We start from the raw sequence: 72,089 nt of genomic DNA, 5'->3' as shown, positions 1-72,089 counted from the left end.
TTAATATTTTTTATTTTAATTTTTTTTAATTAAAATTTTAAAAAAATATTAGTGACAGTATTGTCGAAGCTAATGCTTTGGTAATAGTCTTTACCGACACAATTAGCGTCGCTAATTCATCACTAATATCTTTTTATTTTTTTAAAAATTTATAATTAAATTTTTTAAAATCTATTTTAATCACAGTAACAAGCAATTATATTTTTTAAAATTTTTATAAATAAAATAATAATTATTTACTATAATTATAAATATAAAATTATTATATTATATTAAAAATATAAATTATATAATTTTATAAATTTATACTATTTTACAAGTATCAAAATTATATACATATCAAAAAAAATCATGTGAATCCTCTTCATATCTCTTTCTGCTCTTGTATGTCCTCTTCAGCAGTTGGTGGATGAGAACTAGATGTCCAGCATCCTGTAATGAAGAAAAATAAAATATTATAAATAAATTTTAATATAAAGTATATATATCAAATGGAGGTGTATATTTCGATATACTACTCTGATTCTCGAACAGATTATTTCTACATGTTCCATTCGATGATACGGAGCTATAAACACCTCGATCCATCGATTAGATAGTTAGATTAAATTTTTACCTCTTAAATCTTCTTTTCAGATTCAAGTCTAAATATGTGAAGCTTCTAAATATAAAAATTTAAAATAAATAAAAAAATTATCAATAGACTTACCTACTATGATGGCTGTGACAACAAGTCCAGCTGATCATGTAGATGTAGATCTCAAAGCATCTCAACGACCATATCACGGATGGCATCTCGAAAGCTCTGAGGTCACTGGCTTCAAAGCCTCTGCACGATCTCTTCCACATGTGCATCACCCCATGTTTGGATCGTTGAAATCTAAGAGGAGAATGTCGAAAAGTATCAAGCTGCTAAATGGTCAAAGCTATGACCGAATCCTATGATCCGACTCCTATTCACCCCTCCAATGGCCCTAAGCCATCCTCGAGGTCAAGGAGGGGTAAAGAGGATAGGTCCTCACCATGCCACGATACGAGATACTTCACGTAATCCATCTATACAATTTAAAAATTTATTAATCCATACATATCAGTGTATATAAAAATTTAATAAATAATATTTTAAATTATTACCACGATCAGTCGAGATCTAGGATCTAAGTAATCACCATCCTTCTAGACCATGTGTGGTCTCCCATATTTGCAGCTGTCCTAATACACGATCCAATTGCTATATCTACAATAAATAAATAATAAATTAAATTAATCAAAATATACATATGATTAATTCAATATAAAATTAATTTAAGTGTAGAATTTTTATCAATCTATCAGCCACAATATGTGTGCCAGTCGAGCCATCGATGTGCTTAATCAATCATGCTGGGCAATCCGATTCTGTCATGCCCTTTGCACCTACAGAGTACTCCTTAGTGCTCCACCGATCACAGAGGGCCACCTATATGTCCATTTGCATCCAGTGATATATGTAAGACTTCTAGACTGATGGTGACTCAAAACTAGAGTGCTCTATGGCAAACTGCCTAAGGCTGTAAACCTATCCAGAGCCTACATGTGGCCACCTCCTCGATGTAAAATCCTTAGTGTGCTATGGACCATTGTTGGATGGACCGTCAAGTAATCGATAAGATGATTTCTGCTGAATATAAGGAGGGTGTCAAATACTTCTGTGATTATGCTTTTGAAAATGCAGCACTCTTAGTTCAAGGATAGGCTCGTTGTCTTTGTAAGAGATGTGTCAATAGGAAATGTTGATAGAATATAATAATTGCCCATTTATATAAGAGTGGATTTATGTCAAACTACAAGCATTGATATCTACATGAAAAAATATGGAAGACAATTACAAGGGTTAAAAGTCAGTAGGACAGGACAGATAGCACGACAGACATGGTTATGGATGCGATTGGTCCTAAATTTGACTAGAATATGAGGACGATCCAGAAACTAACAGTGGCGATTACTATCATATGCTGAAAGATGCTAAGAATCACTGTGGTTGGATGTGAAACACATACTATATTATCAACTATGTCAGAGTTGTTAACTTGAAGGTCGAGTTTAATATGATGATCAATTGTTATGATAGGATGGTAGTAATAATAAAGAAGATGCTACTAAAGGATGAGAAGTTTGTTGGGAGCTTCTATGCTTCAAAGAAAATGATGAAAGGATTAGGTGTGCGATACAAGAAGATAGATGCATGCTGTAATGATTGCATATTTTTTCTACAAGGAGGATCAACTGAAGAGCTTTGTGACATATGCAGTAAAGCTGATTTAAGCCGAGACAAGAGGGTAGAAATCAGAAGGACATATCATATAAGATTCTTCAATACTTTTTTCTCACTCCTAGGCTTCGGAGGCTCTACTTATCCAGAGTACTGTCGAATAGATGAGATGGTAAAAAAGGGATTGGCAAGTACATCGATATGATGAGTTATCCATCGGACAGTGAGGTATGAAAAAATTTAATGCTTGCCATCCTTTATTTGCTTAGGAATCACACAATATTTGACTGGATCTATCTACAGATGGGTTTACATCGCTCAGTCATGCAGTAGCCCCTTATTCATGTTGGCCAATTTTGATTACTCCATACAATCTGTCACTTGGGATTTGCATGAAAAAATATAACATCTTTTTTATATTAGTCATTTCTAGACCACGACACTCTGGTAAAAATGTTGATGTATATCTAAGGCCTCTTATTAATGAGCTAAAATTTTTATAGCCTGATGGCACACGTACATTTGATGTATCGAAGAAGTAAAATTTTATAATAAACACTGTATTGATGTGGATCATTAGTTATTTTTTTACTTCTAGAATACTGTTAGGATGGAGCACTCATGAAAAGATAGCATATCTCTATTGCATGAGAACACAAAATCATTCCAAGTTGAGCATGATCATAAGCCCTATTGGTTCGATTGTCATCGTCAATTTCTCTCCGAGCATCATCCTTTTCGAAAGTAGTGGGACATTTTAGAAGGAATAAAATAGAGAAGGATCGTGAACCCCCATGCCTCAGTGGTATGGAAGTATTTCAGAAGGTATCCCAAATGGATGAAGTCAGTTGGCATACTATTTGATAAGCAAAATCTCGGAGGTTTGGTAGAACTCATAACTGGATGAAGCGTAGTATCTTTTGAGAATTACCATACTGATCCATAAATTTGATCCATCATAACCTTGATGTTATGCACATTGAGAAGAATGTATTCGACAATATTTTTTATATTATTATGGATGTCAAGGGTAAGACAAAGACAATCTCAAGGCTCGAGTAGATATGAAGAACATATATAAGCATCCTCTATTAGAGCTGGTTGTGGTGTCATCTGAAAAATTTTTGAAGTGAAAGCATCTTACACCTTAATAAGGAGCAGTTGAAGGATGTATGTGAATGGTGTAAAAATTTTGAATTCTCAAATAGTTATGTAAGTAATCTAGTTTGGTACGTCAATGTCAAAGATTAAAGATTTTGTGAGCTAAAAAGCTATAACTGCATGTTTCATGCAACGATTACTCCTATTGGCTTGGCGTGATCTCCTTCTCAACTCCATATGGATTTTTTGATCAAGCTTAGTATTTTTTTCAGAGATATTTGTGCTACCGAACTATCCACCGACCACATCTTTAGTCTTGAGGCTAGCAATATAGAGATCATATAAAGTTGGATAAGATATTTCCTCCTAGCTCTTTGACTCCATGGAGCACCTCATGATTCATTTGGCATATGAAGCTAGGGTGGAGAGACCAGTGCAGTATAGATGGATGTATCATTTGAAAGATATATGCATAGTCTTAAGAAAAAAATAAAAAATAAGGTCAGAGTCGAAGGTTCTATCATGGAGGCTTACATAATAGAAAAAATTTTAAATTTCAGCTAATACTACTTTAATCCTAATATGCAGACAAAGCTAACTCAAGTGGATCGAAATGATGATGGTGGTGGTGAGGGATCAGAGTGGGAGATATCAATATTTGCCTATCCCACTCATGAATTTGGGCAGAGATTCATCAATTTTAACTGATACTAAATTATGGTAGGTAAAGATATATGTTCTACTAAACTATGAGGAGGTCGACACATATGTTGAGTAAGTGTCCATCACAATTCCAACTATTCAACCACTTATTACAGTATACTTATCTTATGCATATTTAGCAATATGATGGGATACTGAGATGAGACAACCTGAGGATAAGTGAGGAAGAAACTTCATACAGCACTCATAGAACTTTGCAGATTGGTTCCACAAATTGGTAAGCATCCATTGTCATTTCATATGTTTTATTTTTTTTAATTTATTTTTTTTATAATATACAGTCATGCAAGGAGGTGAATCCATACCTAAGAAGCTAAGATCATTGGGTTATGGATCAACAAAATATGTTACATATCGTAATGACTGTAACATAAATGGTTTTAAATTTCACACCCAGCGATATGGATATTGTAAGAGCACAATGAATAGCAGTGTGTATATAAAGGACAGCTGGTGGAAGAGATGGAGAGTGACTACTATGGAATCCTTGAAGAAGTGATCAAGTTGACTTATTTGGAGGTCATAGTGTCATTCTATTTAAGTGCCAATGGTTTGATAACAAGCACGGTATGAAGACTGATCCACGGTACTGACTTATTGAAATCAAACATGGATCAAAAATATATGTTAACAAACCTTTGTGCTAGCTCAACCAGCTGTTGAAGTTTATTATACTCCTTTCCCATCAAGGAGAGAGGAAGGAAAAAATGGTGGGCTACATGCAAAATTAAGTCTTGAGCCTTCATTACGCGCTTGAAGAAGAATAAGAGCCCCATTTACCAAAATACTTTCAAAAGGATGAAACATCTGGAGTTCATCAGTCTTTCATAAATGCAGAGTTGGATGTTTCAGGTTTTCTCCTACGTAATGGCCAATATGAGGAGGTAGATTATTTTGAGTTTGTTTTAAAGGGCAATTCTATTTAAGAAGGGGAAGAAGAGGAAGAAGATAAAGAAGTAGAAGAAGAGGAAGAATCAGATGAAGAATTCGAAGGGTACCAAATATTTGAAGAGGCTGATAAGTAGTGCTTCTCGCTTATGATGAACTTCTGGACCTCTAGCTCCCTGTGTTTTACCTCCAGTGAAGCACTCCTGTGCCTCTCCTCGCAAGATTTTGCTCTAGCTCGAGGACTCCTCTTTGAAGCCCCACCTCTCTTTTCTTGAACTTCTCTTTCAAGTCCAAGCACCTCTCATGAACTTAGAATCATCACGATCTTCTGGTATCATTTTATTTCTTCCATTGCCTTGAATCATTTTAAATACTTATCTTACATCATTTTAAATCTTGCATTGCCATCTATAATTGTATAATTAATCTGTGATCTATTTATTTTTATTTTAGAGATTATAAATCATATTTTTAGAGGTTGGAGTCATCACAGCTGAGAAGAAAGTTCTCATGCAGTCAGCTCGCATGGTTTTACACCACACATACCATGTGATAAATTTAATACTTTAGATTTTTTTTATGTTATTTTATCTTTTATTATCTAATATAATATTTTTTATGATGTCTTAATACTCTTAGGTTTGGATGATGTGGGGTCACCAATGACCCCACGGTCACACGGAACAGTGCTTAGCTCTCAGAGTCAGTAGTGTAGTAGAGGACCCATCCAGCAGCGCACCTCCAACTCAATTGGAGGATAGAGAGCTTGTCCACATTCAGAACTGTCGTAAGTACTATATCTTTACTAAATATATTTAAAATTTAATCATTTTAGAGTCTAATATTTATTATTCAAAATTAATTTTGTAGCACATTTATAGAGCCTGAGGTATCTCGTGTGTTATCGGGATCATTCAATGATTGACATTGGGATCGATGAATGAGTTTTCCAATTGGCCATCGAGGGCTCATGATGCAACATGGGAGATATTCCTGATAAGTCAAAGGTGTTTAATTTTTAAATTCATAGTAGTTTATGTTCTTTTATTAATACACCTAGTTGCTACTTACAAGAGTACTACTGATTCAAGACTCCTTAGGATGAGGAGGCTGGCCGTCAAACTTTTATACAAATATGAGGCAAAATACTTATCAATTATTTTATCATTTAAAATGATTTATATAATAAATACATCCTATCATCAACTAATAGGTATAGAAGGTCCTATCCCATTCAAAAAGTATATTAATTCTATATGTCAAGTACAATAATCGACAATATGCAATAGGAGTCGAAAGAAATTTAGACAACATCTCCCCTTAGTTCTCCCCTACATGGCATAAGATGTGTGAGAAGAACTAAAAAAAAATATTATCTAAAATTTTTTTTGAACCCTCAACATATCATTTGATTACTGTAATGATCAATAGAATTAATTATATTTTTCAAACTATCCATACTAGATAATCAATTGATCAATGTACATAATTTTTTATCTGTATAAAAATATATAAATATACGGATGTCGTAGAATATGTACATTAATCAAAAGATAGGTCTATAATTATATACAATATAATATTTTTAAAATTTTTAAATTAATAGATTTTTAAATAAAGAGCATCATTGCAAATAGAAATGATCGGGACACACTCCCGTGCATGCAGACTCAGAGCGTGCCAGATGACTAGATCGTGTGAGCACACCAGCATGGCATCCAGATAAATCCCATCCTGGAGATTTCAAAATACCGAGCGGCATTGCAAATAGGGTTGGAAATGGGTTGAGCTGGGCTAGGCCACACCTCTCCTTGAGTCCAATTTGAAATTTTTTTTAGACTTTGAGCTAGACCTAGGTGTAGAATCTAATCACCGAGCTGCTCCAGCTGCCACCAGAGTAGATAACGAGCCAAAGTCGATCCAACGATGGCCCGATCTCAAACCTCTGTCGTCAAAGGTAGTAAGGCTACTCTCATCGGAGAGCTTTCTAGAGTGATTCCACCTTTCGAAATAATATTATTTAAATTAATAATATTATTTAAATTAATAATATTATTAATTTAAATTAATAAATATTATTAATTTAAATTAATTTAATAAATTTAATTAAATATTATTAATTTAATTTAAATATTAAATTGATTTAACTAAATCTAATAAATATTAATTTTAAAAATATTAAAAAATTTAAAATAATGATATTTGACGATTGCTATGGAGCTGCCACCGTCGCTAATACTCACCAGACCAACCAGGAGGCAACACTACAGCACGGAGGTGGTGCTGCATGGTAAGAAAGAAGGGGGTAAGGGGGAGCGGGGGGAAGAATGGGGGGAGGTGGGCGGGGGCTTGGGGAGGCAGTCGGGAGGAGGCCGGTCAGGGGCTCGAGGAGGTAGTCAGAGGCTAGGAAAGCTGGATCCGACAGTGTGGCAAGAAAAAATGAGGATGGAGGTGGGGTTAAGAGGGGGGCGGCTGGGGAAAGAGGGGAGGGGGAGAAAGGGGAGCAAGGGAGCCAGTGGGGGAGCAAGGGGAGGGGGAGATGAAAATCGAGGGCGGGCAAGGGGGAAATAAGGGGAGAACGAGAGGGTGGGGGGTTGGTCGGTCATCGATGGGGGGCCGGGTGGGGGAAAACAAGGGTGGGGATGGTGAAGGGGAAGGCGGCGGAAGGGAGATGCCGGTGGGGACGGTGGCACACGTGAGTCAAAGAATCGAGAGAGAGGGGGGTTCGGTCGGTCATCGAGAGGGTGAGGGGGGTCGGTCGATCACTGGTGGGTGGGAGAAAATCAAGGGAGGTGGGGGAAAATAAGGGTAGGGGCACTAAAAAATACGGAGAAGCCAAAAGCCGAAGGACAAGGGGGGAATGGATGGTGGGGAAGTTTAAGGGTATGAGCGACGGCTTTCGATGGTGGGGAAGTTTAAGGATATGAGCGATGGCTAAGCCGTCGCTAATACATCAATCGCTAATACTATTCTATTTAAAAAAAATTAAAATTTTAATGTATTAGCAACAGCTTTATGATGTTGCTAATATCATCTTCCACACTAATAAGCTTACCGATCAAATAAAAAAAATACTAGTTATTAGCGATGGCAATAAGAGTCACTAAAAGCCCAAAAATCCATCGCTAATTTTTTTTTTTTTTTTTGCGATGGCTTATCTTTTGGCCACCATTTGTGATCAGTAAATATGGTATTAGCGACAGTAATATTGCCGTGCTAAAGATTCATTTTCTTATAGTGAGAGTAATTATCACATATATTTTTTATCTTTTTAATGACTCATATATCCTACCTCTCTCTCTCTTTCATACCACTTTGACCTCATCTTTTCTCTCATTCTTTTTCTTTCTTTATTTATTACTTCTCTATTTATCTTTTAGTGCCCCACTCCAACCCCATAGTCTCCATCCGTCCATCCTTTACATTTGATTTAAACCCCACATCATTTATTTTTTATACTCTAATAATTCAAATATAATAGAAAACTATATTTCTTCTTGCTCTTTTCTCCTCCTGAATTAGATATATCTCTTTAAAATTTTTTTGTTATAATATTTTTTATTATTTTTAAAAATAATATTTTATTATTTTTTTACTTATTTTTTTATCATAGCTCCTTTATTCTTTTATTATATTGACCCATAAAGTAAAATTTTTGGATCCACCACTATATACATGTACATTTTTTGCTAGTTGGAACTCATATAGTCGATGCATGCATAGTGTATGCATGGCTAAAACAAGTTATGTAAACATTCTTTTTATTAGGATAAGAAATAAGGAATTTATCCCAAACTACTCATAAAATTAATAGATTATACTATATCTACTTCATGGTAACCAAAAGATGCTTATCTTATATATCCCATACAATATTTTGCCACATGTTAAATGACTAATATTTTGGATAAACTGTTAAATGACTAATTATGAATAAAATTTAGTGGCCATTTATAGTAGACTTAATTCATACTTTTTAAATCACAAAATAAGCCAACATGACTACCATTTCTGATATATTTGATATTTGAATTTTGAATTTTAAATAATAGCCATTGATAGCAGATTTAATACATGCAATCACAAAATACACCAATATGTTTATCATTTTTGATGCATTTCTAATTTAAATTTGAATTTCAAACATAGATATTAATAGTAGGCTTGATTCATGCAATCATGAGATGTACCAATATGATTACCATTTCTGTTGTAATTTAAATTTATATTTAAATTTTAAATTTTGTAATCTGAACCCAAATCAATTAGGTCAAACTTATCATTTGTATTCTTATGTAATTATGAGTCTATAAATACAATACAATATAACAGTGGCAAAAAGTGACCACTATTCTCATTCTCCAAAAGAATCTTTCTTTCATTTTTAGCATCAGAGCCTTAAAGGACTCATCGCCATCTGTGCTTGGGATCAAATACTTCAAGATCATGGAAGGATCATCTTTTTCAACCACTATATCAAAAACTTCATTAGCTCCTCTGGTAATCACTAATATTGCTAGTCTAATTCCCATTAAGCTTGATTTCAACAATTATCTTATATGGAGTTCTCTTTTTTTCCAATCCTAAGAGGTCATAAATTGATGGTATCATAAACGAAAACACTCCTACTCCTCCAGAAACCATCTTAGAAGGTAATAAAATAATAATAAATATTGCCTTTGATAAATGGTATGAAAAAAGTCAAATGGTGTTATCTTGGATTAATGCTACCCTCTCAGAAATCGCTATCCTATACACCTAGATGTCAAATCTACTAGAGAGGCATGGGAAGCACTTGAGAGACACTTTGGGACCATCACCCAATCCCACATTGTTCATCTAAAGCAACAATTAGGTAAAAACAAGAAAGGTTCCTCTCAATATGGGAATATTTATATAAAATTAAACAAATTAAGGATTAACTTATTGCTAGTGGAGAACCTATAAGTGATATGGATATTCTTATTTACACTCTAAAAGTCTTCTAGAATCTAATAGACCTTCTCAAATTGCTATTAGAACATGTGCAAAATATGCACCATTATTGTAGAAGAACTCTATAATTTTCTTTTGGTAGAAGAATTAAATCTTGGTGAGCCATCCAATCCCACATAATTCAATACTACTACATTTACCATAATAGATCTAATAGATAGAATAATGGTCACCATCTATTCAACAATCTACAGCAGTAACACTCCAGCAACCATCAACAACAACATCATGCATTTGGCAATCCCAATCAATTTCAGTAGTGTCTCAGAGAGTCTAACAAGCAGGCCAACAATCGTGAAGCATCAGTTTAGTAAAGAACTATATAGCTGCTTGTCAAATATGTAAAAAAGCTAGGCATACAACTTTGGGTTGCTATCATCATCTTGATCTTGCCTTTCAAAGCCGACTTTCTCCTCAATGCCTTTTGCAATGATGGCTACACTACTTCCAACAAATGACTCTATATGGTACATGGATACTGAGCTACTGACCACATCACTGATGATCTCAAAAATCTGACCATCAACTCTCCATATCAAGGCTTAGATAGTGTGCAAGTCGGAAATGGTGAATATTTGGTTATAAACATATTGGATCTTCTCATGTCACCACTTCATCCCACTAATTTATGTTAAATAATATCTTTCATTTTCCAAATACATCCGCCAATCTACTTTTAATACAAAAACTTGCTTATGATAATAATCGCTCCCATATTTGATATTAATAACTTTGTAGTATAGGAAAAGGCTACGAGGAGGATGCTCCTCCGTGGGTCACTTAAGAATGGACTCTATACTTTCGCTTAATCCAACCATCAAATGAGGTGATCTTCCCCAATATCCTTCATCAGGTGTCAAGTCACAAATAAGGTATGGCACCATCTACTGGGGCATTCATCTTCTTCTCTACAATATTTAGTCTTATCCAAAGTTTCTCCTTCAATAAAGTCTTTCAAGAGCATTTGTCCATCTATCAACTTAGAAAAGGTCATAAAATTTCCTTTTCTCTTTTAAGTTCTTTGTCTTCTAAACTTTTGGAACTAATATATTATGATGTATGGGGTCCCACTCTTATTGCTTCGATTCAAGTTTCAATACTATCTTATTTTTGTTGATAATTATAATCATTATACATGTTATTTCCACTAAAATGTAAATCTGATGTGTTCACCATATTTGTTCACTTCAAACAATAAGTTAAAATCTTTTTGAAATAAAAATCAAAATTCTATATTCGAATGGTGGGGGTGAATTCACATGACATGCATTCACTAATTTTCTCAAAACTCATGTATTATCCCTCAGTTGACCTATCTATATACATCCGGACAAAATGGTGTTTCTGAATAAAAGCATCATCATATTACTGAATCTATCCTGAGCCTAATGACCCATTCCAATTATCCTCATTGGCTTCATACTTTTTAACCATTACATATCTTATTAATAGGCTGCCTATTTCTCCTATACTGTGTATATCACTTTATGAAGTTTTATTTCAAAAATCATCAGACTACACCCATCTCAATTGGATATGTATGCAATCCATATCTTTGCCCTTATAGATCTCATAAGCTTGAATTTAGGTACTCTTACTGTATTTTTGTTGGCTACAGTATCTATTAGGATAGATCTCTTAATTGCAGAACAAAAATCACCCACCCAAGATCATAACAATGTCCGAGAAGTGGATGTTGATACCACATGAGAAGAAGAAGAAGAAGAAGAAGAAGAAAGAATAACAAACAAACACAATAAAAATACATGGATCAGCCTCAAGCCTACCTTCACAAGCATGCAAGCTTTATTATGAGAGAAACAAAATCAAAGAATATAAGAAAAATTTACCACTCAATCCTTGTACAAGAGTTTCTCAATAAGAAGTCTCAAAATCCTACAAAAACTCTTTGAAACCTCTCAAGAAGCCTCTTTGCACAACCAGAATGTACCAGCTATCCGACCCAATAAATGGATCATCAATCAAAATTTTATAGCCTCCAAAAATCTTAAAATAATGTTTCACTAGGAGACCAAGTCCAAATCAAAGCCCAAAATCAATTATGGCCATCCGATCATGATTGGCTCACATTGTGGCCGTCCGATCACACAATCAGACATCCCCAGGCTCCTGATCAAACTCGAAAAGCTCCTCAACCGTCTGATCATGATCAGCTAGCTCCAGAACTATCGGATCGCACTCTGGTCTACACCATTGCCTGTGAGCCACGACAGAGCATGGTCCATCGTGGACTGTGATAACCAAGCACGGCCGAGCATAGCCTGTGCTGCCTCCGACCTGCGTCGGCCCATGGGCCCCTCGATGGCCTATGGGCCATACCAGCTGCTCCCGACCTACCTTCTTGCATGTATCTTTTTCATCCAGACTCTGTTTGGGACTGATCTTGATCTCGTTAGATTCTATTTTTCATCCTGAACTTTGTTCTAAGCTTATTATAGTCTGAATCTCAAGATATTTTACTCAACAATCTTCACTTTGACTCGATGTTTGGCTTCCATCTGTCTCTGAGAGCCTATGACCCATCTCTCCCCCATGCTTGGGGCATGCCTGCTGTTTAATAGATGGACAAACATGGTAGTCAAGCCAGACTGCTTGATCCCAACTCTGTCATGGTTTATATCTACTCTGACCAAAGACTTGCTTGAGGAAGTCTCCACAGTAATAAGAATTTCACTCTACGACGTCACCTCTCATTTTCTCGAGTCTCCATCTCATATCTGATCCACCTACATTTGGAGCTCCACCTCATCCCGAGCTCCCCCTGGCTCTTGAAGCTCCAACTTACACTGAACTTTTGTCAGGTTGTAATGTCCTCCTCTGATCTTCTTTCCCTCCAATATCATCCTATCACCGACATGACCTTTAGGATTCTATCATCAACTATCCACCTGTAGCCATTTGAATCAGTTTGCTCGTGAGATAAGATTTTGTTTAAAATTAGTTATATATCAAACCTCTCCTAATCTCCTCACCGCATCATCATGTATCCTCTAACTAACCATCTCGGTGCTCCTGATCACATAGCTCGATCCATCCAATAGATGAATAGTGCTCTCACTATTTTCAAGGAGTCAAACAGTTGCTCTCTATAATAAATATGATGGATACATGTAGAATCTAAAATTCACTGCTAGAAAAAATAAATATCTCATCAGATATCAATAGGACATAATCTTCTGACTCGCTACTGACCGTCTCTGCAATAACCTTGTCCGATCTCTGAGTTGTGGACAATCTCTGACATGATGCCCAACTCATCATACCGGTAGCATCTGATCTTGCTAGGGTCCCTCATTTTAGATCTGATCATTCTCCTTGCGATCCTCTATCTCTTCGTCTACTGCCACCTGCCCCTCTAGAAACCACCAAAGCTGAGCTACCATCATCTGAGCTGAAGCTGGATTCTCCTCTTTAGAACTCATTCTGGAGAATCACCATGGTGACCTCATCCATCTTGATGGTGCTTTTTTCACTAAAAGAGCAATCACCAAGGATTCATATGAAAAAAGAAGTGATGCTACAAGACCAACTTCTGGTCTTCTCTCAACCTTCTCACCTACATTGAGAAGATCGATAAGAATCTTTTAGAAGAGCTGAGATACTTCTGCATACTCTATCTCTATCTATCCATAATTGGTAAACTACCTCCATAAAAAAAGAGCATTGGTAGGGGACTTCACCATATACAACTCTTCAAGCTTCGATCACAATATCGTCGGAGAAGTCTATCAAGTATATGGATCACCACCTCATCCACCAAGTACATATGGATGGTACTCACTATCTGCATCTGTAGCCGCTCTCAGATCCTCTTCTCCATGGTGGTCGACTTCTTCTCGTTCAAGAGAGCATCGATCAACCCTATTGGATGAGTACATCCTTCACCCTCGCTTATCATAAGAAGAAATTGCTCTTTTGTCGAATCGATTGATCTCCACTTTGATTGTGCTTGTCTTCTCCATCTTCTATCTTGATCAACACCACCTCTGTCTGGACCATCTGATATCACTTATCCATGGTAACCAGGCTCTAATACCACTTGTTAGGGTAGATCCCTCAATTATAAAACATGGATCACTCGATCAAGATTACAACAACGTTCGGGAAGCGAATGTTGATATCACATAAGAAAAAAAAGAAGAAAAAAAACAACAACAAACACAATAAAAATATATAGATTAGCCTCAACCTACCTCTATGGAGTATGCGAGCTTCATTACGAGAAAAATAAAATCAAAGAATACAAGAAAACTTACCATTCAACCTTATACAAGAGTCTCTCAACAAGAAGTCCAAAATTCTCACAAAAAGCTCTTAAAATCTCTCAAAAAGTCTCTCTACATGATCAGGATGTCAATAGCTATCCGACTCAATAAAAGGATCATCAATCGGAGTTTTATAGCCCTCAAAAATCTTAAAATAGTATTTTACTAGGAGACCAAGTCTAAATCAAAGCCCAAAATCAATTCTGGCTGTTTGATCATGATCGGCTCATATTGTGGCCATTCGATCATGCAATCAGGCATCCCTAGGCTACTGATCAAATTCAGAAAGCTTCTTAACTGTCTGATCATGATCAGCTCGCTCTAGAGCCGTCAGATCGTGCTCCAATCTACACCATCGCCTGTGAGCCGCAATAGAGCATGGTCCATTGTAGACCCAATACCCAGCCAGGCCTGGGCACCGCACTTGCAGGCCATGCATGTGCCTGGGCCAGCCCAGCACACTGCTGGCCCAATGCCAGCATGCTGCCAGGCCTGACTGCACTGCCTCCGACCTGCATCGGCTTGTGGGCCCCTCCAATGGCCCGTGGCCATACCAGCTGCTCCTAGCATGCTCCTTGTACGTATCTTTTTCATTCGGACTCTGTTTAGGCTAATCTTAATCTTGTTGGATTTTATTTTTTATCCTGAACCTCATTCTAGGCTTATTATAGATCGAATCTTGAGGTATTTTTTTTAATAGTACCAATCAAAAGAGATATCGATGCCTTGACATTAAATCGAGTTATATTTTTATATCCGGCATGTTGTCTTTGATAAGTCATTCTTTCCATATCGCAATGCAGCCACTCTTCCCTCCACCTCATCATCATCACCTTCAAACTTGCAAACATGGTGGGTTACATTAAATTCTCATCGTCTCAACTAGCAATGCCACACCAAAATACTATCCAATACCCAAGCTCTACTTCAAGTATCCTACCTACTTTGAGCATGTTACCAGTAGTAAGGAGTCCATCTCTTATCCCATTAGACCCTTTCCAAGTTAGCCTGTATTACAAAGCAACACACTTAGCTTCCAACCCACATTGCTCCTTCTATCGAACCACCAATTATTGAACAATTTTCTAACCACTCCATTCCACCCACCCAGAATAGCCCCAAACTGGTCCATTCCAACCAGCCTCAAATCCAGCCACACTCATCCATGGTGACAAGTTTCCAAAATAGAATTGTTAAAAAAAAATACCTTCTTCAGTACCAAATATCCTATTTCATTGCATTATTCACTACTTATCCATTGAAGCCGTCATGTTATATACAAGTATCTGAAATTTTTGAGTGGTGGCTACTATGGACACTAAATTCACTACTCTCCAATGTGCTGGTATGTGGTCTCTTATCCCATTTCAATCTAATATAAATATTTAGGCTATAAGCAGATGTATCATCTCAAGTAAAATCCTAATGGTTCCATCAACAAGTACAAGGTGCATCTTGTTGCAAAGACTTTCATCAACAACCAAGAGTAGATTTCATTGAAACTTTCAATCCTATGGTGATGCATAACACCATTTATATCATGTCGACTTTAGCCCTCACTTTCAATTAGCCTCTTCACCAAATTGATGTTGGCAGTGCCTTTTTTATGGAGATATTCAAGAAAAGGTGTACATGGCACAACTATCTAGTTATATTTAGGGGTGGCAAAAATCGATCTGATCCATCAATCTGACCCACATTCGATCCATTTTAAATAGATTTGGGTTTGGATTAAATAGGTTCGGATCGTAAATGGATCGATCTGTTTAACCCATTTAATAATCGGATCGAGTTCAGATTTCAGACAACTGACCTATTTAACCCGTTAATAAATGGGTTGGATCGGATCAGGTTGGATCGAGTTATAACCCATTTAATCAGTTACACTTAGGGCTTAAGGAATAAGTATAACTGAATAAGTCTTTAGGATCTCAAGTTCCACTTGTTCGTCGTTCGATCAGTTCCACAGCTGTTCGCCACTTTCCTTGTCTAGGGTTTCCCATCCCATCCCTTCTCTCAATCGAGGATCCCCACCATCTTCTCCATCATTGGCAATAGGTGGCCGTCCACTACCAGCTCCTCTCTATTCATGACTTGCTGAAGAAACTCAGAGGAATGTGAGATTCCACTGGTCTGAAGCTTAGGTATTTTCCTCCTCTCCTCAACCTCCTCTCTTAAATGCTGCTCTTCTCCTATCTCCCTAATGGAAGTGTCCATCGGGACCTGGCCTCCATCTTTAGCCGTCGGGATGCGCAACATCACGACAATGACAAACTCGAAGGAATCGCAAGATTCTCCTAGTCTGAAGCTTAGGTATTTCTTTCGATCTTTGGGGTTGGTGTTCGATCTAGATCCGACAAGTTTTTTAGGTTGGATTTTTTTTTTAGATTTACGTTAGGATTTTTGAGATCTCATAGTGATCTAATCTATTATTTAAATTCTCTTTGTTCGATCAATTTAAATTAGAGATTTTAATCCTTTTTAGTAGTCATTTTTATTTCTTCTTGATTTTGCTCTGATTTATGGGTTCAATGAATTAACCTATTGATGTTCGATCTGGCTCTCAGACGATCATTGTTCTCCTATGATTTAATTTTATTTATTTATTTATCTATTTTTTTTTAAAAAATTATATATTTTTTAATAAATATTATCTTGCATGTCTCATTTATATATTAAACTTTATTTCGCTTGATATGTGTTTGTAGTTTCTGTATGGCCTATGTACAGAGGTTTGTTTGAAGGTTTGTGTAGGAAAGCTATGAGGATTTTGAAAAATCTTTTTACTGATTCAACTATTTCTAACAGCAATAATCTTGGACGGTCTTCTTGATTATTGTTGTTTTGATTTAGTTATAGATGAAATACTAAATCTGAGCCTCCTCTTCCTCTTCCTTTCTTTAATGTTCTAATTATTTTAATTTTTTTGTGGTTAATATAAGCTTTCATTATAAGATATAGATGGATAAAGAGCTTGTCATCAATTTAGATCTGGGAAGTGATGATGATGGTGCAATGAATCGCACCTATAGCTTCAAATACAGCTACAATTGGTGATTTCACTGGTAAACGTAAAAGAAAGTTAACTTCACCAGTTTATTAATTTTTTCAAATAAATGAAGCAACAAAAAAATATAAATGCATCAAGTGTGGCATGGAATATCATTTTGGTGGTAAGATTGGACTGAAAATTTGAAACGACATATAGAGAATTGTAGAAGAATCATGATGGGGGCAGATGATTTTATCACAATCTCAAGGATCCATATCAATACAGTCTCATAAATTTAATCCAAAAAAATTTTGTGAATTATTACATATGCAATTATCAAGCATGATCTACCATTTCAATTTGTTGAGTATGAAGGTATTAAATCCTTATTTCTTATATTTGTGAGGATGTCAAGTTAATATCAAGAAATAATGTTAAGGCAGATATGCTGAAATTATATAAAAAAAAGTTATTATTATGGCTATACTCAATTCTACTAGGATAAGCTTGACTTCAGATTTGTGGACCTCTATTACCACTGATGGGTATTTATGTTTAACTGTCCATTTTATTGATGAAGAATGAGTATTGTAAAAGAAAATTCTTAACTTTCATTTCATGCCTCCTCCACACAATAGCATATCTTTGTGTGAAATGATCTATGCTTTGTTAATTGATTGGGGGATTGAAAAATAGTTATTTTTATGACGTTGGATAATGCATCAGTAAATGATATTTTTGTTGATATGTTAAAGATCTAACTTAATTTAAAAAATATACTTTACTTAAATGGTGAGTTCTTTCATGTTCGATGTTCTGCTCATATTCTTAATTTAATTATACAAGAGAAATTTAAAGGAGATAGATAAATCTATTTACAAAGTTTGTGAAAGTGTTAAATATGTGAGAGGTTCACAAGTTTGAAAATAAAAATTTTTGGAATGTGTTAGAAAATATTTTTAAAAAGTAGAAAAAGTTTAAGAAAAATATTTCGACAAGATAAAATTCAACTTATTTGATGCTGGATAGTGCTCTTGCTTATCGACGTACTTTTTTCATTTGAAATTAAGTGACTCCAATTACAAGCATTGTCCATCTGAAGAAAAATGGGATAAAATTATAAGTTTAACAAGTTGTTGAGTGTATTCTATGATGCTACTCTTATATTTTTTGGAGTTAAATATACTACAGTAAATTTATACTTTTCTCACATTTTTCTGATTGAGCTCATTTTAAGACAAGAGATGGAGAGTGTAGATGCTTTCATGAAATGAATGGTAGAGTAAATATATAAAAAATTAAAAAAATATTGATAGATCATTATTTAATCTTAACCATGGTAGTTATTTTGGATCCTCAGTATAAATTTTAATTTGTAGAGTATTGTTACAGAAAGGTATATGGATATGGCTATATGACTGTCTATATCCATGATTGCATATTTTTTCTTTTCAATCAGTATATAGTTTTTTCTTCTAAAACTTCAGCTGTTGGTACATCAACTGATGCAGATATTGATAGTGGTACTTCTTGTGAAACTTCTGAGCCATGTAGAAAAGCAATATTTTTAAGGTAATATAAATTTTTATTTATCAAAATAAATTTATTATCTTGTACATGATACTAGTTCTAATAAATAATTTATTTTATTTTTATAATATTGCAGGATTTTGATATATTTGAAAGTTTTAAATTTATACTATTGCACAAAAGTCTAATTAGAATTATACTTAGATAAGCCAAGAGTTGATAGGAAGTCCAATTTAGACATCCTTTAATTTTGGAAAGCTAATCATTTTCGATATCCTCATCTTTCTCTCATGCACATGATATTTTAACTATTCTAATATCTACAGTTGCCTCTAAATCTATTTTTAATATTGGTGGGCGGATAATTGATAAGTATCGTAGTTCACTTAAACCAGATGTCGCTAAGACCATGATTTACACTCAAGATTGGATATTTGAAAAGAAAGGTATATAATTTAATCATTGTATTGCTACTATACTTTTTAAATGAGTTTATTATTAACTATTGTAATCTTTCAATATAGATATTTTAGAACCCGAGTTAGATGAGATTGTAGAAGATGTCATGAACTCCAGTTCCATCAATGAAGCCCAATCAACTCAAGGCTTGGCCAATATTGATCCCAACCCATAATGAGATAATCATGATTATGCATTCTTTTTTGAATTGTGTTGTTCATATTTTTCGGATATATTATCTTGTTATGTTGTATTTTATTTGAAACTTCTTTTTGATTTTTGTTTGACTAAGAACAATGATGTTGTTATGTTGTGTTTGTTTAAATTTTAGATATTTATTTGGGTTTTAAGTAATTTTGAGATTGTTTTAAAGTTTGTATGCGGAGGCTATGATTTTTGGAGATATATTTGATGACTCAATTATTTCTAGCAGCAACAATCTTGGATGCCTTCTTATATATAGGCAACCAATTGTAGTTGTTTTGATTTAGCTATGGATTAATTATCAGATCTGAGCCTCTCCAGTCAATTACTGAAACTAATAAAATCTAGGCTCTTAGGCCGCTACTACCTGTTCAATTTGAACATATCATAGGATTTGCTTAAAGTTAATATTGTGTCCTATTTAAATTTTCTATATGTGTTACTGTTGTAGCGTTGCTATCTTTTTTGTCATCACTGGAATATAATTTGAAAATATGTTTTGAATTCTGATACTATTTACAGTAACATGTTAACTTAATATTTTGATATATATATTTTATGTTCTACAATAGGATATTATAGGTTTCATACTTTCATACATGATATAAATTGGACTTAAAAATACTGTGATTACTTGCTGGATGGCAAGCTTTTTTTTTTTTTATTAAGCACGTTTTCTCCTCATGCTTTATGTTATTTAAAGTGATCATATGTAAAACAGTGGCAGTATTTATTCTTCTTTAAGGATAATGTATTTCTAGACTTTCAGTTTGAAATGATATATTTTATCTTGAATTAAACATGCTGGCTATTTGTGAATTATGATGTTTGTTTTATTTAAAAATAGGTTAAGCGGTTGGGTTGGATCGGTTAAACAGGTTATTTATGGTTATGCATTCTTTCTGGATTGCATTGCTCATATTTTTGGACATGTATTATGGAGGCTATGATGATTTTTGGATATATGTTTGATGACTCAACTATTTCTAATGGTAACAATCTCGATGGCCTTCTTCTATAGGCAATTGATTGTAGTGTTTTGATTCAGCTATAGATTAATTATCACTTTATGAGCCTCATCTTCTTTTTCTAGATATACATAGATCTTTCTTTTTCATTCTTTGCTATCCTGATATTTTTCAGATACAGCAACCTTATTATCATTCTTGAGATAGATAGGAATCTGGATTAGCATATCTATATATTTGAAGTTGTACCATATGTTTGTATCATTCACTTTTTCTCTATCAATATTTTATACTCCATTGAACATTGCTAAAATAAAATTTTTCATACAAGAACCAGGATGAGTTTCTTCTAAGAAATCAGCCCCGGGCTTCAATAAACTATGATGATGGGCAACATGAGCCCCGGGCCTCTTCGTTAATTGTTGAAACTCATAAAAGCTAAGCTTTTAGGCTGCTACTATTAATTTAATTTGAACATATTATTAGTGATGGGATTTGGCTTAGAGTTAATGTTGTATCCTATTTAAATCTTCTATATGTTTACTGTTGTAGCAGTGTTATCTTCTTTGTCATCATGGGGATGTAATTTGAAAATATGTACTAATGCTATTTAAGTTAATATGTTAACTTAATATTTTGATATATGTATTTTATATTCTATAATAGGATATTGCAGGTTTCATACTTTCACACATGATATGAGATTGGACTTAAAAATACTATGATTACTTGTTTGGTTGGCAACTTTTTTTTTCTTATTGAGCAAGTTTTCTCCTCATACTTTATGTTATTTAAAGTGATCATATGTTAAACAGTGACAACATTTATTCTCCTTTAAGGATAAGGTTTTCTAATTTGAAATGGTATATTTTGTCTTGAATTAAACACCTGGCTATTTGTGAATTGTGATGTTTGTCTTATTTAAAAATAGATTAAACAGATTAAGTCAGATTGGTTAAATAAATTATTCATCTATTAAACAGGTTAAACATAAACAGGTTAAATGGATTGGGTTGGATCGGTTAAATAGATTAACTGTTTAATAAACAAGTTAAAAGATCAGATCGGATGACTATTTATTAAATAGATCAGGTTCAGATTTGAAATTGATCTATTTAATAAATAGGTTGGGTTCAAGTTTGATATTTTCTGACCCGATCCATTTATGATCCAATCCGATCCGATTGCCACCCCTAGTTATGTCGATCCAAAATAGCCTATAAATGACTACTGCATACATAAGTCTATCTATGGTCTTCAACAAGCCCTAGAGCATGGTATGAAAAATTTGCTTCGAAACTTTTGAGTTGGATTTCATCATATCTTGGTATGATCCATCACTCTTCATTCATCATGAAGGCTTCTACTCCATTTTTCTCCTTCTCTATTAAAGACACCAAGAGAATATTTAGAGAAAAACTCACTGCCTCGACTAATGAGGGGTAAATCATTAATAGAAAAATGATACACCATAAATATGGTATACACGATATTAGAGGGTCTAAGTATAAAAATATAGATATTATACGATGTACATTCCTATTCAAGAAACTGACAGCTCATCTCTTATCTTTACTCCTCCGTAAGCCCAATGGGAGGGTGGTCACATTGAGCTTGAATCAGATAGCATTTCAAACAGGCCCTTTGTGAGAGCATCTGCAAGCTGATCAAAGGAGCCAATAAATCGAATGAGAAGCTACAATCGAAAGACTCGTTCACAAACAATGTAGTAGTCAATCTCAATGTATTTAGTCTGAGTGTGAAAGATCAGATTAGCACTAAGATAAATTGCAGAGAGATTAGCACACCACAGTGTTGGTGGATTCTGAAGTTGAAGGCCTAACTCACTGAGAAGCGACTGTATTCAGATCAACTCAATTACGGCATTGGCCTAGCTTTTGTACTACGATTCAGTGGTTGAACGAGCTATTATTCATTGCTTCTTGGAGCTTCAGAAAATAAGATTAGCCTCGAGAAAAATAGTAAATCGACTAATAGAGTGATGATCATCAAGATTACCAGCCCATTTAGCATCGAGAAGGCATATAGATGAGAAACAGACCCTTTCTTGATGAGGAGACCACGAGTGATTGTCCCCTTCAAATAACATAGGATCCATTCAACAGCTGCCTAATGAGCTATTATGGGTTAGTGCATGAACTGGCACACCTGATTTACTATATAAGAAATGTCAGGCCTGCTAAGCATCAGGTACTATAGGCAACCAACTACTCGGTGATAAATAGTAGGGTCATCATGTGGGTCACCGTCATATAATGAGAGGTGAGAACCAAAGGTCACTGGTGAAGGTTCTGGTTTACAGTCTATTATAGAACTTCGCTAAGCACCTCATGAATATATTTGGACTACATAAGATACAATCCCTCAGCACTAGGGTGAGCCTCAATGCTGAGAAAATAATGCAGTGGTCCGAGGTCCTTCATAGCAAATTCTTGATTCAAAGCTACCAAGAGAGATGTGAATGTGTATTTGGTATCCTAGTAAGAATAATATCATCCACATACATGAGGATGAACATACAATAGGAGGCAATGCGAAGGATGAACAAAGAGAAATCAGCATGAGACTCCTTGAACCCGAGATGCTGCAGAAATGAGCTCAAACGAAAGAATCAGGCACGTGGGGCTTGCTTGAGGCCATAAAGTGATTATTTAAGGCAACAAATATAGTAGTAGTAAACTCGATGGTGTTTCATATAAATCTCTTCATCGAGAAAGTAATGGAGAAATGCATTCTTCACATTTAACTATCGAATTGCCCACTGTAGAGAGGTGGCAATAGATAAGATGGCCCGAATGATAGTCGGCTTGATGATCGAACTGAAGGTCTTGATTATCTCGCCATAATCAAGATCTTCTCACTGATTTAAGCCGTTGGCAACCAACCAAGCCTTAAAACAATCAAAAGAGCCATCTGCCTTCTGTTTGACCTTATACACCTACTTGCAGCCGATAGCATGATGGTGTGGAGTAGGATTGAGTTCCTATGTATGATTGTCCACAAGATCTTGAAACTCCTCCTGCATAGCCTGATGCCATCTTGGATCTTTCTGTGCCTTTAAGAAGGAGGTGGGTTCATGGAGATCAGTAAACACAGAGAATGCAATAGGATGCTTAGATATGGTAAAGCACCGAGGTGGAATAGAGCTATATTGAGATCGAGTCACCATCCCATGAGTATGAATGGGCTGACGGTCTCTCATCTCATCAGATGAGGATGGACGCTCAATTTGGGATATATGAAACAGCTATCACGTCGTTATAGGTCTTGCCAATGTAGGAAAATCATTTCTAGTTGACTAGTAGGTAACGATGATAGGTCAAATGATGGAATGGATAAAAAGAATTAGTGGGTCTAGAATCTAAGGAGAGATTATCGGATTCTAAGATAGGGCTAGGCATGGGGTGAAGTGTCGAGGTGCTCGTAGTGGGCAAACTGTTCGAAGCCAAAGTAGACAGCTTCGAGCTAAAGGAGAAAGTGTGTTCATCAAAAATGATAGTATGGAAAACAAAGATACAGCCTGTAACTGCGTTGAAACAGCGATACCCATAATAATGCGAAGGTAGCCTAGAAAAACACAAGGACAGGATCAAAAATCAAGTTTGTTACTAGTGTAAGGATGCAAGTAGGGAAAGCACAAGCATCCAAAAACTCATAACATTTTATAATCTGGTGGAGTTCCATGTAAAACCTGATAAGGGGATGAAAAATGAAGTGATCTTGTTGGAAGATGGTTGATTAGGCAAACTGCTATTTCAAAAGCATAGTCTCAAAATTTTGATGGTAAGTGTGATGAGCAAGAAGAGTCAAACCCATATCGACTTACGTCTATGTTTTCATTTAGCAGAACCATTTTGTTAGGGTGTGTGAGACAAAAAATTCGATGAGTGATGCCATTCTATTGAAGTTCATTTTGAAAATCATTAGACAGAAATTCTTTGGCACCATCAGAATGAATGGACTTAATTTTATAGCCAAACATATTTTTAACTTGTAACCGAAAGGCTTGAAAGACACAAAAAATTTCTGTCCTAGATTTTAAGACATAAAACCAAGAAAACTTACTATAATCATCCAAAAAATGAATATAATAAGAATGCCTAATATGATATTGCTAGTCTCCAAATATCAGTATGAATAAGAGCAAATGGAACTAAATTTTTATTGAAAGTAAGTGAAAATGAAAATTGAAAAATTTTTCCAACTTGACATGAAGGCATACATAAGTAGTATAGTCTTTATTGAATAAAATAGAAGAGGAATTGAGAGCACGCTGAACTATGAAAAATGCAGAATGACCAATCATTGATGCCACACTATTCCCGACCATGATGTAGTTAAAAAAATGTTAGCTTGAGAAGAGCATCTATCACCAAGCCTCAACAGTAGAGTCCATCTTTAAGCGGTCTCTGAAGAAGTTCCTAATGGGTGTGTAGATCCTTCACAATAAAGTAGGGTGAAGTTCAAAGAAACAAGAATTATCCTTCATAAATTAGGTAGGAAAGTAGATTCTTGAAAATATGAGGAGCACAAAGAATATTATTAAGGATAAATTTATGGATGGGTGTTATAAGAGTAGAGGATCCAGAGAAAATGACAAGCAAACCTAAGCCATCACCAATCAGAATTTGATTGGGATGAGTGATCTTTCTGAATGTGAAGGTTGGTAAGGTCTGATGTGATGTGATGTATTGCATCCGAGTCAATGTACCAGTCCAAGTCATAAAGATTAGAGGATCCATTGTAAGTAAAATGGGCCTGTGCATTTGATGGAGTCAAGTGGAGGTCTAGAGGCAACATTGGGCAGCCTGAAGCAATATGGCCGGCCTGCCCATGCAGCTGGCAACAAATCAAAGAGTTTGATCCACGTGCGCATAGAAGGGAGCAGAGCAGGCTGGGCCTAGATTTGGGCCGAAAGCTCCAGCAGAGGAAGGCACCCGATTCAGTAAGAAGAGCCATCAGGCCTGAAAAAAGAAGGTGGGTTAAATGACCCAGATTGTGACCTGAAAAATCCTTTCGAATTATAACCTGTAAAGTTTTCAATTTGATGAGAATTTTCAAATTGAAAATTAAGAATTGTACTGCCATAGTTCTTTCCTTTTTCTTACCGCCGCGACTGTTGCTGCCACGACCATGCCCTCCACCATGACCACGGCCGTTGGCCACATTAGTAGAGGGTGGTGTTTGTTCGAGCAATTCACCGAGAGATGGAGTGAGTTGGGTAGAAGCTCGATAAGAGCGATGAGCCTCCTCATTGAGGAGAAGCACTGAGAGAGCATTGGTGGTCATGGACAGGAGCGATGGGGTGAGAGAGAGGATGAGAGGTTCCCATTCAACGTCGAGACCAGAGACAATCCTCCGGTTAACCTGTTGAAGACTCTATGGCTTTTTGATGAGGGAGAAATGAGTGGCCAACTACATCATAGTCTTCAAGAAGTCAAGCATCGAGGACTCGCCCTTCCAAAGTTCACACCACTACTATTCGAGAAAATCCTCCTGAGTGAAGGTGTGAGAGTCGAAGAGATTCTCCAACATCTCCCAAGCTTGACGAGCAAATTTGACACCGACGAGTTGGGTTCTAACATCCTGATTAATGGCAATCATGAGGTAGGTGAGGGCGAATAGATCTTGAATGAGCCATTTTTCATATTCTGGATTCAGGATTTCTTTGGTTGTGTCTCCATCTGAAACTGTGATAGTTTTTAGTGGGGGTGGGATGATACCATCAGCATAATCAAGAAGCTAATATGCTCTTAGGAGAGGAGTCATGATGCTTTTCCATAAGTGATAGTTATTCCCGTTAAGCTTAACAGGGACACTCGAGAGGGAATAAGGTAGGTTAAGGATATAAGAGGAGGAGGCTATGATTCTGTGAGTAGAAGAAGAATAGAGGAAGAACTAGATGGAAAAAGAAATTGAGAGGAAGAGGTGCCCTGAATATTAGGGCTCTGATACCATAAAAAACCAAAAGAATATTAAAAGAAAAACTCACTGCCTCGACTAGTGAGGGGTAAATCATTTATAGAAAAATGATATGCTATAAATATGGTATATACAATATTACAAAGCCTAAGTATAGAAAATATAGATATTACACGATGTACATTCCTATTCAAGAGACTGACAGCTCATCTCTTATCTTTATCTATGTTGATGATATCATTATCATTGGTAATAGCCTCTCTCATATCTTTATGCTCATCATCGAGTTAAGCTTTCATTTCAAAATGAAGGACCTTGGGCCCTTAGTTTATTTTCTTGGCATTGAGGTTCATCGCCTTCCTCGTGAACTTCATCTATCTCAAACTAAATATGCCCTTAACCTCCTTAAATGGACTGATATACTTGGATGCAAACCTGTTAGCTCTCCAACTACCTCAACCAAGTTAGGCCACACTATGGGTCCCCTATTATCTGATCCAACTCACTATCATAGCATTGTTGATGCTTTATAATATCTTACCCTTATCAGATCAGATCTCTCCTTTACATTAAATCAAGTTGCTCAACATATGCAATCCCCAACTGAAGACCATATGGTTGCTATCAAATGCATCCTGCATTACATAAAAGCAACTCTCACTCATGGGTTATCTCTATGGCCTGATCCAATTAATCTTGAAGCTTATAATGATGCTGATTGGGCTAGCTGTCCTATTGATTGTTGCTCGATAAGTAATATATTTATCTTGGATTTAATCCAATCTGTTAGACTGCTAAGAAGTAATCTACTATTGTCCGATCATCTACAAAGGCTGAATATAGAATCTTGGCCCACTTTGCTGCTGAAATCACATGAATTTTTTATCTCTTCAATGAACTTTGAATTTCACTACGAACCACTCCTCTTATTTGGTGTGATAATATTTCTATCATCTCTATAATATTCAATCCAATTTTTCATGCTCGCACTAAGTATATTGATTTAGACTATCACTTCATCTGTGAAAAAGTGGACAATAAAGAACTGAATGTCCGATTCATTTCTACCATTGATCAAGTGGCTGACATCTTCACTAAAGACCTACATCCTAGCTGTCTATACTATTTACAGGTTAAGCTCAATGTTCAGACTTGCTTATTTAGCTTGAGGGGGCATGATAGCAGACTTAATTCATACCTACCTAAATCACAATATATGCCAACATGACTGCCATTTCTGATGTATTTGATATTTAAATTTTAAAATTTAAACAACAAACATTAATAACAAATTTGATACTGGTAATCACAAGATATGCCAACATGATTATCATTTTTTATGCATTTAAAGTTTGAATTTGAATTTCAAATATCAGCTATTAATAGCAAGCTTGATTCATACAATCATGGGATATGCCAATATGATTACCATTTCTATTATAATTAAATTTAAATTTTAAATTTTATAATCTGAATCCAAATCAATTAGATCAAACTTATCATTTGTATTCTTATGTAATCATGAGTCTGTAAATACAATACAATACAACAGTGGTAAGAAATAACTACTATTCTCGTTCTCCAAAAGAATCTTCCTTTCTTTCTGCCATGGCTTGCTTACCATGGGTCAGTTGAGAATTTGACATATCCTAAGTTAGCTCCTTATAAAAATAATAAAAGATCTCATGGTCCAGGATGATAGAACATTGTGTTTTATATTGAGATGTGTATATGACAAGCCATCGAATGGAAAGAAAGCCAACTACTATTTTGGCAGCATCTATGAGGTCTTCTCTGGATCCTCTTCAACTATTATTCTGTTAAGCTTATTTCGTAGGATGCCAAAAGATATCAAAAATTATGGGCTACAAACCGTAAATTCGGAGCTCTTACATAGATAGACCTTGAAGTCTTCCAACAACAGAAACCTAGCAATATCTCAGAGAGGAAGATAGAATGGCCTCTCCAGATCCTTTTCAACTATATTGTGCCTAGTTTATTTGATAGCATGTCCTCTCCGAATTCTTTTCAACTATTGTTCTGCTCAGTTTATTTAATAGGATACTAAAAGACATCAAAAATTAGGGACTACAACTATAACTTTGGAGTTCCTACATAGATAGACCTTGAAGTTTTCCAATAAGAAAAACTTAGCAATATCTCAAGAGAGAAAGATAAAATGCCCTCTCCGGATCCTTTTCAACTATATTCTACTTAGCTTATTTGATAAAACATCCTCTCCAAGAGAGAAAGATAGAATATCCTCTTCGGATCCTTTTCATCTATTATTTTGCTCAGCTTACTTAATAGGATGCCACAAGACATCAAGAATTATGGGCTGTAACTATAACTTCAAAGTGCCTACATAAAAAGACCTTAAAGTCTTCCAACAAGAGAAATCTAGCAATATCTTGAGAGAGGAAAATTGGATTTCCTCTTCAGATTCTTTTCAACTATTATTTTGCTTAGTTTATTTGATAGGATGCCAAAGGACTTCAAGAATTGTGGGCTGCAACTATAACTTCAAAGTTCCTACGTAGGTAGACCTTGAAGTCTTCTGACAAGAGAAACCTAGCAATATGTTGGGAGAGGAAAATAGAATGTCCCCTCGAGATTCTTTTTAACTATTATTCTACTCAGCTTATTTGATAGGATGCCAAAAGACATCAAGAATTATAGGCTACAACCATGTTTTTGGAGTTCCTATACAGATAGACCTTGAAGTCTTTCAACAAAAGAAATCTAGCAATATCTCAGGAGAGGAAAATAGAACTAGAGGTGTGCACAGATCTAGTTAGTTCGGTTTAGATATATATCTAGAACAAATCAATTTAATTTAATTTAATTTTTAAAATTAAAATAAAACCAAATCGATCATTTTTAAATTTGCTTGAAATTAATTTAATAAATTCAATTTGATTTAGTTTAGTTTATTAGATTGATGTTTAATAGATTGAAATAAATAATTTGGGCTAGATCTAAATATAAAAGTGCTATTTTATATAAGATGAATGTTCAATGGATTGAATGAAATGGAGTAGACTAAATCTAAGTATAAAAATTTTATTTTATAAATAATAGAATATATATGTGTGGGTGTGCGCGCTGTGTGTATGTAGATAGATAGATAGATAGATAAGTGAGTAGATAGATAGGTAGATACACACATGTGAGTCACATCGGATTGGTTTAAATCCATTCAGGTTAGATCATTTTGAATCAACTTTTTAAAAATTTAAACAAAAATCAAATCCAACTTTTTCAGCTCAAGATTTTTTCAAACTGACATCAAACTAAATTATTAAAAAAATGATTTGAACAGAATCATAGAAACTAATTTGGACCAAATTTGTGATCCGACTAATTTTTTACATAACCCTAGATGGTACATACTTTCTGTTTGCCATCCTGTATATGATTATGACTATTTCTACTCAAACAAATCCTCACCGAATCCAGCATCTACCACTCACCATTCAAGTGGATTCTCCTTACAAAGCTCTCTACATCTTGCAATATAGTATCTAGGGTCCTATGCATTGATGATAGAATTGAAGGACAGGATGATTAATTTTAGGAGGTTTTTAATACCCAATCCATTAGTAGACCGGACTTAAATTTTTAAGTCCTATTGACTATTTTTATAACTTCCAGTCCATTTTTAATAAGAGTTTAGCTTTTAGTCCTCATGATATGAAAGTGCCCCTAATTCATTACAGTACTTTCTCTCCAAAAAAGAATTTTTCATCTTTCTAGTTTTCTCTCCCCAACGAGTTGCTCTAGTGGCCAAGTTCACCATGATTCTACTCACACTACTAGTAGCAATGGCTTCAATGTTGTTCTCAGGCCTTCTCTTCGATGGCAGTGACAATAGAGGTGGAGGTGAGGCCAGCTAGTAATTTTCTTTTCTCTCCCTTCTCTCTTCTCTCTTTTTTCATCTCTCCCTCTCCCTCCTACCCAACCTCCGTTATAGCTGTGGCTTGTCCTGCCCCTCCCTCTGTCTCCTTTTTTTTTTGTTGCCATGCCTTGCCAGTAGAGTATTGCCTTCTCATAGATATTTTTTAATTATTTTTGTTTGCTATTTTCATGCACCTATACTTTCCTCCTTAAAAGTTTAATCTCCAGCCAAATAAAACAGACATTGGGAAACAAATTGTTCTTTGGTGGTGAATGCCGATTTTTAGAATCAAACTCCTTCAATCCCAATGAATGGATGTTATTGAGATTAGGATTCTCATGGTTGGATTGAAAGGTGGGTGACAGTTAGGGCTATCAAAATATGATCCGATCCGCCTACCTGATCCGTATTCGACCCACCATAAACAGGTTGTATTTAGGCTAAACGGATTCGAATCATAAACAGATCGACTCGTTTAACCCATTTAATAATTGAATTGGATATAGGTTTTAGATATCTGGCCCGTTCAACCCGTTTAACTCGTTTAATATTTAGGTTGGATTGAGTCAGATAACCCATTTAATCCGTTTAACCTATTTAACCTATTTTTGACCCATTTAACCCGATCTATTTAACCTGTTTAACCCATTTAAGATCTTTTAACCTATTTAAAATCTGTTTAACCTATTTTTGATCCATTTAACTTGATCTATTTAGTCTGTTTGATCTATTTAACTTGTTTATCCTAATTTGATCTATTTAATAAATAGGTTAAACGGATCGGATCGGATTATCTGTTTAATAAACAGGTCGAATTCAGATTTAAATTTTTGACCTATTTAATAAATATATCGGATTTGGGTTGACCATTTTCTGACCCAACCCGTTTATGACCCGATCCGTTTATGACCGACCCGACCTGTTTGCCACCCCTAGTGATAGTGCCATAGGAGTGTCATGTGTTTTTTTGTTATTTGCTACCTTTTAAGGCTTCAGGAAGTTGCTTATGATTTGTATAATTTCATTTCATTCTAGGAGGCTAGCATTACAAGATCAATTATGATCTTTCCCCTAAGGTTTGGTCCAATCTTTAGATAGTAGTGGACGCTCTTTTTGTTTGTACCAAAATGTTTCTGTATGAGGTTCCATCCATTAAAGGAATGAGGTTATTTGGCAAGATGATATAAGTGGGTTTTCACTTTAGCACAAGAAACAAGAAGAGAGGTAACTTCTTAGGGCCATCCAAAGAAGAAACTGCCATCTTGGTTAGACCCTCTTTTCCTCTCTCCTTACATTCATCAGACCTATTAGATCGTTTTCTATGGTTCTTTCTATTTTAGACTAGTTATAATGCACCTGAAATGCACATGGCTACTAAAGATTTTGGATAAAGGGCTATTTAACTAAATTCTGAATATTGAATATTTATAATTGATTATCTACTAGTTTTAGGAAAATAGTTATCGCAAGAGAGAATTGTGGCTTGTGAACCAATACAGCTCAAGGATTTTCAGGATTGGAAATAATCCTAGTGGTAACAACCCTAGGATTAGGAAGAGTCTACTGAGATTAAGAGTGAGAAAATCATTTAACAGAAAAATCTTATTGGGAGAATTATGAGTGTTGAAAAGTTATGAATATTCTTGCTTTTATATAGTTTGGGATTTCTTTGATAACACTTGTCAGAGAGCCCTTTTGTTATTATAATTTTTAGTTTATGAAGGGTTTTATGTAGGTTTTAAGAGTGGGAAGGCCTCTATAGTAATGGAATACTCTTTTAAACAAAAATCATATTTTTTTTTGCATGTATTTCTTTTAAAATCTACTTGATTCATATGCTGAATATTCACCCTTTGGTTGTAGATTCAGTCCATCTTGCTGAATTTTTGAATAAAATATAAAAAAATATGAATTTATAAATGCATTATTTCAGTCCAAATGTATGACAATGTTACATGAATCTTTTTTGTCTCAATTAAAGTATTACAATGGCAGACTGGTACATTTTAATCAGGAGAAAAGCTCAAAAATTTAGGAGGAGGCTTCTAGAGAATTTGGATGCTAGTTGTGAGAAAATGTTTTGAAAGCTCATTTTGATTAATGACTTAGTCCATAATGTAGCTGCAAATAATTATTGTTTGATATAGCTGACAATTGATAGATGAGCTGTGGTTAGTCAATCATGATTTTGATGACATGAAAGCATGAAGTTTTTAAAAAGAACATTGTTTCCATTATGTTAGGGTTGTCTGGTTAAATTTATGGCCACTATTTTTTTACAGTTCAGAATATTGTTAGAATGTGTGTAACTTATTATACATTATCATACTATAATTCACTTCATACTTTATTTTAGATATTATTATTTATAAAATAGAATTGTGCTTCTCTAGTAATAGCTTTGGATTCATAATTCTCTTTTTATATCGTTTGAGATAATTTTGATCGATATATGTTTGTAATATGATGCTGATATTTTTAATATATTAATTTAACTATATGCAGCAATAAATTAACTGTATATCATGTTAATTTAACTATGTGCAGTGGTAAATTAACTGTGTACACTATGTTAATTTAACTATGTAGTGGCAAATTAACTATGTGTAGTAGCAAACTAACTATATGCAGTGATAAATTAATTGTATACTATATTAATTTAACTATATATAATTATAAATTAACTATGTATCATGTTAATTTAACTGTGTACAGTGGTCAGTCAACTATGTACCATATTTATGTAACTATATACAGTGGCAAGTTAACTATATATAATGGTAAATTAACTATATACTATATTAATTTAATGATGTGTAGTGGCCAGTTAACTATGTGCAATGGTAAAATAATTATATACCATATTTGTTTAACTATGTGCAATGATAAATTAATTATATACTATGTTTATTTAACTATGTACAGTGGTAAAATAACTGCGTACCATATTAATATAACTATATGCAATAACAAATTAACTGTATATTATATTTATTTAACTATGTTAATGACAAATGACCTGTGTAACATATTTATTCAACTATATATGATGGCAAATTAACTGTATCATGTTAATTTAACTATGTAATGATAAATTAATTATGTATCATGTTATTTTAACTATATGCAATGGTCAGATAATTGTATACTATATTTATTTAACTATATATAATACAAATTAACTATATACCATATTTTTTTAACTATATACAATGATAAATTAACTGTACATCATATTTATTTAACTATGCATTATATTAATTTAACTACGTACAATGATAAATTAGCTGTATACTATGTTATTTTAACTTTTTAGTGGCAGATAATGATGTATATATTAATTTAACTATGTTAATGATAAATTAACTATGTATTATGTTAATTTAATAGTGTGTAGTAACAAATTAATTGAATACCATAACTCCTTAACTGTGTACCTAGTTTATGTAATCATATATAATGGCAATTGAATTTTTCAATGACATCTTAACTATGTAACATGCAAACCAGCCCAATGTAAGCCTACAATCCAACATCGAGTATAAAGAGACATCGTAAGAAAACTACGAAGCCCAAAAGGAGTCTAAATCTGAATTTTAATTACCATGAGATATTAGAATGTACCGATAGATAATATGTAATATTAACGCTTGTATGTTAACAATGAAAAGATCACATATACAGCACTTGTATGTTAACGTAGCCAGATATTTTAAAGATGCAACTTAAAAATTTAGAAAATGATGTTACATACTTGAGTTTTAAAATTATCTTTGACATGATAGATGTCCTAGGAGTGATAGTATCAGTAAAGTATTTTAGTACTAGTTTCATAAGTTTTTGATGTCTATCTGTCATAATCATATATAGTTGTCTATAATAGTGAACACAAAATTCTAAGGCTCTTTTCAAAATCTGACAAAATCATCCCAATTGCATCATTTTTTATACCAACAACAGCAATGCTGCGGGAACATATCATCATTCGCATCTTTGTCTATAGTACCAAGTAAAACTGCTCTACCATTATGCTTAATAAATGTTGCATCCATGATATCAAAGATTTACAATCTTTTATAAAATCCTTGATTGAGACTTTAAAGGAAACAAATAGATGTCTAAATCGATCTTTGAGCATTTCATACTCCACTATGCTACTAGGGTTGGTCTCAGGAATGGCATTGTAATACCATCATATCCATTCATTAGATACTGACATCTGACTATAGAGCTTGTTGATAACAACCTTTTTCCTATAGAGAGCTTGATGATATGGTAATTCCACATCAAATTCATGATGAATATCTTTACGATATCACTTGGCCTATACAAAGATATATCTTGAATTTTCTCCTTCATAATATTTGAAATCCAATGCTTTGAAGACTTAGGATGAGATCGAACTTACAACCCTACTCTACATATATGTTCATTGTTTATTATTTTAATTGAAAATCCATCTTAAATTCTAAGATGAGAAATATGAATACACCATCCACATCCTTTATATGCACACTCAACGATCATATGCTGATATTCATTCTTCACAAATATAAAATTTTATAATTTGTAATGTAGAAATTATGAATTATATCACAAAGGATTTCGACATCCTTAAATTCTTGACCTACACCATCTATAGAATTCTTTCAAGTATCCAACACATTTCTTAGACTTGTTCATCTTCAATAGTAGTTGTTTCTTTGACTACTCGAATGAAATTACTCGAGCTGACAAATGATGAAAAAGAGATAAATTATTTTTTAATAATTTTTGAAATAATATATATGTTCGATATTTTGGGATGGGCCACTATCCCTATTATATAAAAAGATTATTCTTTCAACATATTATCGCATGTTGATTATCGCTTTAAGCAATTCAATCTAATTAAAAGAAAATAATACTAAAATAAATTATAAATAAATTTTGTATTATCTTATGTTGATTATTGCATTAGGTGATTCAGTTATAGATACGAAATGATATACAACCATATCAATTATTACAGCTTTAACTTTAAATATATTTCATACATTTTCTAACATCTTGTCTGTCATGAGCATAACGAGCATTCTCGAATTATTAGGAATATAAAATTTTATATCAATCATGGTAAGAGATAAATGCTTTCATCTCTCGACTATTTCATTAAAATATAATTAAAAATTATGTTTTATAAAATTGAAATGATATAGGCTTGCTACCATAAAGTACAACGGCTATGAAAAAAAATTTCAATATCCTTACAATCCATGACTATTAGAAATCTAGATGAGATCTTTTAAAAATCTAGATTTCTTTTCAAGAATTATCAATAAAAATTTATTACAAAAAGCTCATCCACAAATAGGAAAGATATTTAGGACTTGAACAAGTCAACAAAATAGAAAAAAAAAATTTGTTGTGAAGGAGAGACTTGGGATAAGCTATAAAGAAATTAATTCATACCTAAATCTTAGTATCATGATAATATCACCTAAATTAAATAGCATTTGATAAGGCTAAGAAGAATACCTAAATGGGATACATTCAACTATTTGAGAAGGTAAACAAGAACACCTAAATAGGATAACTTCGGCTATTTGGGAACACCAAAAAGAATACCTAAATGGGGCAACATCGACAACTATTATTTTCAATTTTATGCAACAGGATTCTATGTTGCAATGGGACATCCAAAAAATCTGGGAACTATGGAATAAGACATCCAAAAAATCTAGAAACCATGGAATAAAAAATATTTGCAAAAGAAGAGTCCCAATCAAAGGATAAATTCAGTATTTTCTTAAAGTAAAATAGTACCAAAATGATGTTCTATTATGGTAAGCCTAAAAGGAGGGACCAAAGTTAGAGATGTAGTCAACTGGGATTGTTTGTTAGAGCGGTGTCAAAAAAAAATCGAAAATTAAATTTTTGATAAATAAAAACTGACTAGAGCCTTAAGCTGAGTATGCCTCATTGTGCAAAAATCATATGAGATGGGCACTAAAGAAAGGAATATAGGGTGAGCTACCAATTCTGTTATGTTTTCCATAATATTCATCTTAAAAAGAAGCCTAAAAGTCAAAACTTCCAATGGAGTCATTGCTTTCATAATTTGAAAACAAAAAAAACATCTCTTTATTTCTCATTTTCAAAGTATACTTTTTATCAATTCCTACTATATGGTCGAATGATATAAAAGTAAATTAAACATCAAGTAAGTCAATTTACCTTTTTAGATAAATGATATGTAATTTTCAAAATATGAAATTTACATATACATAGTACACTATTAGATGATAGACACTTAGTAAATCATTATTTAGCAATTCAATATATATCTTTAAGCAAATTGATACATAGTTTCTAAATATCATATTCATCAGTACATACTATAGCAGTAATTGATATATATTTGTTGACTTACTAAAATATACTGCATGTTTTTTTGATATGCACCTAGCAATAATCTAATATATACTTTCAGGTAAAAAAATATTTTAAAAATTATATATCAATTTATCTAGAAGTCAGTATTGAATCACTATTAGGTACATATCAAAGAATTTACAGTGTGTATCAGAAGTCAACAATATATATCACCTAATCACATAGTGTGTATTGGTGAATATCTATTCTAGAAACTATATATTAATTGTTTGAATGTGTGTATTAGATTACTAGATGACTATTTTGCTAATATGTATCATCTAGCACATATTGCATATAGATAAATACCATATTCTAGAAATTTATATATGGATTTATCTAGATGTACATTAGTTTGCTAGATAATTAATTTGCTTATTGTATATTATTTAACTATGTAATATGTATCGGTAACAAATATATTTTGAAAAACTAAGAAGGAAGAGGATGCCATGCACGACTTTTTTTTTTTTTTAATCATGGGACTGATGACTTTGTTCATAGGAAAAGTTCTTAACTCTTAAACTTATGGGCATTAGAGAAGGTACAGCAAAATAGAAAATCAGTCTCATATTTTTCCCTCTGATTAATGCCTGCCCCATATGATTTTTGTTCTTTCTCGTTGTTGCTAATGGGCAAGGCACTAAAGAATCTCTAGTGGAGCCTTTACACATACGGCGGTAAGCTAGTCTATGCCAAATCCTACCCATGATACATTCAGTTCCACTAGACATTGACCACCAAGTTCGTTTTCAATTGCTCAGCTTTCCTTGCACTCTTTATCTACGCATAGATAAGTAAATGCATGTACGAAGAAAAACTTGATATAAGACCAGGTGCATGGCATCTCACTATAATATTTCATTGGAACTAGCATATGGGGCATAACCATTCTAATAATTACCAAATTAATTTGAAAATCTATAACAACTCTATAATTTCACAAATAATCTAATAGATAAGTTACAAAGGTATTATTTTTGGACTTCATCAAAATTTCCAAGCATGTGTGGGCGTCTATCTTTAAAAATTTCTATCATTTTTTAATTATATTTTTCTATCTTTAGAAATCCAGTTTCTTCGATTACATATTTCAAGAATATCAAAATTTCCATGCATGCCTCAAATGTCATCTGGAGAAATAGGGAGTTCGAATCTAACCAAGAACATGTCCCAATACAGAAGTTAAAACCCAATACAACTTAAAACCTCAAGTGTTTTTAAAAAATAAAATAAAATAAAATGCAACTTACGCAGCCCCAAAATAGACATATCAATCAGTAACATAAGTATATCCTTCAATCTTAAGGGTGACGGTGCTGCCCTCCCTTTACGTGGGTACGTCTGGTCATGCACGAGATACGGCTGAAAATAAATCTCCAGGTATTTGCTTAGATCCAATCACTTAAAATCTATTCTCTTAAAATTTTTAGTGGGAAAAATTTAGTTTGACAGATTTTTTTTCTGGATGACAAGCTGTAGCGACCCAATTTTCATATACAATATTGTATATGGAGCCAATATAATGGATTAATGCGTCATTGTTACGATTAAAGACTCAGTACGTGAGATATTGATGATCTCTTTTATATAAATTAAATCTTCTTTGATTACTATCAATATGAGACTAATGATGTCTTTCTTCTACGTTACAATATCATAATTCTAAATTTTTCGGATAACAAAGCTAACCAACATTCATACTCATTTAATAATAATTTTTATAAAACTAAAAAATATTTTCATAACTAATTAAAACCTTCATTTCTTATTTCCTTGCATCCAAAAGGACGTGTAGCAGAGCTAGAACAGAAAATCACAATAGAGAAAAAGGAAGAAAAACTAATGGCACAAGCAAATTCAGTCAATTTTTGATAGAAAAAAAAAAAAATTTATCGATAATAAGCCACCTCCCGCACACAAATACAATTGATCCCCCCACCAAGCATCAATGACATTCCCACCACTCCTAACCCAAACCCTACCATCATAAAATCCAGCAGACCATCAAAAAAAATTTACTCCAAAACCCCTTAAGATAAAAACTCAGAAGAACCTGGGATCATAGCCGTTGCTGGAGGTGGCGAGGATGTAGTAAGCGACGATGTGTCCGATGGAACCCCATGCAAGGACGTCGACTATGTTGAACCCGACCGGGTCGTTGGACTTGAGGAGACCCACGTACTCCTTGGCCAGGGTGTCGCCGGCCTCGTAGTGGATCATCCCGTTCTGCTCCGGGAGCCCTTGCTTGGCCACGTTCTCCCTCTGGAAGTTAAAGAACACGAACCGGCCCAAGAAGAGGGACAAACCGGTGCTGAGGCTGATCACCAGGGATGGGTTCAGCTCGGCCTTCACTGCTAGACCGGGTCTGGTGGTGGACCGGACGGCGGCCTGGCGGAGAGAGCGAGGCTGGCGCTCCTGGGAAGGAGAGGGAGCGTGAGTCGGCGGGCTTGAGAGGGCGGAGGCCAGTGAAGGTGGGTGTGGAGAGGAGAGTGGAGGCCATGGCTGATGAAGGCTTTTGGCTTGTGGTTGAGGTTAAGACTGGTGTGGGGGGAAAAGGAATGTGGACATACTATGAAAGATACGAGGATTTGGAGTGGTGGAAGTCAAGGGAGATGTTGTGGGGGAGGAGGATAATGGGAGGGGAGAGGAGGATTTGGGGTGTGAGTTGGGTGGAAGTGATTTGGGGGGAGAGATAGATAAGAAGTTTGGTGGCCACATCATGGGAAACATGGGTTTGGGACACCAAAATCTAGCACCCATTGACTAAAGGCCCCAACCGAAAAAGACATGATGTCTTGAAGGTAGATCCACATATGATATATTGTTTGTTTTAGTTAAATGGAGACATGGTCCAATGGTGTATCTGACTCCAAATTAAAAGTTGCATATTTGATTCACATAATCCAGATAATTAATCTGTATTGAGAAAGCTTTTGATTTGTTTTGATGCAAGAGAAAGCTTTTTGATTGCGGGGGTATTTTGTCAATACATCTAGATCCAAGAGGTCGATGCAATATGTTTTTCCCTTTTATTTCCCTTTTGTCTCTTCGTTCTTTTGGACCTTGCTTTCATCTACTTTTGGGACTGGTTTGTGATGGTGTGAGCTGATCCTTTCTGATCATGGATTAGCTGTTTGATGAGTGGATCGGTATTGGAATTCATAGAATTCAATTCATTTCATCTGTGTTGAGGAAGCTTTTGATTGCGGTAGCATTTTATCAATAGCTAGATCCAAAAGATGAATGAAAATATACATATTTTTAGTGTAGTATGCCTTGAGAAAGCATTGATCTTTCGAAACAGGCTTGATAACCATGCCTTTGACCTTTGAGCTTTGGTTTCCTTCAACATTGATAATCTGTCATTTGAATGGAAGTGAAAGCTGTTGTTTAAGTCAAAGTCTCTGATTGAATTTTCCAAAACGGTAGCTTTTATGAACAACCATTTTAAGTCAGCATGAGAAATCTAGAACACTAACTGCAAAATAGCAGCTCTGTTCATTTGTTTTTGATCATCATCTCTTATGGGAAATACTGTTTTTAACCTCTAGGTTTTTTAAAATCTCTCATGGAAGTGGAACATTGTCTTCCTTTCAAATTTTACCAGGCAAGAGAGAAGTTAAAAAAGGCAAAAGCTAATGAGAGTTTAGGGATAAAGATTGACAAGCATAACTTTATTTGCTTTGCCGAAAAAAAAACTTCCAAATTCAAAATACCATCTTATCATATAGCATCAAAAAACACTTTTGAGTGAAGCTTTTATTATCTCACTTCTTTGCTGAACCAATTTAGCGTTCTTAGACAAGCTGTGCATCTTCATGCGACCACAGCTTAGAAAATCCTCCTATCAATCAGTGGTCAGTCTCTTGCATACTTATGCAGGGGGTTCGAGTTTGCCTACCCATCCTCCATTGCATGCTCCCTATAAGAAACACTTTTCCATTTTGACTCTCCATCAGTTTTCCCCCAAACAAAGTCTTGCTCAAGTGATCTTCTCATGCTGATGTTTCTAATAATATTCTTTTCCTTTCAAAGGATGTAGTAGTAGAATGACAAATCAGTTGCATTCCCTGTGTATAATTAACACACCGCTTTAGGCGGTCAGTAGCATAAATTGGTACTCATAGGTAGAACAATAAAATAAAATGACTCAACCCTATAGTTCATATTTAATACAAAACTCAGATAACTTTTGAACTTGACATAGGACACTTCACTTTCCACGAAAAATCTATTAATTTCCTTAGAGAGAGAACAGACTTCAAGAGAACATAACCCAGTACAGTAGCATCCCCTTGCTAAGCTGATATCTCTCTGAAAACTCTTAGATAAATATGATATTTTAAATTAGTGCAATAATCAAAAGAAAATCAAATATTGTTAAAAGCAGAAACATTGAACAAAATGAGAATTTGTGGTGACTCAATCAATAGCTTACACATGATGACAAAAATTAATATCAGATCAAAATCAGCTGAATAACATATATATATATATATATATATAATATATATATATATATATATATATAATTAATAACACCAACAAAAAAATAATGATATTACATTACCGATCTTGTAGGAGTAACAGAACAACATGCCCAGATTTATTCACAAATTAGTTATTCTTTATAACTATTGCATCAAGAAAAATTGAAAATAAGCCTAAAAGACTCTTGCTTCTCAAAAACTTCTCAAAAGAAATTTTGTACCAAGACAGCACAAGCATAACTTTACAAATCCTCTAAATTATAGTTATGATGGTTATCCAAATTATAATCACAGGTCAAAACAATCCAACAATGAAACATTTGACTAAAAAAGTCATCATCATCAAACTAAGAAGAACCGACTACCAGAAATATCATCTGAAACTGCAATGCAAGAATCAAAACAAGCGGTGTTAAATTTCACTAAAATTTGTAGAGAACAAAAAAAATAATAAAGATTGAATGAAGATTACAACAGAATCACTCTAAAATCTTCTGGACAGCTGAAAAGTCTAGCACAGAGAGCTAACTTGAAATTTTCTTCACCTCACAACTGCAGTCTCTAGACATATGTACATTTTCTCTTTGTACACTTCAAGAGAGTTTTTTTTTTTTTTTATTCCAGATTGAACATGAGAAAGATTTCCAACTTCCCCTTTTACCCTTACTCTGGTCTCCCTGTCCATGTCCATGTACAACATGCTACCCTGGGCGCAGAACCAACAGTCCCAAGAGCTACAACATTGGAAAGGAGTTTTAATTCAAAGTAGTGAGTCAAGGTACGAGTAGTGCTGGAGGCGGCTGTACTGAAGGAGACTGCCATAGGTGCGATCCCATACACCAACAAAAAGAGCCTCGGTGTCAGGACTGAATGACATGCCCGAGATTTCACCAAAGAAGTCCAGCTCCTGTCGCCTGTTGTACCCACTTCTAACATCAAATATGTGAACAAAGTCTGCAGGCTCTGCCATCGCCATGAACTGACCATCAGATGTGAAGCGGATTGATCTTATGGCCCCAAGGTTCCCTCTTAGTACATCCACAGATTTTGAGAGGTTCCTTACATCCCAAACCCGACAGGTCTTATCCTGGTTGCCAGTAGCAAATGTACGACCATCAGGATTCCATGCCGATGCAAATGAGTAGTCCAGGTGACCACGCAATTCATGGATAGTCTGCAAGAACCAAACTTCAGAAAATTTTTGTTGCTTCAACATTCAAAATTGGATGTGATGAAGGCAGGTTACTCCTATTGAGGTTCATCACCTGACCAGAATAACCAAGTATAGTACTCACCTTTCCGGTATGAGCATCAACCAGTAGTCCCTCAGGGCTGTCACCCACAATAACAAGAAGCTTCCCATCAGGACTAAGTGATGTATGCTGCAAACAGAATAACACGTAAAGATACAATAATACAAGATATTCTCTGATACAATATTAGACTACAACACCAAGTTCCCATAGACCAGCACGGCTCAGCATACTGACTGAGTTTATACTTCTTCTAATCTGATTCTACTGATTATCCCCATTCCTCAAGAAAGATTTGATTTCAACAAATATTTGCAGATAAATTTCCAAGAAACGATAACACTACATGGCTCTTCCACCAGGATTAACAACCTAACCAATTTATATGCTACAATAGATCAATTACAGATGGCTTAAAATCACATCCCACTAGAAAAAGAAAAAACATCTAACAATGCAGTACAGAGGTAATCAAATACTGATGGCTTACATTGACCGGCCATTGGAAACGGAAATGCTTGCAAAGCTGAAACTTCTCCATGTCAAAGTCACGAACTCCACAGTCATTATTTGATGCCATGAAGTGAACAGCACCACTGAATAAATTTCATTTTTGAGTCTGACCAGCCACTAAACGTAATCAAAAGAAAAGAAAATGCCAGGCAAAATCTAGTACCTGGGATTGTCATAGATCTCCACAGCATTAGTGATTGCATTGTCATCATAAGTTGTCCGGCAACAGTAGCTTATTCCTTCTCGATCTAAATACTGCGTTTCCGACAAAGTGAAAGAACAACTCAGATAATATGTACCTTGTAAAATACTGGAATAAATATATTTCCAATGTTGCATTAAGTATATAGTCCACTGCAATCACATTTAGTGCATCTATATCTAACAGCTAAGACCATAAGTTTCATGTCTAAAATACACAAACGCTTCACCTGATTGATGACGACGAATCAGATCCTCAAAAAGACCTGATCGATCACGTATATATTACCACTGGCAATAAACTTATAGCATTTTTACGTAACAGGCAATACCAAACATTTAGACTTTTCAGCAAGAAGCCCTGAAAAGTAACCTTGAAAAATCCTGGCCCAAATTATATGTGCATAAAACAATAATATTTCATTGTTACCTAAATTTTTTTTTAATTGAACAGCCTATAATGTTATGCAGCATAGCAGCAATAGACAATGATGCCAAGTAAGTGAAAGATAAGGCTGAAATGATGAATTAGTTCCCAAAACATAAACAAAAAGAAAAGAATGTTTCAGTTTTCAGCAAACTGATGTTTTTTATCCTTTCAGAAAGATGAACACAAACATTGGGATAGCATAATGCTGTGTGAATCTGTATTGCTTATGTACTGCTGGAGGCAATGGCCTTTTTAAGTCATGTTTCTGGCCTGTAGTGCTAAGCTGCTCCCACTTTACCATGATCCTTTCATCCAGAAGAATTCATAACCTCTTAGTGTAGCTATAACTATAAGTACATAAGATCACATAAATAAAATGCGCATATCACCTAATAACTGCTTTAAACAACCTGAAATACTCCTAGTAAACCATAACTTCTCAGCTTACTCCATCTTAATTTTGTAACTGCTGACTTTTGGGGCAATCAGATAGTCTACCACCATGATTCTTGACAAATCCAATAACATCTCTAATTATCATTTTCTGATCTCAACTATTTGGAGTTAACTTTTTGAATCCTTACAAGGTGTTTTTTGACAGGGTAACTCGAGATACACTACAAACTCTTCCAAAACCTTTCTCACACCTTTCATCCAAAATAGCTTATCACTTTTTCTCTCTGTTGTGACCCTCCAAAATGCAAGTTCAAGCACTTTTCTATTGCATGCAATCACCTTCCTACTTATCAAGTCATCTCATCTTACACAGCTTGGACCTTGAAAGCCTTGAGTGATGGTCCACAAACCTCATTGTCTTCACTACACTGCATGCTCAAATATGAATTGGCATTTCTATCAACCAAGGGTAAATACTTTATTCTGAGACAACTTTCCATCATACCACATGTTGCCATTCTTCTCAGACTTTCTCTTTACATCATGCATCATCAGCGTAACACAAAGAACCATGTACACAAGTATACAGCCATACATCTTGCTATTTTGCTACATCTATAAGACATACATGGCAAATTTCTCATATATATGCTTATGAAAATGCTTGAAGGAAGCCAAACAGAAAATTGTTTTGTATCGTTGGCGAATTTTTCATGAGCATACTTCTGGAAATAACAAAACATGTTCCATTAAAAACAGCTAACAAATTGATAAACTAATGAAAAATAAATAGAAAGAAAATGAAAATAGTGATGGATATTATATATTTCTCCCATGCTTTTATGAATTATTGTCAAAAAGAACGGAGGACAAAATGAAGAGAATTACTTTACAAATAAGTTCTCCTTGAAATCCACCCGCTACAAGTAACTTATCCTTTACTGCCAACGTGCTAACTTGAGTCTGAGAAAATCCTTCTAATACACTTCCAGGGTGTTTCTGTAACAAAATTAAAAAGCCATTATGTAAGTTAAAAATTATATAATAAAATGATTATTCCAGAAAAACGTGATTTAAATCAAAATAAAAAAGAAAGAGGGCCAAAAGGAACTTTATGATAAATTTTTGAAGAAGAGTGTACACCTCATTTGGTGCCACATGTCCTGAGACATTCATAACCTCATACTTGTCACAAGTTAATGCTGACCAATGGAGCACAGAATAGTGTGACATTAGATAGACATCATGTTTTGATGTAGCCCAAACCAGATTTCTCAGCTGTAAATGTAAAAAATAATTAATGAAGATCAATAAAACAGTTCTAAAGAAACTCAAAATAAATAGAATGCACCCATATAAACATAATAAGCCCACTGAAGATTCTTTTGCACTGCAGTTTAGCTACCTAGAAACAAATGACAGGACAATCATATAACATTTAAATTTTATCAAAATATCCAGACAAAATTTGACATGGTTAAGGTCCAGCAATAAGAGAAAGGTTGGTGACAGAAGGTAGAAAAGAAGTATTTGATGCACTTATCCTTGATTATGGGTGTAGAACAACTTTGGTTCTGAATTTCTGATCAAGCACAGCTTCAAAATTTATTTCAAGCATGATATTCAGGACCAAACATGCCTTGCTTCCAATTTGGTCAAGCCTTGCTCGAGTAAAACTGAACATAAGCCTATTTTTTGAATGGATTGATAGCCTTCTATCAAATGAGAGTCAAATCAAGTTTAAACCAGGCTCAATTCAAGCTCATTTGATCTTCAAATTCAAAGCCCTTTTTAGCCAAATAAAACCCATGACCCAATAAACTGGAAAGCTATTAACCTACAACTATTGAGCCAATCTGATTGTGAATTTTGACAATATGGTGAGGCCATCAATTTGTTTAAATAAGACCATATTAGTTTTAGCAGTTGCTAATTAACAATATGCATAACAGATACCATATATAAAATACATATTGTCAGATATTTTCTCTAAATATAATATTTAAAACTTAAACATGATTTTTTAGCCTAACCAAGCAGTGCCTGATCAAACAGAGGTCTGCTCAAGCTTGGCTTGAAACTGATTCCAGGCCTAAAAGCCAAGATCAAGCTTGGCTTGTTCAGATCTCATTAAAGCTTAATTGAACCTATGAGCAAGCCAAACAAGACTATTTGCAAGTGACTAGAACTGATTCCTTTTTATATCTGTAATGTGATGAATCTAATATGCCCCCTCTATAGTTGAGTTCAAATGTTCGGTTACCACAAGCATTTTTAGAAATTTCATCTTTATAGAATCTGTAAAAGGCCACCACCAAGCACTTGCTCAGATGGCATCACCATTAGCAATTGGATAAAGAGGCAAGAGTTCGACTTCGGCTGAGATCAGCCATCTACAACTGGAATGGGAATAGGGTAGAAAGGTAGGGATTAGCCCCTCCTAATCCCTTTTTTAAAAAAAATAAAAATAAATAAAAATCTGTATAAGGGTCACCTGAACCTTTAATGTAATATGTTATTCACTAAATCTGCAGATTCCCGCCACCAAAGGTAAAAAAATAAAATTTTGATTTCAAGTATAGAGATGAAATCTTTTTCCCTTCCTTTTCTCAAGATATTTCTAAACTAGAAGTGATGATCTACCAGACATTGTAATTGCTTGTGTCAGCATATGTGGGATCGTACACAAAAATGTAGTTGAACCATTTCTTTTACCTGCTCTCAATAATGAACTTAAAAGTGATACAAATACTAAAATATGTTATCCCTCTCTTTTCTCAAAGCTGTTTCCAAAACACTGACGATGACACAGTACATACTGAAGTACTCAAGTCAGCTCTGTAAGGTTCATGTCTTAGTTGCCAGCAGTGAGAGCAGGTCCAGGTGGAAGGAAGCAGATCTTTTACAAAATTACAACAATGAAAACCTCAGGAAGTGGGTGATGAGTTTCTGAGGCACATATGCCACTCTAAGCAGAATTCTAGATAATGAGGTTCATGCATGCAGGAATTTGCTAAAACTTTCTTGTTATTGTTCTCAATTGCCAAATATTAATATAACTGGAATGCAAATGATATTATATGCAAAGGTTTAAATATCTGCAATAGTTCAGTCCATCTGCTGTCATGTCAAAACAATCGATACAACCACTAGGGTACAAACTTTGACAGATAAGGAACCTGAGATCTAAACCTGGACAAGGAAAATATTAATGTTTCCTCACTTGCAAGGTCGAATGTGTTTTCGCTTATTAGAGTGAGATCTAATTTTCCATATTTCACATTGATGACAGGGAAACATGCTAAACAGGAATACATTTCAGCCTCTTAAGAAAGTGCAAACTAAGGAACCGTTTGAATAGAATATAATAGGATGGTCCATATCCTAAAGTTATCGCAGTCACCCAAGATCAGTTGTATGGATGTCTTCCTTATCAGATAAAGTGCTTGTCAGAAAAGGCTAAAGCTTCAGGAAAACTCCCATAAATCTAGGACTTCCGCTCACAAAGAATCCACGCTCTCCAATACCCCTTTCTAGAGCTAACTAAAGAGATTTCTCTGGCCTGTGTTTATATGCTCGGCCTCTGCCCACCAACCTTCACCATGTATACCATCTCTTCCCTCCATCCTACCTCACACCCGCTTGATGAGATCATAAACACAGAGGTGAGTTTTAAACCCCCTCATCCATCAATCCCTCTTGTCCCTTCCATCCCATATCCTTTGCCCTTTCATCACTCCCCCCTACTTATGCCCATGCCTCCACTCCATCCGTACCCCTTCAGTTGCCTCTTTCTCATCCACCTCAACACCTCCCCCATTCTGACTCCAATAATAAGCAGCTCTCTTCTGCATCCAACCTCCTTTTTCTCCCTTGATTTGGTATGCACACGTGTGTTAATGGGGCCAGGTGGGAGGGAGCAGGGCAGTGTAGGGGAGATGCAGCCGCTTATGTTAATTTAGTCGACCAAACATCAACAATTAAAATAACTAATCGGACACTTCTCCTATTCGTTTAAACATAAACATATCATATGTTACATGATTTATTGATTTTATTTTTAAACCATAAATCTCATTAGCTACTTAAATAGGACCTAGCAACAAGGATGTCATGCTCCACGACCATGGGATAAATATCAACAGACTTGCAACCCTCTACAAGGATTTTGCAGCATAATATATGAGCATGCTCTAAATCAAAGCATCCGCTCTCTAAGAATGCTAATCTTCTCTTTTGATTTAAACTCTAGCTACTAGCCAAAGGCTAGTAGCTTTGCTGCTGAAGAGGCTCAACATGTCAGAGATACCTTCAACCTACTGAAAAAAATAGGATCCCTATGCTCTTGAAATGATATATTTTAACTTTTATGTGTCAAAATATTTTGGTCTGATAATCAGCAAAACCTACTGAGAAAAACATCAGTTATTAACCTACTGAAGAACTGATATGTCCATGTCCTAGTCAAGGAGGTAGGTTTAGAGCCAGCAATAAAGCTAGCAAAGACAGCTCTACCGCGAGCAGAAAAAAGCCACCCTATGGATGAAAGTAGTTATGGATTTTAAGTTCATGGGAGGTAGTATGGGATCTATAGCCGTCATTTTTAGCATTCTAAATTCTTTTCTTTCGCTGACGGGAAAGGTACCTCCACATTTCTAACCTGGGGAAAGGAGAACATTGATAGAGCTTTTCCATGCCCGATTGAAATACCCATAAATGGTATTTTACATAGAAATAATATTCTTGCTTATTTTGATGATCCACCAAATCCGACTCCACTATTGATAGAGTGAATAGATCTGCCATTTATTAAAATCTCTCTTCTGATTCAAAATCGATGCTAATATTGGCATTCTAGGGGCCATGGAAGGGGGTGTCATGTCAAAACAAAATAGTGTATGTGGTAAAAAATAAGTAATCTATTCCCCTTTTCAAAAAAAAAAAAAAAAAATCTTGAAGATTAGATTTTGTGATCCACTGCCGCATCTATTCCAATTCCAATAGCTCGAACTCAGATCATGGGGATCGCCAGAATACTTTGTGTCAACCCCATTCATAGGTCCAAGATCCACATCTGTTACTAAGAAATTTGATTTCCTTTTCAAGCATCTTTCATGATCACATTCTCTCTACATTAATTTTTAAAAAAAATTATAGAGATACCCCTTTAAGCTTGGGCCATTTACGCTTAGACCCCAAAAGTTTGTAAAGTGTCAATTAGTTGCCAAAACTTCAAATTTGTAGCAATATAGCCCAATCATCTATCTGTATCCCAACACCACTAACCAAGTGATAAAAGAGATAAAAATACCAATGATTTAGAGAGGTTGCCCTCTATCATTCATCTATCAGCATAGATCTCAAAGTGCTTCATATTTTGTAACCAATCCACTTACATAGACCTTAACATGCTCCATTCTCTATCATCCATCCACCTACATAAATCTTGCACGTCATTTTATGTCATTCATTCACATGCACATATCTTAAAATGCTCCATGCTGTCATTCATTTGCTAGCACAGATCTTATAGTGCTCCAACGTCAATCATTCATCTGCATGCATGGATCTCAAAGAGCTCAACTCTTTGCCATCCATCCACCTGCACGATCTGAAAGCACTCCATGTGTGATCCATTTGCTTACACAAATCTCAAAGTGTTTTGTCTACTATCCATTCGCTTACATGGCTCTTAAAGCGCTCCATCCTCTATCATTTTTCTACTTACATAGATCTCATAGCACATCATCCTCTATCATTCATCTACCTACATAGATCTCAAAGCACTCCATCCTCTATCATTCATCCACCAACACGGATTTTCTAAGTGCTCCATGTTTTGTCATCCATCCATTTGCATAACTCTCAAAGTGGTCCATCCTCCGTCATACATCCATATATATAGATTCAAAGCACTTCATCTTCTGTCATCCATCCACATGCACAACTCTCAAAACACTCTATCCTCTATCATCCATGCACATGCATAGATCTCAAAGCACTTCATCTACAACCATTCATCTTTCTGAATAAATCTCATCATCAAGCACTCCATCCTTTGTCATCCATTTGTATGGATCTTAAAAATCTCCATCCTTTGTCATCCATCCACCTCCATAAATCTCAAAGCACTCCATCCTTTGTCATTCATTCCACTAGCATAGATCTCAAAGTGCTACTCTCCCTTCCCTTCCCTTCAATTTCCCCCCAAAATAAGAGCCCTTTGTTAAGTTAGTAATAAGTTATCATATGATCCTCAAGTGATAATATTTTGTAACAGAGATAGATGGCTAGACTACATTACAATGAATTTAAAATTTTGGTAGCTAATTAACACTTTTTAAACTCCAAGGTCTAAATGTAAGTGGCCCAAACTTGGAGGGACTCTATGATTTTTCCTTAATTTTAATAACCAAAAAATTATTCACCTCCTCTACTTGACTAACACTCTATCTTAATGAACACATCTACATAATACGCTGTTAAAGCTGTCTCAACATCCATCAACCTTTAGTAAGTTCTACTCCTCAGACCCAGAATCAGAAGTCCATCCAAATTCTACCTCAAGCTAAATTATCATTTTTTCAAAAAATTGTTGACATTGACTTATTCAAACCTTTGTACAAAACAGAAACCATGTTTACAAGAGATAGAAACATCTTAAAACAATACAAATAGCATGGCATTACATAAACCAAGATACTGAGCAAAGAATGAATAAACAAATTCAATAGCTCATTAATAAATAAGCCAAAGGTAGGAACCTACTGGGAACTTTATTTGTTTACCTGAAAATGGAGGATAGTTGATTTCACTGATCTTGTATTAAGTCGAAACTCATAATACATACCCCCCTTCTCAGTTGGTTTGCAATCCTAGATACAAGAAAAGGATGTTGAAAAGAATGCAACAAGAAAATGATGCAACAAACCAAAACTTGTGTAACTATTGTACCTTTTCCGATGCTTCACCAGAATCTTGAATGTTCTCATAATTCTTGTATTGTTCTAATCTGGTTTGTCTGTACTTCTCCCTTGTAATGCTTAAGCTATTCCACGGTATTCCTTGGATATCCCTTCCTTTCCTTGCTTGTGCTGATGAAGTGTCGAATATCTTACTATGCTGGATAAAATAAGATAGCTTTCGTTTAGCATGTTAACAGCATAATACCGGAAAGCAAAATGAGAAATAAGAAAAGAGGTTCTCAGAATTTATATAATTCTGTACTAATAAGAAACACTAGCATGCCATTTAAAGTATTAAAAAGGAAAGTAATTGCAGCAGTTTGTTGAAAAACATGCTAGCATAAGGATAGGCATACAGATTGGCCATATTCTTCATCATCAGAATCTGAATCACCCATCACTCTTCCTTGAAAATCTTCATCCATGTCATCCTCTGCATCCCCCATTTCATAATCCTCTGCCATCTCATCAACATCATCACCTTGGTACCGAGACATATTTGACTTGTTTAAAAATTTATACCTGTGTCATATCCAATACAAAGAAAGTTCGGATGAAGGCATAAAGTTCCAATGGCATCTCAAACATTCTCTCAATATGCAAGAACTTAAGTAAAAAAGAGCAGCAATATGAGAAACAAAATCCAACAGTGCATACCAAAAGGCACACTCCAGCAAGCACAAAAGAAAGAAGACCACCTACAGGTTCATATCTATGATGTATAAAATGAAAGGCTTTGCTTGACTTCCCGACCTACAACACCTCATGATGATGAGAGCTAACAAACAAAGCCCTTTTTGGAATGAATACCCATTGTTTCTCTGTCATACAAACTACAGAGAGGGAATAGTTATAACGGGTGTGATATGTGGGTGGGTGGGTTGGTGTGTGTATGTGTGTGTATTTACACAAGAGAATTATAATCATTCTAAATCACTCATGCGCTAAACAAAAGGATTCATACTCAATTGATTCACTTATGAAATGTCAATGGTAATTAACATTCATCCTGGAACATTTCCCCGATGCTTGAACTTGGGCAGATCATTAGTTCAACCACCTTAATATCCTCCGTTGTCACAAATGGATTGACAAACAGCCAATCGCCCAAGCAACAACATACTATCCAACATAAAAGTGAAATAGACTAAACCAAGAGCGAGATGTTTATATTTTTACCAACAAACCTAGGCCACAGAGAGCAACGGTCTAGACAAACTGGTATCTTTACCCACACGATTGTATCAAAACGCATGCACGAATAAGTTGCATAAATATATTCAGATGAGAAAAATTAATTCTTCATCTATTCATTTCGCGAATTAAATAAGCAACCTCGAAACCACAATGTAATATCATGAAATTACAAGGCAAGAACACCTTGTACACAGAGTTCAGAGATCTTGACCCGGATTTTTTGGATAAATCGATAAGTTACTCAAGACAACATGAAAATTCGAACAAAATGAGTTTTTTTTTTCCATAATTCCAAATTTAAAGAAGAAAAAAACTTCAGATTACGCCACGATCCTGAAGTCGCAAACCCAAACTTTTCTCTGTACAAAAAGTAAACCGCAGAAAATGACAATAAGAAATCAAAGATATCCAACATAGACCTGAGGCAGAAAAGATGGATCCCAGACATCCAAATCCAGACCCAAGACATCTAACCAATCGCATAAATTTCCCCAAAAAAAAACGATTTTTTATTATTTCTCACCTTTTTTAGCGTTGGAAGCCTTCAGATCTCCAAGGAGGAGAGGATCTGCATCCCCTAGGGCCAGGAATCCGAGGAATCGGAAGCCTCCCGACCAGAATTAGACGAATTTGAGGAGATGAAGAGGATCGCTTCTCGCCGATCAAGGGTTGGGCTTTTCTTAATTTTTCCTTTTATTTTTTATTTCTTTCCCAAAGCTTGCCGCATCGCAGGCAAGGGCGGAGAGGGACAGATTATGGATAGAAATACTTGTCCGTTTACGGTAATGCCCCAGATGTTACGGACAGACTTACGAAAACGCCATCCAGAATGCAAATGAGCACCGAGCTCGTTGTTTTGACATAGTGACAAAATTGGTCTCATGCCACGTGTCTCGCGTTGATGATATCCGCTTTTCAAACAAAATTCTGAATTGCTGAAACTTGTTTGCTAAATATTAAATGTTTGTAATAATTAAAAATTTATAATTATTTTAATGAAGATTTTTATTATACTTTGTTAAAAAATTGAGGTTAAAGTTTTCATTCATGAAAAATTTTTACTACATGAGATTGAAAGATAAGTAAAATTAAAAAAGATAAAATCATTTTGACTAAAAAATAATATTGTAATGAGCATTGAAAAATTTTGAAGAAATGTAATTAATGAAGATGCTAATATTGTGATGATATATTGGTTGCTTTTTCATATATAAGAGAATGGCCAAACTCCAGATAGATGATAATAGTTAAGCTTGTAATTCTCAAAGAATAAATTTTTTTTTTATTTTATAAAATTGGTCGATGTTTTGAGTTAGTATACATTATAATTGTTTTGTATAGTTATATATCAATAGAGTAAAAAAATAATATAAAATCATAAATACTTATTTTTGGAATGAATATTTGATTTAAATAGCCTAAAATATGGCTATAATTTTTCTAGAAAAAACGGATCTAGTTTTGTAACTATAGGATAAAATTAATTTTTTCTACAAAAAGATCGCATAAACTGAATTCAAAAATCAAAATTTGGGTATTAAACATTTCAAATTGTTAAAAAATATTCTCTTCCTTTCATGACATTCTACTTTCGAAATTTGAAATGATGAAAATCTTGCCATTATTATCTTTTTTAAACAAATATAATAATTTTGATCATTATTATTATATTACATACAAATAATAAAATTTAAATATTAATAAAGTAGAGTGTCATCCTCCAATATGGTGCATGATTTAAATTACATAATTCCAACAAACTATATATGAACCTTCTAAATTATAAGTTATCAATCATCAATTAGTTTTCAAATTTCAACGAACATATATTAGCAATCAAAGCCAATATATATATATTTAGCAACTTTAAAAAGGATAATGTACCTAATTATGCCTAATTGCATACGAGATATGTACCTACAGTAGCACGGGAATAAAAGGAACCCCTGCTTCAACGATAGATTATGTAGTAAATTGTAGGATCGTCGGGGGTATAATGATAAATTGGAAGAAATAGATGGATCGTAATTAAAGGTAATGACAAGGGTGTTTGGGTGACGCCATGAGAAATATCCCAAGGGCAAGAAAGCCCTTCCGCTGAATCTTCGGGAGGTAATCACAAGAGCTGTCAACTTCTTGTACCAGGGATGGTAGCCGATAGATAAGCATCGCAAGTCACCTTGGGCCCATCCAACCATTTCCCCTCCTTTTTCCATTGATGGTATCGAGCCCATTGAACTGATGAGATTGAAGGATAGCATTTTATATTTCTCGACAAAACTTTGTCTCCAGCCCCTTTGTTGTGGTTTCATTTGTCAACACTGGTAAAAGCCATCATAAGTCTTCGAATAAAATAGTTCTAGAAGTTCTATCCTAATTCTGCCCCCAGATACAAATTCGGCACAACCGCGTCTACAAATCCTTCGGCAAAAAGAAAAATTACGGCTGGATAGATTGACTCCACTTAGAGATAAACTTTGCTGAACATAGCCTCGAATGGGCCATATTGAACGATACCAATTATTCGTTGGACCAGATCCATCTATGCGCTGATAGACCAGTCCACCAAAAAATAATACCTACAGATGCGCATATATTATACGGCTTTTTTTTTTCTTTGTTCGTGTTTCTGCATGTTATTTCGTGGTTAGACAAATTCACCGGCTGAGCAGTAGATCTGATCCGACGAATAACCACTCTATTGGTCTACGTGGAAATTGGCCAACCTAGTGTACAACATATCGGGCCTAGCTGGATTCCATGTCGATGTTTGCTGAGTTGGGTTATGAACCAGTGGTCATCTACGAAAGAATAGGCCGTGGAGTAATCGAGCACATATCGATTCACACAGTACATAAGTACAGTAAAAATAAGATCATTTTGTAGAGAAAAAATAACTAGAACAAACGTAGAGCACAAAATAGGAGAGATAATCAAGCAATAAAAATAAGTGAAAAAAAAGTACACCAGATTTACGTAGCTCGGCTTGATTGTTGGTCTACATCCACAGGCATAACCTCCTCAACATTCTTCTATTAATAATTCATGGCACAACAAATTATAAAATTGGAGAAGAAGAAGAAAAATAAAAGACTCACAGACTCTCTTTTTACAAAAAAAAAAATACTCTTTTATTTTTCTCTCAAAAGAATCTCATGTCTCTCTTTTTTTTCTCTTGAATCCTCTCTTTTTTATATTATTTTCACTGCTCTCACTGCTACAGAACCTCTCCCAAGTCCTCCCTTTAAATAGAGCTCGTCACCAGGTGGAACCACGTCCAAACTATGTCAAAAACGGACTCCTATTCGTTGTAGAATCGAATAAACAAAATCCATCATTGGATCTATATCGCATGGCCCAAATCAACGCTCAGAAAACATCTGAAACAGCCCAAAACAATTAGAAAAACACCCTCAGCCGTCGATCATCACCGAAAGCAAGATCCACCGTCCGATCATGCCTTCGGTCCACCAGATATCACGTAGACTGTGAGAAACGTTGGAGAAACGGGCGTCAATCCATCGTGGACCGCGAGAAACCCCCTGAAAATGGGCGCTCGATCCACACGCCCCACCGTAGACCGTGAAAACACGATAGACCACGTACACCATGCCTACGAGAGATCTGGACCAGCTCGCTCACGCACCCGCACTAGGCCGCACTCGCACGTAAATCTGGGTCGGGCCTGGCCTGCCTGTTGGGTTCGGGTCAGTCGATTATGGGCTTCAACCTGTCAATTCTTCCACTTGAAGACATATGCCAAACTCACAAGAACGTTGTCCGTGGAGGCCTTGCCAACCTCCCACTCCTTACGTAGCTCCAAGACCGAGAGAAGCTTTACTTTAATTGAACTTCTCCCGAGCTATTGGCTTTGTCAACACATTTACTGGATTTGCATCTGTATAAATTTTCAGCAACGAGACTAGACCATCATCAATCACATCTCTCACAAAGTGATAGCGAATGTCAATATGCTTCGTCCGAGAGTAAAATTGTTGCTCCTTGAATTGATTTTGATGATTACAAAGCATTTGAGGGGATTACTAATGATCTTGGCCTGGAAAAAGACTCAAGGGCAAAATCATAATTTTATCAAGACCTGATTCAGCAGCCTCAAGAGCAAGAACTGAAGACGTACAATCTATTGGAGAAAATTTCAACATTTTTGGAAGTGTATTTTGTAAGAAAATCAAGTTTTTATTTTTGAGTCAACCCCATGAGTCGACTCATGGCTTAAAGGGTTGAACGGCACGCTAACATTTTGGTCGGTACTCTCTGTGAGTCGACCCCATGGGTCGACCTTTTGACATGAGTCGACTCTATGAGTCGACCTCTGCTGCTTCGCAGGCCAAAATTACAGAACAGTCGTTTTCTATTCTGTTCCACAGAGGTCGACCCTATGAGTCGACCCATGAGCAGGAGTCGATCCTATAAGTCGACCCCTGTGACGGGAAAGTTTCGCAACGGCTAGTTTTTAACCCGTTTCAATTGCATTTAATGCTTATTTAATGTGCTCTAACAGCTCTATTTCAGTCCAGATTACTCTCCACCATTATTTGAAGTTATATAAAGGGACTTAAAGGAGGGAATCAAAGATAAGAAGAATAGAAGAAAAATTTTGAAAAAGCTTCTTCAAACATTCTTTTCAAACCTAAGCAAGAGGCCACTTAAAGCGTTCAAGAAGCTTTTAATTCAAGTTCACCAACTCCTCAAGTGCTCATTCAAGTCTCCAACTACCTTGAGGAAATCAGAAAGAGCTTCCTTCAAATTGTGTAAAGTGTATTTAATGCCTTATTCGCTCATTAAAAGAGCTTCTTTTGTATTTGTGTGCTGTTAACTGTAATATTCTTTTTGAGTCATTATTTCTTATTTTGAAAGAGTTCCAAAATGTGAGAAGGTTGATCCGAACCTTGAATCGGATTGTATTGGGTTGGCTTGTACCCGAAAAATAAGTGGTCTAGCTTGGGATAGCTAGAGTCGGAGGTTCCGATGAGTGTATTCAGATTGAATATAATTTAGTGGATTGAAATTTCCAAGTAGGAGCTTGGGGAGTGGATGTAGGTGCAAGGTGGGCACCGAACCACTATAAATTCTCTTGTTTGTGTTGTGCTTAATTGCCCTCCTTCTAAACTTCTTTATTCTCTTGCATTCTTGCATCCAACCATTACCCGTGCATCAATTACACTCTCCTTACTTATCTTGCTGTTGTTAAATATTCTTCATAAGTTGTAAGTTAAGTTTAAATTTTTAGAAACACAATTCACCCCCTCTTGGGTTACATAGCTGGGCAACAAGTGGTATCAGAGCTAGATGCTCTAGCCCTACTTTGATCTAATCAATCAAAGAGCTAAAGATCTATGGCAACTCAAGTTGGCACTTCTCTAGCCGAGGGGCAGTCCACTAACCGACCTCCACTTTTCAATGGGTCAAACTATATCTATTGAAAAGCTTGGATGAAAATCTTCATTCAAGCACTTGACTATGATATGTGGAGTATCATAGTAAACGGACCACATACACCCACTAAAATTATTGACGGTATGGAATCAACCAAACCCGAAATAGAATGGGATGAGGTTGATAAGAAAATGGCTCAACTAAATGCTAAAGCCATGAATGTCTTGTATTGTGTCCTAGATGCAAATGAATTCAATCGTATTTCAACTTGCATGTCTGCTAAGAAAATATGGGATAGATTAGAAGTAACTCATGAAGGAACTAATCAAGTGAAAGAATCCAAAATTAACATGCTCGTGCATAAATATGAACTTTTTAAAATGGAGCTTGATGAATCTATAACTGAAATATTTACTCGTTTTACTGATATTATAAATGGTTTAAAAAATCTTGGTAAGTCTTATTCTAACAGTGACTTCGTGAGAAAGATTCTTAGGTCCTTATCAAGAACTTGAGAAGCCAAAGTGACCGCTATCCAAGAAGCCAAGGATCTGAACATCCTACCCTTGGAAGAGCTTCTAGGATCACTGATGACACATGAGCTGAGCATGAAATAACATCAAGAAGAAGAAGTCAAAAAGAAGAGGACAATCATCCTCAAATCCACGGCTCAACTTGATGAAGAAACTGATGATACGAAAAATGAAGAGCAGGATGAAGAAATGACTCTCATTACTAGAAGGTTTAAGAAATTTTTGAAGAAAAGGAAACAAAGAATGAGGAAGAGGCCACCCACAAAAGGAAAATATAGCAAAGAAAAGGATAAAGATCAATCCCTTATTTGCTACGAATACAAGAAACCGGAACATTTTAAGTCTGAATGTCCACAACTGAAGAAGAGTCACAAAAAGTACAAGAAGAAGGCCATGATGGCTACCTGGAGTGGAAGTGATAAGTCAAGCTCCGAAGAAGAAGACTCAAATCAATAAGCCAACTTGTGCCTTATGGCACATGAAAATGAGGTAAATTCTGATACTCCTGTTGACTTTACCTTTGAAGAATTTCATGAAGCGTTTTATGATTTAATTGATGAACTAAAGAAGCTAGGGGTAAAGAACAAAGAGTTAAAATCAAAGAATGAATCTTTACTAAAACAAAATGAGAACATTTCAAATGAAAAATCTATCCTGCTTCAAGAAAATCTGAACTTAAAGAATGAAATTGCCAAGCTAAAAGCAATAGTTGAAAAATTCACCTTAAGTTCTAATAAACTGAATATGATTCTTGAAAATCAAAAGGCTGGTCTTGGTTACAACCCCTTAAAGAAACAAAAGTTTCTAAAAAATATCTATGTAAACTCTTCAAATAACAAGTTCTCAAATATTACTTGCTTCAAATGTGGTAAAATAGGTCACAAGTCATACACTTATCTCTCTAACAAATTCTTAAATTCTAATTCAAAGAAAATATGGGTTCCAAAAGGAACCATTGTAACTAACCAAAAAGGACCCAAGAAAACTTGGGTACCTAAAGTAAAAACTTGACTTTTGCTTGCAGGTGTGTCTAGCATCCCAAGGAGCAAATCAAAAATGGTATCTTGATAGCGGATGCTCGAGACACATAACTGATGATGAATCCCAATTCATCACACTTGATGCTAAAAATGGAGGGATGATCACCTTTGGAGACAATGGCAAAGGAAAGATCATCGGTATAGGTAACATTGGTATTACTCCCTCCAAGTACAATAAAAATATTTTATTAGTAGATGGTTTAAAACATAATTTATTAAGCATCAGTCAATTTTGTGATAAAGGATACAAAGTTATTTTTGAATCTTCTGTTTGCATTGTAACTAGTCCTGTTAATGAAGGCATTAAATTTGTTGGGCATAGACATGGCAATGTTTATATGGTAGATTTGAATGATCTATCCAAAATAAACATACAATGCCTAGTATCCTTGAATGCCAAGATTAATGAGACTAGTTGGCTTTGGCATCGTAGGCTTGCACATATTAGCATGCATTCACTTTCAAAACTCATTAAGAAAGAATTAGTTATTGGTTTACCCAAACTGAACTTTGAAAATGATAGAATTTATGATGCATGCCAACTAGGTAAACAAACAAGAGTTTCATTCAAATCTAAAAACATTGTTTCAACTACTAGGCCATTAGAATTATTGCATATGAATTTATTTGGACCTACTAGAACTACTAGTCTAGGAGGAAAACGATATGGTTTTGTAATTATTGATGGCTTCTCTCGTTTTACATAGGTTTTCTTTTTGGCACACAAGGATGAAACTTTTCAAGTTTTCTCTAAATTTTATCGAAAAGTCACAAACGAGAAAGATTTTTCAATTCAAAATATTCGAAGTGATCATGAAACCGAATTTGAAAATTAAGATTTTGAAAAGTTTTGTGATAAAAAAGGAATAGGACACAACTTTTCGGCATCCAGGACACTCCAACAAAATGGAGTAGTAGAAAAAAAAAATAGAATCCTTGAAGAAATAGCCCGTACCATACTATGTGAAAATAACCTTTCAAGATATTTTTGGGCGGAAGCTATTAACACAGCATGTTACATATTGAATCGTGCTTTAATTAGACAAATTTTAAAGAAAACTCCCTATGAGCTTTGGAAAGGTAGAAAACCAAACATTGCATATTTTCATGTTTTTGGTTGCCGATGTTTTGTGTTAAACAATGGTAAAGAAAGACTGAAAAATTTGATGCAAAATCCGATGAAGTGATTTTTCTTGATTACTCTTCTTCTAGTAAAGCCTTTAGAGTTTTCAACAAAAGAATCTTAGTAGTAGAGGAGTCAATACATATTATTTTTGATGAAACTAACGATCTTCCTTCAAGGAAGAATGAAGGTTTTGATGATGCAGATCCTCTTATAGAAGGAATAAAGGAGATCAATCTAAAAGATTCAACAATTCAAAATGATGAAGAACTTGAAGACAAATAAAATAAGAAAGGTGAAGAACGACAAGAACAACCTCAAGGTACAAATAATCTACCCAAGGAATGGAGGTATGATCACAATCACCCCAAGGAACTAATCATTGATGATCCTACACATGGTGTAAGAACTCGTTCCTCACTTAAAGATGCACTCAATCATTTTGCTTTTGTCTCTCATCTTGAACCTAAAACTATAGACGAAGCTGAAAAAGATTATAATTGGATTAATGCAATGCAAGAAGAACTTAATCAATTTGAAAGAAATAATATATGGACCTTAGTATCAAGACCTAAAAACTACTCAATAATTAGCACAAAATGGGTATATAGGAATAAATTGGATGAACATAGAAATGTGATAAGAAATAAAGCAAGATTAGTTGCAAAAGGTTATAATCAAGAAGAAGGAATTGATTTTGATGAGATTTTTGCATCTGTTGCTAGATTAGAGGCAATTAGACTTCTACTTGCTTATGCTTGCTTTATGAAATTTAAATTATTCCAAATGGATGTCAAAAGTATCTTTTTGAATAGATATATCGCTGAAGAAGTTTATGTAGAACAACCTCCAGATTTTGAAAATTATGCTTTTCCTAATCATGTTTTTAAATTAAATAAAGCTCTATATGGTTTGAAACAAGCACCTAGGGCTTGGTATGAAAGGCTAAACAAATTTTTACTTAATAATAATTTTTCAAGAGAAAATGTAGACACAACTCTTTTCATTAAAAGAAATCAAGATGATATATTAGTTATACAAATATATGTTGATGACATTATTTTGGGGTCTATTAATGAAACTCTTTGTCAAGATTTTGCAAAGCTCATGCAGGGGGAGTTCGAGATGAGCATGATGGGAGAACTCACATTCTTCCTCGGACTCCAAATCAAACAAACGAAGAAAGGAATCTCCATCACCCAAACCAAGTACATAAGAGAATTACTCAAAAGATTTGGAATGGAGAACTCCTAAGCAATTGGCACACCCATGAGCCCATCATGTAAGCTTGACAAGGATGAAGAAGGTAAAAGTGTAGACTTAAAATTTTATAGAGGCATGATTGGTTCTCTATTATATTTAACTGCTAGTAGACCTGATATTATTTTAGTGTTTGCCTATGTGCTCATTTTCAATCAAATCCAAAAGAATCATACTTGAATGCAGTTAAAAGAATCCTTAGATATTTAAATGGTACACAAACTCTAGGATTATGGTATTCTAAGAACTCATTAATTGACTTAATAGGATATTCAGATGCCGATTTTGCTGGATGTAAATTAGATAGAAAAAGTACTAGTGGAACTTGCCAATTTCTTGGAGTTAACCTAATCTCTTGGTTTAGCAAGAAACAAAATTCGATAGCTCTGTCTACAACCGAGGCTGAATATATTGCAGTCGAAAGTTGTTGTGCTCAAATCTTATGGATTAAGCAACAACTCGAAGACTTTGGTATCAAACTTAATGAAACTTCCATAAGATGTGATAACACTAGTACTATAAATCTCACTAAAAATTCAATTCAACATTCTAGGTCAAAACATATTGAAATCAGACATCATTTCATAAGAGAACATGTCCAAAATAAAGACATAATTCTTGACTATGTTTGCACTAAAAAATAATTAGCTGACATCTTTACCAAGGCCTTAAGTGAAGATATTTTGCGAAATTAGGAGAGAACTAGGAATCCTTGATCCATCTGCTTAGGTGTCTCTCTGATTCTAAGATATCAATGTCAAAAATTCTTTTAGCTTAATTCTCATCTTTTTTTTAGCTCAAAAGTCCAAAATAAATATTTTTATGATTAATTTTTGGGTAAACATCCTTCTCCTAATATTTCAAATTTTTTCGAAACTGTTTCATCATTTTTCTGAATTTCTCTGTGCCATGAGTCGACCCCCAGGGTCGACCCTAGGATAAACTTGTAATATTGACTAAATCCTTCGGGCACTTTCTTTTTGTTGGAAAACCTTCCTTGAGCCGACCCAACTCTTCGTCTTTTTCCTTCCACCAAGCCAAAAGACTCCCTCTCTTCTTCCTCAAACCCAAATTTTTTCCCAAAACTCTTCTCCCACCATCTCTCACCTTCTAAATCGCCCTCTTGGAATCAAGCTCCTCCTTTTTCTCCTTCTCCATTTGGAGCGAGTCGAGCTTACCCTAGACTCTACCCGTCTTCTCCAAATCGGCACTTCTCTTCTCCAAAATCCTTATCCTTCCCCTAAAAACCTTTTATCTCTTCCCACATTTGCTCTCCTAAGTTCCTTGCTAGCTCTACTTGTGCAAATGGCTCCGAAGATGAAGCTTCCACAGAGGAGGAAATCAGTTCGCGGATTGGAAGAAAGTGTGCGGCGGAAGAGACAAGCAACTGAGACCACTTCTGCTTCAATCCCTGCTCCTGCATCTGCTTCAGCTACAACTCGATCTCCAATCAGCCCCAGTAAGGTATCCCTTTCCGATAGGAAGGTAGAGACTGGTAAAAATATTGATTTCAGATTTTTTGAAAAGGAAGGATTCTCTATCGGATCAAAAATTAAGGACCAAGGTTGGAAATTCTACTGCTCCCTAAAAGAAAATACCTATGTGGATCTTGTTAGAGAATTTTATCTGAATTTGGGATACAGCAATGAAACAGTAAAATCCACAGTAAAGGGTATAGAAATTAGCTTAGATCCTATGCTCTTGGGGAAAATTCTTCATTTACCCTGTGAGGGATACACAAACATGGAACTCCCAGTTAAGGAGGAGGGAATAAATGCTATTCTAGGAAGAACCTTCATTGGAAGCCTAAACAAATTAGAGACTAAGATTCTTTCCATTGAGATGAGGCTGCTACACCAAATGGTAACTAAGTTATTTTTTCCTAGAAGTGGTAGACATGATCTTCTCTCTGATCGGGACATCTGCATTATGTATCATATTATTACTCAAACCCCCCTGAACCTCCCAACATTGATGATTGAGGCTATGAGAGAGACCTTGAATAGGTTCAAGGCACATTTGCCATTCGGTATGACTCTCACTTTAGTATTTAGGAGGTTTGGAGTTAGCTTTGAGGGGGAGGCAGTAACCAGGCTATCTCACTCCGACACTATCAACCGCCATACTCTGTACCGCATGGGATTTTTCAAGACTGATGGTGGTTGGACAAAGGGTGTGGAAGAGAGAGCTGAGGACAGAGCAGAGGAGGAAGGACCATCATCACCTCTCCGTGATCACAGGGCTATATCTCCAGATATTCAGTTTGTTTCTGACCATGAGGCTGGGCCATCAGAGTCTGCGAGGAGGCACACTTCAGTTCAGCAGCCAGACAGCAAAGCACATCCTTCAGAGATCAGATTGGCTGATGATCAGATAGAGATGATATCTCAGCGTGTAGCCTCCATACTCTCACGTCAGTTGGGTACTTCAGCTTTTGCTCAGGGATCGACATCTCACGATGTATCTGATCAGACACTGATCCCCCACATCTCCACTGTGTTCCAGATGATTTCTGATCAGTCAGTACGCATCGAGCAGCTTGAGGGTTGTATAGTGAGACTGATTGGCAGAGTATTTGACTTGCAGAGGCAAGTGCTAGCTCTAGCCCATCCACAGCCACATGAGGACATCACTGAGGTCTCAGACCTATCTGCGGAGGCAGCCAGACTGCGAGGAGTCTTAGAGAGTGATTTTGACTTTCTAAGGAGAGAGATTAGGGGCTCTAGTGAGCATGCCTCCACTCAGTTCACTGCACTGCTACAATCTGTTTCGAGATCTTTGAACCTTCTGGACACCATCAGACTCTCTCTTGTAGCTCAGTCTTTTGCTTCTCAGCCTTCAGGATCTTCTCACCCGTCCACTCGTGCTGGCACCTCTACCCGTGGCAGAGGTAGACGCAGTCGAGGTCGAACTCGTGGACATGATCCTTCATCTCCTCACCCCATCTCTGATTCATCAGACTCCGATCCATCCAGTCATGATATCTATTAGATCTAGTGTAGTCTGTCTTTTCTTTAGTTTTTGTCTAGGATCTATCTGGTAGGCCATGTAATACAATGTTGACTGATTGACTCTTGGATAGTTTCTATCCATATCTTTTGTACTCTAAGTCAACACTTATGTATTAAAACATCTATATTTTCAGCCATCTTTTGGATATATATATATACACTTTGACTTTCAATGAATATCTCTGAATGTGATCAAATTGAATTACTTTTAAATTATGAAATACTTGAATAGCAATATCTGTTAAATAAGCAAATTGATATATCTTTTACGATTGCTATATTGAGGGAGAGTAAAATAATAAGCAATAAAGAAGAAAGCTAAAAATGTAAAATTGATCCTATCAAAAGGAAGGAATAGAGAAAATATATTCAAAAAAAAAAGGAGAAAGTAAGGAATCTCAATTGATGCTGTCAAAAAGGGGGAGTAGAGCATTGAGATTGAGGTTGAGCAATAAGAGCAATAAAGATTGAACATTAAGTAAATTGTTATGTCACATTTTTTTTTTCTTTCTTTTTTCAAGCAAATAAACTTATAAACAAATTTTAAATTTTTAGCAAAATTCAAATTTGTCTTCAAACTGCTTATGATGTATTTCGTTACAATACTTGGCTATAATATCTAAGTGATGCATCTTCATAAATTTAAAATTCATGTTCAATGCTTTCTATATGCTTTTGCTCAAATATTTTGTCATCATCAAAAAAAGGGAGATTGTTTCTTCTTGAATTGATTTTGATGATTACAAAGCATTTGAGGGGATTACTAATGATCTTGGCTTGGAAAAAGACTTATTGTATTTCAGGGGTAAAATCATTATTTTGTCAAGACCTGATTCAGAAGCCTCAAGAGCAAGAACTGAAAACGTACAATCTACTGGAGGAAATTTCAATATTTTTGGAAGTGTATTTTGTAAGAAAATCAGATTTTTATTTTTGAGTCGACCCCATTAGTCGACTCATGGCTTAAAGGGCTGAACGGCATGCTAAAATTTTGGCCGGCACTCTCTGTGAGTCGATCCCATGGGTCGACCCTTTGGCATGAGTCGATCCTATGAGTCGACCTCTGCTGCTTCACAGGTCAAAATTACAGAACAGTCATTTTCTATTCTGTTCCACAGAGGTCGACCCTATGAGTCGACCCATGAGTAAGAGTCGACCCTATGAGTCGACCCCTGTGACGAAACAGTTTCGCAATGACTAGTTTTTAACCCATTTCAATTACATTTAATACTTATTTAATGTGCTCTAACGGCTCTATTTCAGCCCAGATTACTCTCCACCATTATTTGAAGTTATATAAAGGGACTTAAAGGAGGGAATCAAAGATAAGAAGAATAGAAGAAAAATTTTGAAAAAGCTTCTTCAAGCATTCTTTTCAAACCTAAGCAAGAGGCCACTTAAAGCGTTCAAGAAGCTTTTAATTCAAGTTCACCAACTCCTTAAGTGTTCATTCAAGTCTCCAACTACCTTAAGAAAATTAGAAAGAGCTTCCTTCAAATTGTGTAAAGTGTATTTAATGCCTTATTCACTCATTAAAGGAGCTTCTTTTGTATTTCTGTGCTGTTAACTGTAATAATCTTTTTGAGTCATTATTTCTTGTTTTGGAAGGGTTCCAAAATGTGGAAAGGTTGATCCAAACCTTGAATCGGATTGTATTGGATTGGCTTATACCCGAGAAACAAGTGGTCTAGTTTGGGATAGCTAGAGTCGGAGGTTCCGACGAGTGTATTCAGGTTGAATACAATTTAGTGGATTGAAATTTCCAAGTAGGAGCTTGAGGAGTGGATGTAGGTGTAAGGTGGGCACCGAACCACTATAAATCCTCTTGTTTGTGTTGTGCTTAATTGTCCTCCTTCTAAACTTTTTAATTTTCTTGCATTCTTGCATCCAACCATTACCTATGCATCAATTACACTCTCCTTACTTATCTTGCTGTTGTTAAATATTCTTCATAAGTTGTAAGTTAAGTTTAAATTTTTAGAAACCCAATTCACCCCCCCCCCCTCTTGGGTTACATAGCTGGGCAACAAAAATGTCAGATTTTTTGCCAAGTGCAATGCACTTTGACTGTCACAATTCACCCTTATCACATCTTGCTTCACCTTGAAACCTCCAAGAAACCTCTTAAGCCAGATAGCTTCTTTGCATATGTATGCCACTGCAATATACTCTGCCTCTGTCTTTGATAATGCCACCACTGACTAAGCTTAGACTCCCAGCTAATAGCACCGTTGTCTATGGAGAACACATAGCCTGTGGTAGATCTCCTCTTGTCTCGATCATCTGCAAAATCAGAATCAACATACCCAATGCACTCCAGACATGCTAAACCATAACAGAGTGAATGACCAGTCGTCTTTCTCAGATATCGGAGGATCCACTTTACTGTTGTCCAATGGTCGCTATCTGGATTTGCCATATATCGGCTCACAATACTGCTTGTGCAATATCTGATCTTATGCATACCATGGCAAACATAAGGCTCCCTAATACTGATGAATATGGCACCCGAGCCATGTCAGCCTTTTCTGCTTCTGTGCTGGGTGATTGCTCTGCTGACAATTTCAACTGAATAGGAAATGGGGTAGAGATCGGCTTTGCATTCTACATATTGAAGCACCGCAGAACTTTCTCCACATATCTTTTTTGTGAAAGCCAGACCTTCCTATCCTTCCTCTCCCGTAGAACTTTCATTCCAAGTATTTAGTTTACGGCTCCTAAGTCCATCTCGAACTACCCAGCCAACTGAGCTTTCAGATCTGATATCCGACTCTTGCTATTCCCTGCGACCACTATATCGTCGACATATAACAGCAAGATACAGAAGCTTCCATCGTCATAATCGTAGAAATATGCACAATGATCTGCCTTTAGTCGATCAAATCCTAAACTCACAATGAAGGAATCAAATCGTTTGTACCAACACCTCAGTGTCTGTTTGAGACCGTACAATGATTTGTTCAGCTGACAAACTAACTCCTCCTTATCTTTTTCAACAAAACCTTCAAGTTGCACCATATAAATTTTTTCCTCCAAGTCACCATGCAAGAAAGCCGTCTTTATATCCATCTGCTCGAGCTCCAAATTCATGACTGCCGCGATCGCCAAAACAACTCGAATAGTAGTAAGACGAACCACTGATGAGAAGATCTCATCAAAATCAATTCCTGGCTTCTATGCATAACCCTTCACCACCAAACATACTTTGAACCTCTCCACATTTCCATCTATATCCTTCTTCACTTTATAGACCCACCGACATCCGATCGGACTCCTCTCCTTCGATAAAACTATAAGCTCCCATGTCTTGTTCTTCCGAAGTGACTCCATCTCCTCCTCCATAGCACAATGCCACTTTTCAGCATTGGTGGACTCACATGCCTTCCTATATGAAGTTGGCTCATCCTCCTCCACTAAAGCAACATAAGCACAAACATGTTTAGCAGAAGGAATGAAAGAAGTGACATAGTCATCATACCTGACAGGAGGTCTAATGACCCTCCTAGGCCGCTCAGATTTCATTGGTGGCTCTTCCAGTGAGATAGTATCCTCATAAGATTATGGAGATTGTGGAGACTCCACACTTGGTCCGTCATCAACTACCTCGTCATTCACCTATGCTTGCTCTGCCTGCACCTCGTCACCTGCATTAAAGAACTCAACAGAAGTAATGGCTTCATCATCTTACTTTTCTTTGGTGCCTTGAAAAGATTCTTTATTAAAAAATAACATCTCGACTAACAACGATCTTGTGGGTAGTAAGGTCCCACAACCAATACCCCTTTACTCCTTTAGCATATTCAAGAAAGATGCACCTTCAAGAGTTCCTATCCAATTTCGTCCTCTTTTCTTTTAAAATCCATATATATGCATCACATCTAAAGACATAGAGATGAGAATAATTTATTGACTTGTCGCTCTAAAGTTTTTCTGAAATTTTCAATCCAAGGGATTTTGTCAGTGCTCGATTTATCAAGTAACAAGCCGTGCATGCAACCTCTGTTCAAAATCTCTTATCAAGTTTTGCAGTGCTCATCATACTACGGATCCTTTCTATGAGTGTTCTATTAAATCTTTCTGCCATACCATTTTGCTGTGGTGTCTCAAGAACCGTAAGCTGTCGTCGAATTCCATACTCACTACAAAACTCATCAAACTCCTTGGAGCAATATTCTCCTCTATTATCAGAACGTAGGTATTTTAATTTTCAAACCTTTTTTATTTTCCACCAAAGTCTTGAATTTCTTAAAAATTTTAAAAACATCGGATTTTTGCTTCAGAATATATATCCAAACCTTTCGAGAATAGTCATCAATGAAGGAGATGAAGTAGAAACACCCACCCAATGATCTATCAAGCGACTCCCAAGTATCTGAGTGGATTAGCTCAAAAAATTTCTTACTCTGCTACCGTGATAAAGAGAAAAGATCCTTCTTTATTTATCATAGATGCAATCTTCATAAAATTTTAGTGGCGCTGACTTGAATCCCGGAAGAAGCTCCTTATTTGATAATAATTGTAGCACACGCTCGCTCATATGTCCCAAATATCGATATCAAATCATCGGAGATACCATCTTTGAACTTGCTACTGCCGCCTCTTCCACCTGAGTCTTACCCATCAATTTATAAAGACCACCTATTTGTACTCCCTTTATTACCACCAAATACTCTTTGGGCATCTTCAATTGATCTTCCTCTCCGATAAACTTTAAGCCTTACTTACAAAACTTTTCAAGTGATAGTAGACTCTTGCACAGTACAGGAACATGCTGTACATTAGAAACCGTTCAAACTATACCATCAAACATCTTGATCCGAATATCTCCCACTCCAATCATAAGACAAGTTGTATTGTTATCCAAATAGATAACTTCTCTATCCAATGATTTGTATATATGAAATCACTCTCTAAAATGAGTCATGTGAAAAGATACCTCCAAATCTAAAATCCAATAATGTGCGAGCTCAGATCTTTTCAATGCCATCAATGCATCTCCGTCATCTGAAGTAGCTGAACTAGTTTCACTTTCTGCTACATTACCTTGGCAGTTTCTCAATTCAGATTTTGTATCAACTCCTTTAGCCCGACAATCTTTCTTTTCGTGCCCTTTTTTTTCACAATTCTAGCATTTCACCTTCTTTTGACCTTTGGATTTAGATCTTGTCCCCTCGATCACCATGTTCTCTTTCAAAGGGCCTACCCCATACTACCATGGCCTCTCCTGAAGAGCTTTCTTAGCTAGATTTCTGTCTTATCTCTTCTGTAAGCAATGATGCAACAATAGATTTCATCTTAAGGATTTCAACATGATTTAAGTTCATGATAAAATTATCCTAAGATTTCGGCATAGAACAAAGTAGAATGCTAGTCTTCTCTTCATCATCAATTCTGATATCTAGGGCCGCAAGCTTGCTCACAATGAAATTGAATATACCCAAATACTCTTGAATTGATGCTCCATTCTTCATCTTTAGATTGTATAATTACCATCTTAAATAGATTTTATTTACCAAAGACTTACCTTCATAGAGATTTTTTAATTTTTTTCAAACCCCTTTTGCAGTAGTTTCAGTCTTGATATTGAATAATACCGAATTATCCAACATCAAATAGAGGTTTGCCATTGCCAGCTTGTCTTTCTCTTCATATTGTCCATCCATCATCTCTTGAGGTTTGCATTCTTTTCTTTGCAAAGTAATTTCACAACTATCCTGGATCAATACCGCCTCCATCTTTATCTTTCAAAATGTAAAGTTTGATCCATCAAATCTCTATATCTCATATTTTGTTTTCGTCACCTTGCTTGCCATTGTTTCAAATCAAACCAGTTACAAAAAAATCTCCTACGCTCTGATACCAAATTTAAAGAACAGGCTGTGGAGTAATCGAGCACACCTCGATATACACAGTACATAAGTACAGTGGAAACAAGATCATTTTGTAGAGAAAAGATAACTAGAACAAACGTAGAGCGTAAATAGGGAAGATAATTAAGTAATAAAAATAAGATAAAAAAAAGCACACCAAATTTACGTGGTTCGACCTGATTGTTGGCTTACGTCCATAGATATGACCTTCTCAATATTCTTCTATTAATAATTCATGACACAATAAAGTACAAAATTGATGAAGAAGAAGAAAGATAAAAGACTCACAGACTCTCTTTTTACAAAAGAAAAAATACTCTTTTATTTTTTTCTCAAAGGAATCTCACGTCTCTCCTTTTTCTTCTCTTGAACCCTCTCTTTCTTATGTTGTTTTCACTGCTCTCACTACTACAGAACCTCTCCCAAGTCCTTCCTTTAAATAAAGCTCGTCACCAGGTGGAAGCAAATCCAAATCGTGTCAAAAATGGATTCCTATTCGCTGTAGAATCAAATAAACAAAATCCACCATCGGATCTGCATTGCACAACCCAAATCAGTGCTAAAAAAACATCTGAAACAGCCCAAAATAATTCAAAAAACACTCTCAGCCGTCGGATCATCACAGAAAGCTCGATCCACCATCCGATCACACCTTCGATCCATCAGATATCGCATAGACCGCAAGAAACATTGGAAAAACAGACGTCGGTCCATCGTGGACCGTGAGAAATATCCTAAAAATGGGTGCTCGATCCACTCACCCCACCATAAACCGCAAAAATATGGTAGACCGCGTACACTGCGCCTGCGAGAGATCTGGGCTGGCCTGCGTGCGTGCCTGCACTGGGCCACACTCACGCGTGAATCTAGGCCGGGCCTGGCCTGCCTGTTGGGTCCGAGTCGGCCGATCATGGGCTTCAACCTGTCAATCTAGTCCTCGCCTCTACCCCTAGAGATGAAAGCACCAAGGGGTATGAGCAATGGACCAGTTGGCTCCCATTTTAATTGATTATTTATTCAGTTACTGTGATGGGTTTGGGAAATGTTTAGCCACGCCAGGGAACAAATTGAATGGTTTGGTATTGTTTTATATAGTTAGTATGATGAACATAAGAATGAAACCTAAAAAGATGGAGAAAATACAAAAACAGAGGATTAGATTTTTAATGCAATATTATGTTTCCCTAGTCCCTGATGTTGGAGGAACTATATGTCATGTTGAATAAGTTTTTGATAAAATTCAGGTATACTTCTTTGCAAGAATTGCATTTACAGTTTTTGTTCTCTTTGGGGTCAAGTGGGACACAAGAACAAGAGAATATTATTGATATTGTAAGAGGACCAAACCATATATACAATATGAAGATATGATGTTATGAAGCTAGGTTGGGACTTCCTCAATCCAAACTTCATAATGGTGCAAAGATGAATGGGCCACCTTATTACAAGAGTAAACTATGTAGAAGAAAATAATTAAAAAAAATTATAGAAACACCCCATCAACTTTAATTCGATTTTACTTGCATCCCATGTACTTGAAAACATGTCAAACGGATCCTCCTATTTAATGAAGTGTATCAATGTGGCCCCGACATCCACTTAAGTGCTGACATCGTTAGCTTGCCATTGCAAAGGATAAACATGCCTCTTCCTCATTTGAAATAAGTTTTGATGGCAGCCCTCCCAATTTCGAGGGTTGTTTGTTTTGCATCCATTGCTTTCAGCATCTTTTCTCTAACGAAATTGTACCGACGA

At 35.5% G+C, this 72,089-nt stretch overlaps 2 protein-coding genes across 2 annotated transcripts; both read right to left on the bottom strand.

The window, feature by feature from the left end:
- Positions 1–38,554: 38,554 nt before the first annotated feature.
- On the bottom strand, positions 38,555–39,329 carry LOC105037273 (photosystem I reaction center subunit V, chloroplastic). Its single transcript, XM_010912959.4, is given in 3 exon segments — positions 38,555–39,036; positions 39,039–39,074; positions 39,077–39,329. Coding segments are annotated over 3 exon segments (453 nt in total). The 5' UTR covers positions 39,156–39,329; the 3' UTR covers positions 38,555–38,698.
- Positions 39,330–41,534: 2,205 nt separating this feature from the next.
- On the bottom strand, positions 41,535–52,834 carry LOC105039006 (uncharacterized WD repeat-containing protein C2A9.03). The gene is made up of 10 exons (XM_010914968.3): positions 52,624–52,834; positions 51,260–51,425; positions 50,893–51,060; positions 50,727–50,813; positions 45,082–45,216; positions 44,827–44,937; positions 43,075–43,166; positions 42,889–42,994; positions 42,441–42,527; positions 41,535–42,319 (listed from the first exon to the last, which is right to left on the bottom strand). Exons 2-10 carry the CDS (start codon positions 51,398–51,400, stop codon positions 41,906–41,908), a joined length of 1,341 nt encoding a protein of 446 aa, XP_010913270.1. The 5' UTR covers positions 51,401–51,425; positions 52,624–52,834; the 3' UTR covers positions 41,535–41,905.
- Positions 52,835–72,089: the final 19,255 nt, after the last annotated feature.

Source organism: Elaeis guineensis, chromosome 1 (assembly GCF_000442705.2).
Source record: "Elaeis guineensis isolate ETL-2024a chromosome 1, EG11, whole genome shotgun sequence".
NCBI classification, from domain to species: domain Eukaryota; kingdom Viridiplantae; phylum Streptophyta; class Magnoliopsida; order Arecales; family Arecaceae; genus Elaeis; species Elaeis guineensis.
This window is presented reverse-complemented; position numbering and strand designations above follow the sequence as displayed.

Coding starts and splice junctions, on each gene's coding strand:
- LOC105039006 (XM_010914968.3), bottom strand. CDS start 51,400: ATGTCTCGGTACCAAGGTGATGATGTTGATGAGATGGCAGAGGATTAT. Junction 43,167..44,826: donor AAGGAGAACTTATTTGTAAA/GTAATTCTCTTC, acceptor TCGGAAACGCAG/TATTTAGATCGAGAAGGAAT. Junction 42,995..43,074: donor GAGATCTATGACAATCCCAG/GTACTAGATTTT, acceptor AAATTTATTCAG/TGGTGCTGTTCACTTCATGG.